The 72,089-nt window shown below is 37.0% G+C and overlaps 1 protein-coding gene and 2 long non-coding RNA genes across 6 annotated transcripts; 1 reads left to right on the plus strand and 2 right to left on the minus strand.

The window, feature by feature from the left end:
- Positions 1-34,812: 34,812 nt before the first annotated feature.
- On the plus strand, positions 34,813-37,817 carry LOC113299355 (prefoldin subunit 1-like). The gene is made up of 6 exons (XM_026548377.1): positions 34,813-34,997; positions 35,085-35,138; positions 36,702-36,807; positions 37,091-37,097; positions 37,206-37,290; positions 37,516-37,817. The coding sequence occupies exons 1-6, from the start codon at positions 34,974-34,976 to the stop codon at positions 37,624-37,626; spliced, it is 387 nt and encodes a 128-aa protein (XP_026404162.1). The 5' UTR covers positions 34,813-34,973; the 3' UTR covers positions 37,627-37,817.
- An 850-nt stretch (positions 37,818-38,667) lies between these two features.
- Positions 38,668-43,242, minus strand: LOC113299356. 4 transcript variants are annotated; one of them, XR_003334833.1, is made up of 7 exons: positions 42,799-43,242; positions 41,933-42,563; positions 41,092-41,223; positions 40,772-40,933; positions 39,737-39,854; positions 39,290-39,405; positions 38,668-39,138 (listed from the first exon to the last, which is right to left on the minus strand). It is a non-coding gene; the product is annotated as an uncharacterized LOC113299356 (long non-coding RNA). The 4 variants fall into 4 exon arrangements; XR_003334834.1 differs by having other exon boundaries at positions 40,772-41,990; positions 42,235-42,563; XR_003334832.1 differs by having other exon boundaries at positions 41,092-42,563.
- A 1,653-nt stretch (positions 43,243-44,895) lies between these two features.
- On the minus strand, positions 44,896-45,671 carry LOC113294615. Its single transcript, XR_003332667.1, has 4 exons — positions 45,613-45,671; positions 45,390-45,485; positions 45,192-45,273; positions 44,896-44,983 (listed from the first exon to the last, which is right to left on the minus strand). It is a non-coding gene; the product is annotated as an uncharacterized LOC113294615 (long non-coding RNA).
- Between the last annotated feature and the right edge of the window lie 26,418 nt (positions 45,672-72,089).

Genomic DNA, 72,089 nt, shown 5'->3' on the forward strand with positions numbered 1-72,089 from the left:
TTCCATGGAAAGATGCCTATTTCCATGGAATTAACTCCTACTATCAAACACAGCCTAATTAAAACATCTAAAATTAAGTTCGCATGCTTCATTATAGAATGGTTTGGCTAAAGGGAAAGTTTTTTTTTTTTTGAAAGACTATATAAAAGAGAACTCTAACAACTGGGAAACCTAATCCCTACACCTTATGTGTGATACTAGTTGCATAGCTAGAGTCGATTCTCCTTTAGTCTTTGGTTTCTTCTTCTAAAACCAGGTAAACGACTTAAAGACTTCATTAGGATTGTGAAGCCAGACCGATACTACTTTTCTTGTAGTTGTGTGATCTGATCTTGCATCTTCTATCGTTACGAGTACGATTGTAATGATTGGCTCGAGATTTATATCTCCGATAGAAAAGTAATCACAAACACTTCGTCTCATTGTTTGTGATTCCACAATATCTTTTTTCGCTGCGTCGATTAGGATTATTATGAGGTGATTGATAATACTAGGCTGTTCTTCGGGAATATAATTCCGGTTTATCAATTGGTTCATGTTCACCTTGATTTATCAAAAGACGGAACAAAACTCATAGGTATATTCGTGAGAGACGGATTTATCTATCACCGTAGACTTTTCTCTGTGATACAAATTTGTTTATTAAAGTCTTCGACTTTGGTTCGTAGCAACTCTTAGTTTTGGGTGAGATCAGCTAAGGGAATCAAGTACGTAGCATCCTGCTGGGATCAGAGGCGTAGAAGCATAATTGTACCTTGGATCAGTGTGAGATTGATTGGGGTTCAACTACAGTCCAGACCGAAGTTAGTTTGGAGTAGGCTAGTGTCTGTAGCGGCTTAATACAGTGTGTGTTCAATCTGGACTAGGTCCCGGAGTTTTTCTGCATTTGCGGTTTCCTCGTTAACAAAATTCTGGTGTCTGTGTTATTTCTTTTCCGCATTATATTTTGTTATATAATTGAAATATCACAGGTTGTGCGTTGTTCAATCAATTAGAATATCCGACTTTTTCAATTGGTATCAGAGCAGGCAAACACGTTCAAGACCTTACAAGTCTGTGTTTGTGGCAATCTGAGTCTGAGGACAGAATCTCTTCTACGCATACCAAGATGTCTTCTAAAGCTTTTAACTATGCCAAATGTCTTTGGTATACCTCAAAGGATTACTCCTTAGCTGATTCTTCTGAATCCCGAGGTAAGAAGATTGTTCCATCTTGTGATGACATATCTTTTTCTGATGAGACATTGGGCACTATGGAAAAAGCTGAAATGAAGCTCACCAGAATTTCAAAAAATTCTACTAAGATCATTGGTTTTCAGGATCATGATCATCTCATTGATGAATTTGAAAAGTCTCTTGATCGAGAACATGAACTCTATAGCATCATTGAGTCCTTCTCTAAGAATATTGATAAACTTCTCCAAGAAACTACTCTACAGCGTGAAAAGATTAGTGTTCTTGAGGATATAGTTAAGAAAGACTCAATTAGAGAGAAACATTCGATCGAGATGCATTCATCAGAGCTTAACATGCTTCGTGTCGAAAAAGAGAAACTAGAAGCATCTCTTACCCTAGCCAATAAACAGTGCAGATCCTTGGAAAAGGAAAACTTTGTCTTAAGGAGGAATTCTTCTGTAGAAACTAATTCTCATGGATCACAATACATGAAGGATCCTCCAGAAGAAGTTTGTGTCAAGAAAGGTTTACATAACCTGCAATCTTCTCATATGGCTATGAAGTTAAAACATGCGAAGTTTGTTGCTTCTCCTCCACGAACCTGTACTTTTTGTGGGAAAAAGAATCACTATGCTATCCATTATTTTGCTAGGAGGAAACAAATTTCTAAACTTCATAATTTGATTCTTTCCACTGTCAATGGAACATATAGTCAGTTGACTACTGCAATGAATCACATGCCCACAGAAAACCAGAAGTCTTATAAATATGATCTCTTTTCTAGAAACCATCACAGAGTTCAAATGCGTTCTAGTGGTATAAATTCTTGTGCTGCCGATAAAAGCATTCTTTGTGTTTATAAGACTGGTTCTGGTAAATCTAAGTCTATAAAATGGATTCGTATCTATTCTGATCCTCTTGAACCAGTTGCAAGAGGTCCTAGATTTAGTCCTCAGAAAAAACCTTCTGACGAATATGTTAAACACACCATGTCTTACTCTTCTGGGATGAAAGACAACCAAAGAAATGCGAAGAACACAAAGATCAAACTGTCAGATGATATATACAACTCCTTTCTCGATGATCATAGTAGGATTAAATTCCACTCTACCACCTGACTTCAGGTATTCTTTTCCTTGTTTCTAACTTGAGAGGTGCAAGGAAATTTATTGAGAAATGTTCAAGTATGTTGTATATTATTTCAGTTTCGATTTTTGTGCGAGTTTTTATGCTGACGTTCCATAAACGTCCGCGTCCTCCTCTTGAGAGTTCTTAGGGTTTCCAAAAAACAAGAGTTTCCTTCTCCTGTTTATATACACATATATATTTCTCTATATTGTGTTTCTCCATCCCTAACAAAAATTATATGGAGAACTCTGCAAAATCTCAAGAGATTGTGCATCTTGATATGGAAGAAGACGCTCAAGGACGTGAGTCAATTCAAGAGCTGGTTCTAAAGAAGATGCTTGAAAGAAAGGATCACAACTCATGGATTGATGATTTTGTCAAGGATTTGATTCGTGTTCAGAACGATTCAAAGGTCGAGTTTGCAAATCTTCAACTGCAAATAAACCAACTCTTGGATGGTCAGGCCAGAATCCTTGCTAATCAGAATATTCTGATACGGGATCAAAAGAAGCTCATCATGGACTGCGCCAAGGCTAGACAACTTTCTCGGGTTGTTGATCGCAAAGTTAGTGTTCTAACTCATGAACATGGTGTGTCCACGGTCAAGAGAATAAAGGAAATCAGTGATACCTTCTCTAATGGATTCATTGAAAGATATGAAGTTCTCTACGAACTTTGATTTTCTTTTTTATTGCCTAGTAAATCTTCTATTTTCTTGTTTTTATTAGAAGAATAACTAAAGTTTGGAATAGTCATTATTGTGATTACACATAGCTATGTCCAACATTTTCATCTTCATGTTTTTAGATTTATTTGTTTAAATTCTAAATTTGTTTGGAAGATGATTTTTGCAGTATTAATCTTTATGATTTTATATATTGCAATATTGTTATGGGATGTGTGTGTTTACATCCGTGAACTTGACCGTACCATATCTTGTCAAAAGTAAAGTCTTTGGTATGTCGATATTCATATGTTGATAAAAGAATGAATGGACTTTTGACAAATACAAAAGTTAAGCCTATATTGTCAATTTGTGATGGAAGATAGGTTAAAATATTTTGTTTGCAAGGATTATGTCTAATAAATGTCGTTATGCGAATAGTGATGGAAAATAGAATGAATCCTTGTGTATTCCGCAGTAATTGATCTTCCCTGATCCATATTTTATGTATTACTGTGAGGCTCCGTAAAGTTTCTTATGTTGAGCATTGAACGACCAAGTTGATTATTTTCATGATTAGCTATGTTGTTGTTCCGTAAGGTACTTTATGTCGAGCATATTCAACTAAATTGATCATCTTGTTTGGTTATTTAGTTGTTGCTCCGTAAGTTTTCTTATGTCGAGCATGACCAATTAAATTGATTACTTTTGTGATTAGTTTGATTGTGTATTTCGATTAGATTAATTATGGGTTCTCTTGTGATTAATCTAATTGTATATTTTGAGTCTCCATAAGTTCACTTATATTGAGCACTTGTCGAATAAATTAATCATGGGTTCTCTTGTGGTTAGTTTTATTGAATATTTTGGATTCAAATACATACTTTTATGTGATTTGTTATGTCCAAAGAAATCCTTCTTTTCCTTCGAAATTAAGGTCGCTCTTGTTGTTCTTTCGGGAATGACATTTTATGGGGGAGAGTTCTTTTAAACTTGTGCTTAATTGCCCAATCTTTGTGGGGAGTGCGGCTGTGGAATATTTTAGGGGTTATCTTGTATCTTTATAAACTCCTTGATGAATGCATTTAGCTTTGGATTTATGATTGCATCTAAACAAGATGATATACTTTTTCTTTCATTTGGTCAAGAAATGTCTCTTTCGGAAATTTCATTAGGATCCCGTTCTTGTACCTTTGCCAATTTTATTGACAAAAAGGGGGAGAATTAATATGTAATTCACACTACAAATACATATGGTTTTCGGATCATTATGTAAGGGGGAGTGGTTTCCATGTGAGATGGAGTATTGACTAAGGGGGAGTGATACATATCACCATAGTATTGTTGTTGAAGTTGTGATACAATTTGACTTTAACGCTGTGTAATGATACTATGACACTGTATAACAATGATTGAGACTATTGTTTTCTTGTTGTTATAGCTACGGATTTTCAACAACGATGATGCTAAACTTACAACCTTTGGGATCATTGGAGTACTTGGAAGTGACGAAGATTTCGAGTAATGTTGAAGATTATGCATGTGGAATAGGAGCTACAACAGTTAATTTATTTATTTTTTGTATTCCATATGTATTAATAGTTTTGTCACTAAAATTGACAAAGGGGGAGATTGTTAGAGCATTTCTCGGTCGAACTCGCATGTGTTGCTATCTCAAGCATGTTTGTCAATTTTAGTGATAAAAACTATAAGTCTTGATTTCTATCCTACATAGCTAAAGGTCTCGGACTAGGATAGAAAGTGTAGTTGAGCTCAAGACTCCATGACAATCATCATACAAGACGAAGGACTACTCAAGGAACTAGTGGATCTTGATCGACTAAAAGGTATGTGGAGACTTGAACTTATCTGTCACTCAAAAGACTATCTATTCTATCTCCTACTCTTGAGACAAAAGTCGTGTTGATGTATAGACTTTCATTATACACATTTGTTATTTCGAGCCGAGTTTAACTCGCCTATCTATTTCTCGAAATATGTGTTGGTAAGCTTTCACTTTAGACAAAATCATCTCTACCTAGTGACGAATGTCATGTTATGTTTCATCACTTTGGAAATTGCTCTGACGAAAAATGGTCTATGAATAACGGCTATATAATGTCCTCTGAGAATGTTTCAATGATTGAAATGAGATTTTAGATTAACCATTGGTAGGATATAAGCATTGTTGTGGAAATACATATATGTATAAGTCCTTATTCCTTGAACCAAAGTTTGCGAACTTTGTTGATCAAGAGAAACGGAATGTGGCGTGAGCCAAGTCCGCGAACTGGCGGAAGTTCTCGACCCGAGAATTTCTGCTGGAGTTTGTGAACTCCTTCCGTGAGCTTAAGTCTGCGATCCCAGTCCGCGAACTTGAGCAGGTTATATCTAAAACTGGTTGTTCTTGAACTCATGTTTATTTAAACTAAGGAATGCTTTTGCAAACCGTGGCTATAAAGTTCATGAACCGATTCGAGTGAATCAAACCGTTTTTGCTTCGATTGTATCTTGTGTAGTTACATAAGATCTAAGCAATTGAACAACTCTCTAACTAGTTCATTTGAGTCATTTGAACTAGTTATGGTGAAGAAGAATATGGTGGATATGAAAGTGATCATATGGATAACCATTTGGTTAACTATCGCTGAACCAACAAATGTTAATGTTTGGGAACGGTTCGTAAACCCAGAATTGGACATTTCATTTGTGTAACAAGCTAAGTTTTCGATCCAACGGTTGAGAAATATTAGCTTGAATCTAATCAGGTTTTCATCTAACGGTGAATATTGAATGCTTTGTTACCAAGCTAACATTGATTGCAAACCCTGATTTGAAAGACTATATAAAGGAGAACTCTAACAACTGGGAAACCTAATCCCCACACCTTACGTGTGATACTAGTTGCATAGATAGAGTCGATTCTCCTTTAACCTTTGGTTTCTTCTTCTAAAACCAGGTTAACGACTTAAAGACTACATTGGGATTGTGAAGCCAGACCGATACTACTTTTTTTGTAGTTGTGTGATCTAATCTTGCATCTTATATCGTTACGAGTATGATTGTAATAATTGGCTCGAGATTTATATCTCTGATAGGCAAGATAGAAAAGTAATCACAAACACTTCGTCTCATCGTTTGTGATTCCACAATATTTTTTTCGCTGCGTCGATTAGGATTATTGTGAGGTCATTGATAATACTAGGATGTTCTTAGGGAATATAAGTCCGGTTTATCAATTGGTTCCTGTTCACCTTGATTTATCAAAAGACGGAAAAAAACTCATAGGTATATTCGTGGGAGACGGATTTATCTATCACCGTAGACTTTTCTGTGTGATACAGATTTCTTTATTAAAGTCTTCGACTTTGGGTCGTAGAAACTCTTAGTTGTGGAGATCAGCTAAAGGAATCAAGTACGTATCATCCTGCAGGGATCAGAGGCGTAGGATCATAATTGTACCTTGGATCAGTGTGAGATTGACTGGGGTTCAACTACAGTCCAGACCGTAGTTAGTTTGGAGTAGGCTAGTGTATGTAGCGGCTTAATACATTGTATGTTCAATCTGGACTATGTCCCGTGGTTTTTCTGCATTTGCGGTTTCCTCGTTAACAAAATTCTGGTGTCTGTGTTATTTCTTTTCCGCATTATATTTTGTTATATAATTGAAATATCACAGGTTGTGTGTTGTTCAATCAATTAGAATATCCGACCTTTTGGTTGTTGATTTAAATTGATTGACACTTGGATATTGGTCTTTGGTACCATCCAAGTTATCTCTCTGGTATTTGATAAAGATTGGCAGATTTCTATTTGCTTGAGTATATACAAAATCGAGAGAATGAGATATAAACTCTTTGATACACTTTTTATCTAGATTGAGTCTGACTGTCTAGTTGATTCTCTAGAAAGTATATTGGAGTTTATCCATACAGATTTCTAAGTGAAATGTGGTTGTTGTACCCCCACTTTTTCACCTGTGCCCTAGCCTCTCCTGTGTATGAAAATCCATGCTCGTCACATCAGAGCCTTAACGCAAGCTCTCACGACGACTTTAGGAAGGTTGTCTTGCAAGTTGAAAGTGGAGGGGTGTCCCACACTACACAATGACACCTACAAAATGAGGAAGAACATCCAATGCTCGACAAAAATCAATCACAAACATTCCAACCTTTGATTTTTTTCTTCCATCAGTACTGAAGATGGAAGGAGCTCCGATGAGAGCTCTCAAGTCCACCACAACCAACGACATTGGACCATTCACTGATTGAGAGATGATGTTGGTTGAAGCCTATAACAACCAACACCATGTCCTTTCTTCTTTCATCAGCGCCACTTTTGATACTTTGGATATGGAAATACCTGAAGAACAACAAAGCTTTAGGATTGATGCAATGAAGTTAATTTCAATCTTCTCTATTCGTTTCATTCTTCCCTTATTCTTCTCTTAATATTTCATGATTATGTCTCATCCATGTTCTGTCGGGCTGAGTAGTGACTAAATTCTGTCATGAACTTCGGTTCATTAAGGAAAGCAACGCATATCGTCATTCAGACGGTCCTATAAATTTAATTGGGTACGTTGACAACACGGTCGTATAAATTTCAATGAGCACCTTAGTTTACAAGGTACTATAAATTATGACGGGTAATTATCTTTGAAGGTAGTATAAATTTAACCAGGTATCCTCACCAGTCTGTAACATTAAAAAATGAATAAATTGTTTGAAATAAATTGAGCCAGAATAGAGTGAGAAATCAATTTAGACATTGCATGCGTCGAGGTTAAAATAGTGCAATAAAGACCAGCAGTCAATTCAGAAAGAACGCCCTAGGAAGCAAAGAAGTGATGGAAGTACCTTGGAACTTGTACTATGCTATCTATGATTCAGTGTTAGTCTGATGCAAGCTCTGAAGTGGAGGGAGTTTCTGCATGTTACGCTTCTTGATGCAATTTTGGCGTTGACACTTCTTGTAGAGTCCTAAATTCCTTTTCAATTGTGCAGGAGTGGCTTTAATCTCATCAATGTTATCTTGAAAGTTGCTTTCCTTGCCAATGTCATTCCGATCATCAAATCCCCCTCTCTATGGCCACTTCACATCCATTACATTTATTAGGATTGTAACCTATGCCATACAAGTAGATGAATTGTATTCAGAATCATGTCGAAGACACTCTGCGATTTGGTCAATTAGAGACTCTTTGATGCATTAATCAACAAAAGAAACATGATTTAAACAGAAAAACAAAAAATCAAGCAGATAAGGGATAATAAAAGTCAAGCTAAAAGAAAAAAAAATCGATTTAGGGCTTGACTGATGAGGGATCAATTTACAACCGGAACAACTAGATACATGTCTTTGAATTCAAGAATGCGGATCACTAGACCTACATTACTGTTAATTAAACTTAAAAGTGATATTGTTGGATTAGGTGATCAATTATTTTTTGATCCCTTAGTAAACTTATATCTAACGTGAACCTTAGATGTCAAGCTCCACAAAGAGGATGGCTACTGGCTACTGAAGTGTGCCAAACAGGACCAAGAGCTACAACGACAAACCAACGAATTCGTCCTGAAAAACATTGATGCGATCCCACAAGATGCTGAGCCTGTCGAGCGCCAACTCTCTCCGGCTCTGTATGCACAAGGTTTGTCTTGAACCAACAGTATCAAGTATCAATACATATTACACTGAAGTTCTATAAGACTGTAAATAGTCTGGTTCCATATTTGTAGGTAGAAAATTAAAAAAATATTGTTGACATATAAAACTTGCAACCATGGTTATAAACGATTTAGTTTTTGGTTTTGCGATCTGTATATAGCTTGCAGTATCGCGGAATCTATAATTTCATATCAAACACCACCACTCTAACAACAACTTTTCTTTAAGATTCTTACTTTAGCACCCTAAGCATATTATTCAAATCCAAATTTCTCATAAAAAAGGTATCACAAATGATAATCAATTTCTTGAGAACAATGAAGAAAACACACATAGCAGGATACCTATTGTAATTGCAATCCTAACTACACACACATACCAAAAAGAAAACAATGAAGGAATTCATTAACTCTTCTATTTACATTGCACATATTAAAAAAAAATCAAATTCAATTACATGGAACTGATAAAAACGTATGAGGATAACCAAATAAAATAATTTTGCCAGATTAAAATGCGTAAACCTTCAAATCAAGACTCACTTATAAATCAATGGTAATACCCCTTGGTCTGAACCCGAATCAGATAACCAACTAAATACACATCCGATATGATTCCATTCAATTACTTAACCTTCAACTATTATGAGGATATGAACGTAACGAAATCTAAAGGAGAAGCACGGCGATTAAGGATTTAAACAGTAACAAGAGGGTTAGGGTTAGAGGAAAAAATGGCTATTACAATAACTTTTCTATCTGATGTAATTGAAAAATTAAATAGATCTACATACCAATACCATCAGGATTTGACGAATTCATATACACCGGTCTCTGACTCTGCAAACTTGCATATGAAGAAGGTGAAGCAGAATTGAAAATGGTGAAACAAAAAATAAAGACAAAATTTGGAGAAGAGATAGGATATATAACCTAACCTAACTTAACCCATCTAAACACCCGACCCGTATAATCTAACCTAACCTAACTAGGGATAATGAACTAACCCGACCAAGGAGGGTAGGTTAGGGAAAAAAGGGTCTAGTTAACTCGCCTGGTCGAGCTGAGTCCAACTCGCACATGGTTGTTAGCTTTTTAAAGAGTTGGACTGTGGCTGCACTTTTCCATGGAAGACACAATTTTCATGAGGTTCGCTCCTTAGATATTATGAATTAAAGCAGTGTTCTTCATAGTTGCCTATAAAAAGCACAATAAGTGAGCGGAGGGCGGTATTCGACTCTTTGAGTCTGGTATAGATTTCCGAATGCAACGACTAATAAAATCCCTAATATAAACGTTCTTTTCATATTGTGTGTTTATAAACGGGCTAATACTAAGACCCGCAATGTAATGCTTTTGCAATTATGCATTTATGAATGGTTTGTTGTTGTTGTTGTTGTTTTTTCTGATGAACAATCAGACCACATTTCATTCAATCCAAAAGGTGAATACATGATTATTTACAAGAGAAAGAACATCAAAATACAAAAAAAATAAAATAAAACCCAAATACAAATAAAGATACCAATTATATGTAATTCACGAAGAGAAAGATCAAAATACCCCAAAGGTACCCAGTTTTTGTATGAAAAGTTGAGAGAAAAGATGGCAAAATCTGGAATCAATTCCGACCATTTTGAACGAAAAACATGAGATGCTCCAAAAAGAAAGGAGTGCTTAGCCCTTAATCTTATATATATGAAAGAAAACCCGGATGCCCTAAATTCCTTTTGTTGAAGATGAACTCAAAGTGATGTCGTGTTGAATCGTCGATGTTCTCAAATCTAGAATAACAAGCCATGAAACAACCAACAAAGATTGAACAAATCACCATCAAAGTGAAGAAATAATCGCTCTCAAAAGCGAAGAAAAAATCGCCCAAAAAGAGAAGATAAAATTACCAACATGGTGAAGAAATTTGCCAAAAGACACTAGAAATTAAAAAACAACAACTTATTCTATTAGAAAATCTGTTACAACTAAAGAAAAACAATAATTCTTGCTCAGATCTGGTCCAAAAGGACCAAATCTGAGCAAGATAATAATGACGGTTGTTAGGGTTTCAAAGAGAGTTTTTGGAGAGAGATGAGAGAGAGGAGCGTTTCAGTTTTATTTGAAGATATGTAACTATTTATGAATGGTTGATAGGACCCTAAATGCTTTTCTGCTTTTGTTTTCGGTTGTTGTGTGTTTCTAAATGACAAGAGCTATTTTTGTAATTTATTTATTTATTTTTTTGACGAACATCGAATGCACGAAATTGAGGTTCCAGGGGATAGAAATTTAAGATACCAGGGAAATTTTCAAAGCTACTAAAAGCCGAAGCTAAACTTAATTACCTGGCAGCAAAGCAACAATACATCCAACAAACTGTAGCAGCAAATCCCGAAGTACAAAAGGACCTGGTCAGCCTACCAGAAAGAGAATTCAAAGAAGAATTAGTTGAACCACTAGAAGAAGTGAATCCGGGTTCAGATGACGAACCAAAAATAACCTACCTGGGTAAGGATCTCATGGATGAAAAAATAGAGACCTGGAACAATTCCTCAAGGAGAATACATACCTCTTCGCTAGTAAAAAGTGCACATCACGAGCCAAAGAGGCTTGGAGATAAATTGATAGTACATGCTACTATTCTCTAGGTACCGGTTTTTATGAATACCAAACAAAGTTTGGCTAAAAGTTAGCCTAGATAAAAAGTATTTGGGATCTGCTCTCCTAATATGTAAATTAGCGGTTATGGTTTGACATCAATTTTCCTTGCGCTTTTATTACTGGCATTCGAAAACGAGTAAGATTCTCACTTCCACAATCATTAACTCGTCATTAATTGCTCTTCCATTAAAAGAATTGAAAAATAAAAAAACCTGAAAGAAAATAAACTTTGGAGACTTTCCATTCCAATTAGCATATTTCTGAATTTGTTTTCTTGTAGTTTTTCATCTCCAAAAAACTAACCTCAGTTGATTCTTCATTGTTATTGAGATTCAAGCATCAATTACATAAATGAAAAAGAAACTTCACTCGCGAAATGTTGTCGGAGAAAGGTAATGATATTAGATTGATTTTGTTGTTTTGTTTGTCAAATTTCCAATGTTTTATATTAGTTAATTAAAACTAGGTTTTTTCTTATATTTGATTATTTGATCGATGGAAAGGTTCAACTACTGATGATGTTTGATTGTTTAATTTTTAGGGAATACTAAATTATGAGATTTTTGTTTTCATTGTAAAAATATATTAGTTTATTAAGGTATATAGGGTTCATGGTTTTTACCTCCATTGATAAGAGTTAATAAATCATTCTGATTACGTTCTTCTACTAATTGTTTTCTTCTCTGTACCAAATATTTTGGTGAGCCAATTAGTCAGGTTTGTAAAAATCATTTTAAAATAAATATTTAATGAAGAAACAAAAAAAATGTAAGAGAAATATGTAGAGCATTGCTCATTTGAACCCACTGAGCATTGGTCTTTTAAGTTTGGTTGTCATATTTTAGTATCAAAACTCAATTAGAATCGCTTGATTAAAATAATTAGAGTCAACTTAGTTTAGGTTAGACAGTTAGACTGGAAAGTCTAGGAATGTTGAGACTGATAAGTGCATAATTCATATGAATTTAGTGTCCATTCTATTAGATCATAGCTCGGTCGACCTCGCATGCGTTGTTATATCAAGCATGTTTGTCAATGTTAGTGATCAAAACTATGAGTCTTGATTTCTAGTCTATTATATCTAAGTCTCAGACTAGGATAGAAAAGTGTAGTTGAGCTCAAGGACTTCATGGAAATTCATCATACAACGACGAAGATCTACTCAAGGAACCATGTAACTTCATCAAAAAAAAGGTATGTGGAGACTTGAACTTATCTATCACTCAAAAGTCTATCTATTATATCTCCTACTTCTTATGAGACAAAGAGTCGTATGCTATACAGACTGGACCATACACATTTGACATTTCGAGCTTAGTATTCACTACTTATCTTTTTCTCAAAATCGTGTGTTGGTAAAGCGTTTCGCTTTGATCAAGTTTATCTTCACCTAGTGACGAAAGTGATGAAAAGTTTTAATTACTTTGAGAATTGCTCTGACGTGAAACGGTCTGTGAATAACGGCTATATAACGTCCTATGAGAATGTCTCAATGATTGGAATGAGAGTTTAGATTACATAACCATGTATTCCTTAATCCGAAGTTTTCGAACTTTGTTGATTGAGAGAAACCAGAGGAATTGGGTTTGCCAAGTCCGCGAACTCAGTTTGCGAACTCAGTCCGCGAACTGACGGAAGTTCTCTTGCCAAGTATTTCTGCTGGGATTTTCCAAAAACTCGTTTGCGTGTTTAGTCCGTGAACTCAGTCCGCGAACCTAGTCCGCGAACTGGCGGAAGTCTCTTTGCCGAGATTTTCTGCTGAGTTTGGAAAACTATGTCGGTTGCCTTAAGTCCGCGAACTTGTTTGTGAGCTTAAGTGGTTATGATCTAAAGATGTGCTCTGAACATGAAACTTAAATTACTAAGGAATGCTTTATGCAAACCGTGGCTATAAAGTTCATGAGCCGATTCAATCGAATCGAATCATCTTTGTTTCAATTGTGTCTTGTGTAGTTACATAAGATCACATAGCAATCGAACAACTCTCTAAGTAGTTCATTTGAGTCAATTTAACTAGTTATGGTGAAGAAGAACTAGTTTAATATGAATTGCACATATGGTTAACCTTTTGAGTTACTATGTTGAACCAACATACACGTACACGTTTGGGCATGTTTTTCACAAACCCAGTAAACATCTACCCAAGTGTGTGTGACAAGCTAAGTTTCGATCTAACGGTTGAGAAATATTAGCTTGAATCTAAATCATGTTTTCATCTAACGGTGAATATGGATTGCTCTGTAACTAAGGCAAAACCCTGATTTGAAGGCTATATAAATGAGACATCTAGCATTGTGCAAAACTAATCCCCACACGTCTGTGTGATACTAGTGCGCTCGCTAGAGTCGATTCTTCTTTAACCTTTGGTTTTCTTCTCTAAAACCAGGTTAACGACTTTGGGATTGTGAAGCCATACCGATACTACTTTTATCTTAGTTGTGTGATCTGATCTTGCATCTTCTATCGTACGAATACAATCTTTGATTGGCTTGAGATCGTGAGAGTTCTCCGATAGGCAAGATAAAGAAGTTACAAACATCTTCGTCTCACTGTTTGTGATTCCTCGACAAACCGCTTGTATAGTCAAGACGGATTGTTGAGAGGTGATTGATTAATCTAGGATGTTCTTCGGGAATATAAGACCGGATTACCAATTGGTTCATGTTCACCTTGATTTTATACCCTAAGACGGAACAAAAACCTAGGGTTTTTCTGTGGAAGACAGATTTATCCTTTGATAGACTTTTCTGTGTGAGACAGATTTGTTTATTATCAAGTCTGCGATTTTGGGTTGCAGCAACTCTTAGTTGTGGGTGAGATCAGCTAAGGGAACCAAGTGCGCAGTATCCTGCTGGGATCATAGGCGTAGGAGTACAACTGTACCTTAAATTAGTGGGAGACTGATTGGGGTTCAACTATAGTCCATTCCGAAGTTAGCTTGTAGTGGGCTAGTGTCTGTAGCGGCTTAATACAGTGTGTATTCAATCTGGACTAGGTCCCGGGGTTTTTCTGCATTTGCGGTTTCCTCGTTAACAAAACTTCTGGTGTCTGTGTTATTTCTTTTCCGCATTATTTTTTATATAATTGAAATAATACAGGTTGTGCGTTTAAGATCATCAATTGAAAATCCAACCTTTGGTTGTTGATTGATATTGATTGATCCTTGATTATTGTTCTTTGGTACCGTCCAAGTTATTCTTTGTATTTGATAAAGACTCGCTATTGTTTTTAGCTTGAGTAAAAATCAAATCAAGAGAGAGATATTAACTCCTTGAGATACTTTAATCTAGATTGAGTCTGACTGTGTATTTGATTCTCTAGCAAAGTATTTCGGAGTTAGTCCATACATATTGCTAAGCGAAATATTGGGTGGTGTTGTTAGAACCCCGCCTTTTCAATTGGTATCAGAGCAGGCAAACACGTTTAAGACCTAACAAGTCCGTGTTTGTAGCGATGACAGATGTGCTATCTCTATTAACGTACCACCATTCTTCAATGGATCCAATTACTTATGGTGGAAAATTGTTATGCGAGCTTTTCTTCAATCGCGTGATTTTCAATCATGGGTATATGTGGTTAATGGCTACGATGCTCTCGTTGTGGCAGTTGGTGATGTAAACATTCCCAAACCTATTGATGAATACACCGCTGTTGAGATAACTGCTGCAAAGCAAAATTCCGACGGTTTGAATACTATCATACATGCCATTACCCAAAATCTTCATCATCATGTGACAAACTGCACTAGATCTATAGATGCTTGGGATATCTTAGAAACCGAATTTGAAGGCAATTCCAGTGAAAAGGATGCTAGGCTTCAAAACCTTAATTCCGATTGGGAGAACCTTCGTATGGCAGATGAAGAAACATTTGATGAGTTTAATCACAAAGTGTCTGAAATTGTTAATGCATCTTTTGCATTGGGTAAGACTATTCCTGAAAAGGACATTGTGATGAAAATTCTCAGATCGCTTCCGTCTAGATACGATTCTAAGAAGCATGCCATCGTTGAGGGAAATAACCTTGATACCCTCTCCATAAATACTTTGGTTGGGAAGCTAAAGATCTTTGATCATGAGCATACATCCAAATCTAGCAAGGATGTTGCGTTCAAAGCACAAAAGAACATTAAATTACTTGTCAAAGGTAAGAGTGTTCATGTCTCTGAGGATGATTTTTCGGATGAAGATCTTGACAAATCAGTCTCCTTGATCACAAGGCAGTTTAGGGATCTTCTGTTGAAGAGAAGTAAACGGTTTTCAAGAGACAAACCTAATTCATCATACAAACCTCACGGTCGCGTACCTCCTAAAAATAGGGATGCTGATGAGGCTGATGACGAGGACATGCCTCAGTGCTTTAAGTGTAAGGGTTTTGGACATTTTGCTAACGAATGCCCAAATCGTAGAAAATATACTGGGAACAAAGGTATAGCTATAACACTTGATGATATGTCTGAAACCTATGATTCCGATGAAGATATGAAATCAAGTGTAGGGATTCTTTGTGAAAACATCGATTTTGATACTTGTAGCAGTACATATATCAACCTCAATGGGTTCGGAGAAGAGGGAAACCCAATCAAGCTGGAAGATTCACTGAATCCGATAACTGGAAACCCTATCAATGATGTTTCAGGATCAACTGTATGTCTAGCTGCTTGCACATCTCAGATGCCTGAATACTGTCCAAGATTGACGTGCTCGTTTTGTTCGATGAAGGGACACGAACTATCAAGGTGTTACAAATACAAGCACCAATAAGGCACGCCAGCAAACTTCAACGAAGAGCAGATCGATTAGCAAGGAAGCTGAAACTTTCTCAGAAGACCACCGAGGTATGTAGGATCTTATATTCGTCTAAGAAGTTGGTTTCCAAGGATAGAATAAGACCATTTGAAAAGAAAATATGGTCAAATCGTTTTGGTAGACAGAGATCAGAGGATTCCTCCCATGAATAAAAAGATGGAAAAATCGTTGTTCATCGCAACACAACTTGATTGTGTTGTTGGAAAAATCTTGTCTCATGTGCCTGTTCGAAAAGAGACAAGATTGAGTGATGATCCAGGCTTCAGAAAAGTTTTTCCTTCTTTTCTTAGATTTGTTATTTTTTGTCTATCAAATAAAAGAAAGGGTTATTATCGACAATTCTACTCTTTATAGGGTTTTAGAGTTGGGCGTATACGAACCTGTCAATAGGTTTCGAACCCTACATTCCTTTTTCCTTTTGACATCCTTTATAAGACTGCTTGTTCAGTTAAGTGATTCCATCACACAAATCTAGTTGTTCATAACTGTTCTCAAAGCACTATGTCGTCAGATAGAAAGGATGTCAACATGATTGTTAAGTCTTCAATCAAGGAAAAAGAGAAATCTCATGTTTCTAAGTCCCTGAAAAGAAAAAGAAGGAATACAAGAAAACCCAGGGATGTTCCTTCTAACTCTCAGAAGTTTTCCGATGTTCTTGATGAGTTAAAGGAAATAAGAAGGGAGATTTATGAAATAAAGACGTCCGTGTCTAAATCTTTGGAAATTCAGAGGACCCTAATTCGACCTCTTCTGCCAAGACAGTTCGTGGGTATTGACACTTATCTCCGTGAACCTTATGTCCCGATGGTTGTCGATAACAAGGAGTTCGGGAATGATAAAGAATCTCTCAAAGGAATTGTTACCTAGTAAATCTTCTTTTCGGATTAGTTGGAAGAATAACTAGCGTTTTGAATAGCTACGATTGTGACTACACATAGCTATCTTTGTTTTCATCTTCTTATGTTTATTTTTTAGGTTTATTGGTTTTAAATTCTAAAAATATTTGGAGGATGATATTATTGCAGTATTAATCTGTTTTGAAGTATTGCAATATTTTTATGGGATATGTATTGTTTGCGTTCGTGAACTTGAAGGTCCCATATTGTGTCAAAAGTAAATTCGTTCATAAATTGATATTCGTATTGATGAAAGGACGAATGGACTTTTGACAAATTACAAAAGTTATGCCTATGCAGTTATTTATTTGATGGAAAATAGGATGAAACCTTTTGACAAGGATAAAGTCTATTATGTCATTATGCAAATAGTGATGGAAAATAGAATAGATCCTTGTATGTTATCCACGGTATTGATCTTCATCGATCCATTTTGTTATGTTTTACCGTGAAGGCTCCATTGTGTATCTTATGTTGAGCACCTTACAACTATGTCGATTAATATTGGCCTTGTTGGTTGTTCCATAAGATGCTATATGTTGAGCATTCTTAAACTAAATTAATCATCTTGATTGGTTATTTAGTTATTTGCTCCGAAAGTCTTCTTTTGTCGAGCAAAATATTTTGACAATTAAATTGATTGCTTCGGTAATTAGTTTGGTTGTGTATTTTAATTAGATTAATTATAGGTTCTCTTGTAATTAATCTAGTTGAGTTTTTCATATATTCCACAAGTTCTTGTGTTGAATATATGAACGATTATACTAATCATGTTCTATTGGTTTATGTAGTCATATATTCCGTAAGGTTTTCCTTATGTTGAGTATTTGAACGATTAAGGCAGTCATCTCCAGTGGTTATCTTAGTCGTAGCTCCGTGAGTTTTCTTATGTTGAGCACAATCAATTAAATTGATCACTTTTGTGGTTTGATTTAATTGCGTATTCCGATTAAATTAATCATGGGTTTACTTGTGATTAATTTGATTGAGTTTTGGATATAGAAGATCATTTCCATGGTTTTTGGTGTCCAATTAAAAAATCCTTCTTTTCTTTCGAAATTAAGGTCGCTCTTGTCGTTCTTTCGGGAATGACATCAAATGGGGGAGAGTTCTTTTGAACTTGTGCTTAATGGTAATATCTTGCGGGGTGTGCGGCTGTGGAATTTTATAAGGGTTATCTTGTATCTTAAAAATCCTTGATAAATGCATTTAGCTTCAGCTTTATGATTGCATCTAAATTAAGTTGGTATGTATTTTTTTTTCTTTTAGTCTATGAAATGTCTCTTGTGGAAATTTCATTATGATCCCGTTCTTTTACCTTTGCCAATTTTATTGACAAAAAGGGGGAGAAATAATGTAGTTCACACTGCAAATACATATGGTTTTTGGATCATTGTGTAAGGGGGAGTGGTTTCCATGATCGAGATGGAGTATTGACTAAGGGGGAGTGATACATATCACCATAGTATTGTTGTTAAAGTCGTGATGTAATTGGACGTTGATGTTACATAATGATACTATGACACTGTATAATAATGATCGAGAATCTCGATTTCTCTCATTGTTATAGCTACGGATATTCAACAACGATGGTGCTAAACTTACAACCTTTGGGATCATTGGAGTACTTGGAAGGACAAAGATTTCAAGGAATGTTGAAGATTAGACAATGGAATAGGAGCCACTAAAGTTTATCTTTTTTGTATTCCATATGTATTAGTAGTTTTATCACTAAAATTGACAAAGGGGGAGATTTTTAGAGCATAGCTCGGTCGACCTCGCATGCGTTTCTATATCAAGCATGTTTGTCAATGTTAGTGATCAAAACTATGAGTCTTGATTTCTAGTCTATTATAGATAAGTCTCATACTAGGATAGAAAAGTGTAGTTGAGCTCAAGGACTTCATGGCGATTCATCATACAACGACGAAGATCTACTCAAGGAATCGTGGAACTTCATCAGCAAAAAGGTATGTGGAGACTTGAACTTATCTATCACTAAAAAGTCTATCTATTATATCTCCTACTTCTTATGAGACAAGAATTCGTATGCTATACAGACTGGATCATACACATTTGACATTTCGATCTGAGTATTCATTACTTATATTTTTCTCGAAATCGTGTGTTGGTAAAGCGTTTCGCTTTGATCAAGTTTATCTTCACCTAGTGACGAAACTGATGAAAAGTTTCAATTACTTTGAGAATTGCTCTCACGTGAAACGGTCTGTGAATGACGTCTATATAACGTCCTATGAGAATGTCTCAATGATTGGAATGAGAGTTTATATTACATAACCATGTATTCCTTAATACGAAGTTTTCGAACTTTGTTGATTGAGAGAAACCGGAGGAATTGGCTTTGCCAAGTCCGCGAACTCAGTTTGCGAACTCAGTCCGCGAACTGACGGAAGTTCTCTTGCCGAGTATTTCTGCTAGGATTTTCCAAAAAATCGTTTGCGTGTTTAGTCCGCGAACTCAGTCCGCGAACCTAGTCCGCGAACTGGCGGAAGTCTCTTTGCCGAGATTTTCTGATGATTTTGGAAAACTCTGTCGGTTGCCTTAAGTCCGCGAACTTGTTTGTGAGCTTAAGTGGTTATGATCTAAAGATGTGCTTTGAACATGAAACTTAAATTACTAAGGAATGCTTTATGCAAATCGTGGCCATAAAGTTCATGAGCCGATTCTATCGAATCGAATCATCTTTGTTTCAATTGTGTCTTGTGTAGTTACATAAGATCTCATACCAATTGAACAACTCTCTAACTAGTTCATTTGAGTCAATTGAACTAGTTATGGTGAAGAAGAACTAGGTTAATATGAATTTCTCATATGGTTAACCTTTTAGGTTACTATGTTGAACCAACATACACGTACACGTTTGGGCATGGTTTTCACAAACCCAGAAAACGTCTACCCAAGTGTGTGTGACAAGCTAAGTTTTCGATCTAACGGTTGAGAAATATTAGCTTGAATCTAAATTAGGTTTTCATTTAACAGTGAATATGGATTGCTTTGTAATTAAGGCAAAACCCTGATTTGAAGGCTATATAAAGGAGACATCTAGCATTGTCCAAAACTAATCCCCACACGTCTGTGTGATACTAGTGCGCTCGCTAGAGTCGATTCTCCTTTAACCTTTGGTTTTCTTCTCTAAAACCAGGTTAACGACTTAAAGACTTCATTGGGATTGTGAATCCAGATCGATACTACTTTTATCGTAGTTGTGTGATCTGATCTTGCATCTTCTATCGTACGAGTACAATCTTTGATTGGATTGAGATCGTGAGAGTTCTCCGATAGGCAAGATAAAGAAGTCACAAACATCTTCGTCTCATTATTTGTGATTCCTCGACAAACTGCTTGTGTAGTCAAGAAGGATTTTTGAGAGATGATTGATTAATCTAGGCTGTTCTTCAGGAATATAAGACCAGATTATCAATTGGTTCCTTTTCACCTTGATTTTATATCTTAAGACGGAAAAAAAACCTAGGGTTTTTATGTGCGAGACAGATTTATCCTTTGATAGACTTTTCTGTGTGAGACAGATTTGTTCATTATCAAGTCTGCGATTTTGGGTTGCAGCAACTCTTAGTTGTGGGTGAGATCAGCTAAGGGAATCAAGTGCGCAGTATCCGCTGGGATCAGAGGTGTAGGAGTACAACTGTACCTTGAATTAGTGGGAGACTGATTGAGGTTCAACTATAGTCCAGTCCGAAGTTAGCTTGTAGTAGGATAGTGTCTGTAGCGGCTTAATACAGTGTGTATTCAATCTGGACTAGGTCCCGGGGTTTTTCTGCATTTGCGGTTTCCTCGTTAACAAAACTTCTGGTGTCTGTGTTATTTCTTTTCCGCATTATATTTTATATAATTGAAATAATACAAGTTGTGCGTTTAAGATAATCAATGGGAAATCCAACCTTTGGTTGTTGATTGATATTGATTGATCCTTGATTATTGGTCTTTGGTACCGTCCTAGTTATTCCTTGTATTTGATAAAGACTCGCTATTTTCCTTAGCTTGAGTAAAAGTCAAATCAAGAGAGAGATATTAACTCCTTGAGATACTTTAATCTAGATTGAGTTTGACTGTTTAGTTGATTCTCTAGCAAAGTATTTCGGAGTTAGTCCATACAGACTGTTAAGCGAAATATTGTGTGGTGTTGTTAGACCCCCGCTTTTTCACATTCCATACTTGTTTAGCTATTATTCTTGCATGTATTCTTGTTATTACTCTTGTTTTCTTTCTTTTGTATATATTATGTGAATCATACAAAAAGGAGATACAAAGTGCTAAAAAGAGCTAAGAAGAGAAATTTCAAAGTGCCCAAGTCGAAGATAAACGGAAGAAGTGCGACGAAACGGAGCCAAGATGCTCAAAAACAAGATATGGGCCAAATACTAAGCTTAACTCATTTAAATTCAAGATTTCTTATCAACATCTTGAAGAGAATTTAATTACAAAAAGAATTCAAAAAGAAGGAGGTCATTCCGAGTTCGGACGAAGAATTTGTGGGCAAAACAAGTTTATCAAATACCGAAGGAAGGTACGCGTACTGGGTACGTGTACCATCGTAACTCAGGAATTTCGTGGACAGAGGGGTTATACCTGGCAAACATACCAAAAAGTTCTTGGACATTTTTCTAAAGGAGGGTATGAAGGCTAAAATTTACGCACTATCTTTTAGGTCTTTCATTCATAGCTTAGGGTCGGGTTCCTTAACTGACTAAGATAGTTGGAGGTCAAGCATTGTAAACCTATATAAATATGTATTATGCCTTGCAAATAGGAATCAATCTATCACAAGCTAGGGTTTATTTCTACATCTTAAACATAGGGTTTACCCCTTTGGGGGGAAACCCCCATTATTCATCTTCTTTGTAATATGAGTAGCTAACTCCTTTGTTGACTAAGGATGAATTTAATGTTCTAAGCATGAAGATTGATTAATAATACAAATTCATATTCATAGTTTTTATCATCATCGTGTTTTTATTTACCATATCTAGGGTTTATGAGTGACTCTTAGATTGATTTGGAGTGCATGCTAGATTGATCAATTGATCGTTCTATTGCTAGTATAAGTTAGAAGATAAGTAATCGTCGAATAACTCTCCACATAAGTAAAAATCCCGAGACCTTGTAGAGAGATTATGTGGAGCAATTGCGAGTGAAAACAACATCGGCAAGTGAACCTTGATCTAAGAGTTTAACTATTGATATTGTTAAACTCTTAGATCCCGTAAAGTGAACCTAAGGTGTAAACACTTGCCGATCTAAGGTGTAATCCAACATCGGCAAGTGAACCTTGTAGAGAGATTATGTGGAGCAATTGCGAGTTCAAACTAGATGAAAGCATCGACGGGATCTTTAGAACTGTTTTTTGATCTGAAGACAACTTGTGATCATCCATTGTTAACAGACTTTGTTCTGTGCGTGATCAATAATAAGTGGAATCAAGTTTTTGTGTGCAGGTAAAATTGAAGACAAAAAGTTTTTTCTGATTGATTTCGCATCTTGTGATATTAATTTAGGAAACTAATATCTAATTAATCTTTCATAGATTTAATCAAGTAGTCATATAAATCGGCAACTATCATTTGGTGGTTCTTTAATATCTGAATCTGATAGTTGTGAATCTAGATCTGATTATTTCGGATCTTGATTGATCTTACCCGATAAAGGAGTTTACTTGTTTAAACAGAAGAGATTTTGTCAAAACTCAACATATCTTTATTCTTAAAGATTGATAGAGGAGTTACCAAACATATTTGTTCCTTTACCATTTGAAATACGAAAAGGAGTTAAAGTGCTTAAGACTTTACATCGGTAAAGCAACTCAATGTAGTGATTTCTATCTTGGGATTCATGTGTGTTGCCTAGACGGTTGTAGGTGTAGGGATACCGAGGGAACGAATTAACTAAGGGTAGATTACTTGATCACCACTACACGAAGTTGGCTTTGTTCTTTGTATAACGGCTTAATTATGAGAGTATTCAAAACTGGACTAGGTCCCGGGGTTTTTCTGCATTTTCGGTTTCCTCATTAACAAAATCTTGTAGTGTCACTTTACTTCTGAATTATAATTGTTTAAGTTATAATAATGTTAATAACACTTGTACGTTAATCCAAGACACTTGATTGTGATCCTATCGTATACCGGTTTCATACCGTAACTATTATCAAGTGTATACCTTATTGTTGTATTATCTCACCTTTTTCATAGACGGTCACACTTGATGTCAAACTTATAGGTTGAAACGAAAAGATTGTGGTGTACTTAGGTACGCTTGTCATTGCTATTGGTATCAGAGCAAGAAAACACGACAAAAAATCCAACAACCTGTGTTTGGTGCGATCCAACCTATAAGAAATGAATTCAAGTAAACATGAATCGATTTCAGTTAACGTACCGCCAAGATTTGACGGAACTAACTATCTATGGTGAAAATATGCTATAAAATCTTTTCTTCAATCATGCGATTTTAATACTTGGTTATTACTCATGGATGGTTATAATTGTCCGAAAATAGAAGGATTGGAAACTGAGTTTAAACGCTTAGTTGATTATACAAGTAAACAAAAGGCTCTTGCAAAGCAGAATTCAGATGGTTTGAATTCTATCACACATAATATAAGTCGAGATCTACAATATCACGTTTCCACGTGTCAAGCGACTTAAGAAGCTTGGAATAATCTTCAGACTGTGTTTGAAGGTAATACATCAGAGAAAAAAAGCTAGACTTCATACCTTCACTTATGATAGGGAAAACCTTCGTATGGATGATAACGATACTTTTGAAGAGTTTCATGTTAAGCTCTCTGAGATTGCCAATGCATCTTTATCTCTTGGAAAAACTATTTCTGAAAAAGATATAGTATGCAAGATTATCATCGTTACACCATCCAGATACGAGTCTAGGAAACATGCAATCATAGAGGCAAATGATCTTTCAACTTTTTCACACAACATACTTGTTGAAAAATTAAAGATCTTTGATCATGAATCCTAATCTAATTAGGCTAAGGTAATTGCTTTTAAAGATGAAAAAATTCCAAAAACTATAGTTGAAAAAGATAGATTGGTAGAAAATTCAAATAATTTTATTGCAGAAGACTCGGACGATAAGATTGAGTTAACAATGTCACTGGTTACCAAACTCGAGATCTCTTAAAAAAAAAGAAATAAGAGATTCGTAAAAGATAATCATCATCATTCACGTCCTCATGATCGTGTTTCAACAAAAAACCGAAAAGATCAAGAGGAAGATGATGAATATCATCCTCAGTGCTTCAAGTGAGGTTTCGGCCACTTGGCTAAAGATTGTCCCAACCTGAGGAAATACACTGCAAGCAAGGCATTTGCTGTAACTATTGATGAGACCTTAGATTCTTACAACTCAGAAGAAGAGGAAACAATTAATATTGCACCAATTGATGATTTATCTTGTTCCATTAATTAGTAATACAACTCATATTAATGGTACAAAAGAAATGGAGCCTAAGTGCACAACTGTGATGTATCCAAGAATTGCCAAAACATTTTGCAATTTCGGTAATCAATATAATCATTGGATCATGTTCAACATGATAAAGAATCACCAATGTGATCAACATCATCATAAGAATCGATCTTCATCATTGGAGTATCAAGATAACAAGAGAAAGTATAAAAAATACACTTCACTAGATTAGGAATATCCTGTGTATTCCAAAACCCATAATGAGAGAAATTTTGATACTAATACTATTAAATCGGTATTAAAACGCATCCTCACCCTAGTGTGCCAGTTGTGTGTGAGGAAACAAAAATAAGGCACAATTTGTGTAGGCTATGGGAATAAATCTAGTAATTAAAAATATTCTTATTTTTAGGAATATTTTCTGTAGTGTGATAATCTCTGAAATATCTCTTTTGGAGATTTATAAAGGATCCGATGTCTTCTCTTACAAAGGTGCTTAATTTGAAAGATTTCTTTTTGAACAAATCCGCACCATCACTTGATGCTAAGAAGCCAAAGAAAGATACTAAAGAAAGATCATCGTATTGAGATGTTGACACAATTCTGTGATCAATCCAAAACAGAATTGCATGATCTTGCAGAATTCTTCACTAAAAATTCTTAACTGCAAGAGATTCGTGTCAAGCAACAAGGTTATCTTCTTGGGGAAATCCACAAACTCAAGATTGGAAATAATAATCCACCTTCATAAAATGCTAAAGATACGAAGGAATAAGTTGCATGTAAAGATGAATAAGATTAAGTTCTTATGTCTTTATAAGATGATACTAATCAGTTGTTGATTTATTTTAATGTTTGTGTAAATTCTATTCAAACTGTCAATAATATGGATGATCAAGCTTTTACTTAAATCCCTTGTGTCATTGTTTTTGATAGTTTTGATTGCATTGCTTGATGTGAGTAAGTATCTTTTATGCTTTGCTTTCGGTTTATGATATGATATTTCGGTTTTCACTAACCCTAATATCCGATCTCATATTATGATGATCTCATATGATTTGTGTGACTTTTTGATATAGCATGATTAGATTCTAACCTTTTGGGTAGGCTTTATCAAAGGATCATAAAGAGATACTGATTAAAACTCATGTGGGAAAGTCACAACGATGCTATTACCGATTTATGTTTACATAAGTTGTGTATTTAGCATAACATATGAGTTTCAGTTTAAACTTTTATTATTGGCACGTATTAGCTAAAAACCGGTTTCAAACTTTCTCTGCTAAAGTTTGTTTTGCTTGTTATTCTTTTGTATTTGCATGGGAATAACCACTCAAAGGGGGAGAGTTCTTATTGAACTGGTGCTTAATAATATATATTTGTGGGGAAAGTGGTTGTGGAACTAGAGGGAAGAATTATGCTTATAATCATTCCTGATATGAAAACTAAGTTAATTTTGATCGTAGTTTGTCATATCGAAGCGTAAGGTAACGATTTTTATGTTAGTTAATCGTCTTCCTATTAACAAAAGATGATTTAATTGCCTATTCTTTGCTTTTTCTTAATGAAATACGGTGCAATTGTTATATTTTCACTATGTTGTTTGGATTGTTATGTTTCAATTGTTTTTAGTTAAGAAAAACTTATGTCAATTCTGATTTTTGTCCTTGCTTAACGAAAAATGATCATTTGTTTTAGTCCTTTTGTTTTACTAAAACAAGATTACTTAGGTAGTTTCGGTTTTAGTATTGGTTATCTAAAATGGTATGTGAAATCTTCGTGCGTAACTCTTATAGGTTGTACAAGTTCTTATGAATTTTTATGATCCTTTCAGTTTACTCTTATGTTTATTCGTTTCTTTGTCATTTTTGTGACAAAAAGGGGAAGAAATATATGGAGTATACAATTGATTTATGATCACTAGGAACGGACATATGTGCTTTAAATGTTATATCTAACGAAATACTAAAGCATAGACTAAGGGGAAGAAACATATCATCATGTTGTATACTATTTCATACTACAAAAGAGGAATAACAAATATGTTCAGATTGAATATATACCTAGATTTCCTCTAGGAAGAGTAAAGCTTTTGTTATTCAAATGTCAACAACGACATTTATTTTTTGAATATGTAAAGGATATTGTGTTGTTGAAACTTGGAATCAAGCGTATGGAGAATGATTTATTTGCAATTCGTTTATCTCCATATATATTAGAGTTTTGTCACTAAAATTGAAAAAGGGGGAGATTGTTAGAGCATTTCTCGATTGAATCCACCAAGCGTTGGTTGTCATATTTGTATAAAAAGTCAATTAGAGTCGCTTGATTAAAATTACTAGAGTCATTTTCGTTTAGGTTGAATTAGAAATTCTAGGAATTTTGACACTATTGAAAAAACGGGGGTCTAACAACCACACCCAATATTTCGTTCGATAATCTGTATGGACTAACTCCAATATAAATCCAAAAGAATCAACTAGATAGTCAGACTCAATTAAGGAAAAACATCCAAGAGTTATATCTCAATCTCTCAATACAATCTGCAATCGAACAGATAGAAATTTGTGAGCCTGATTGATATGAGAAATAACTTGAACGGTATCAGAAACCAATGTTCAAGTGTCAATCAATTTCAATCAACAACCAAAGGTCATATCTACCAATTGATTGAACTACGCACAATCTGTGATATTTCAATTATATAAACAAATATAATGCGGAAAAGAAATAACACAGACACCAGAAGTTTTGTTAACGAGGAAACCGCAAATGCAGAAAAACCCCGGGACCTAATCCAGATTTGAACACCATGCTGTATTAAGCCGCTACGGACACAAGCCTACTACAAGTTAACTTCGGACTGGAATGTAGTTGATCCCTAACCAAGTCTCACACCGATTAAGGTACAGTCGTGTTCCTTACGCCTCTGGATCCCAGCAGGACTCTACGCACTTGATTCCCTTAGCTAATCTCACCCACAACTAAGAGTTGCTACGACCCAAAGTCGAAGACTTGATAGACAAATCTATATCCCACAGAAAAGTCTATTCTGATAGATAAATATGTCTCCCACAGAAATGCCTACAAAGTTTTTTGTTCCGTCTTTTCATAAATCAAGGTGAATAGGAAAAAATTGATAATCTGGTCTTATATTCCCGAAGAACAGCCTAGAAATATCAATCACCTCACCATAACTTAACTATATGGTAGTAGAACAAGTTATTGTGGAATCACAAAGAATGAGACGAAGAGATTTGTGATTACTTTTTATATCTTACCTATCATAGATAAATCTCGAGCCAATCTTAGATAAGATAGTACTAAATATGATAGAACAAGTAAGATCAGAACACACAATTACAGAGAAAATAGGTTGGTCTGGCTTCAGAATCTCAATGAAGTCTTTAAGTCGTTAACCTATAATGGTTTTAGGAAAAAACTAGGTTAAAGGAGAATTGACTCTAGTATGCAACTAGTATCACACATGAGGTGTGGGGATTAGGTTTCCCAGTTGCTAGAGTTCTTCCTTATATAGTCTTCAAATCAGGGTTTGATAGCTTTGCAATCAATATTCACCGTTATATGAAAACCGGATTTAAGATTCAAGCCATATGAACACTTTTATATTAACCACATTCATCTAACACTTTTATATTAAATGATAACCAAATGAATCTAATTGTGTTACTCATAGAGTTTTTCAATTGTTTATATTCTCATATAAGTATACAAGACACAATTGAAACAAAATCGGATTGATTCAAGAGAATCAATTCATGAACATTAAGCCACAGTTTGGAAAGATTGCATTCCTTAATTTTATATATGTATTTGTTCATTAGTATGAAATCATACTTACCCTATTTTAGAACTTAAACCAACTTAGTTTGCAAACGGGTACACAAACTTATGTTCTGGACATTGGTCTTGTCTGACAGTTCTCAAACGGGTATGCATACTGTCGTTCCGGACCTAACTCAAGTAAAACCGTTCGCATACTAGTATGCATACTTGGTTCCCGGAATTTGACAGTTAAAACCGTTTGCATACCGGTATGTAAACTTGGTTCCCGGACGTGAATCATACTACAACAGTTTACATACTGGTATGCATACTGTGTTATATCCAAACAATAGTTGATTGTTCTAAACTCCCATTTCAATCATTGAAACATCCTTCGAAGATGACAATAGCTGTCTCACACAAATTATTAGCTAATAAGTAATTTTCAAGTGATCAAATGATCAATACGAAACATTCCGAGTCGACATCAAATGACTGTCTCACACAAAGTATGTAAGATGTTTCAAGACAATTTTCACATGATCATCTTTTGATTCATTATTTAGTTTCCAACAAATAAATTGTTTCTAACTAAACTCGTCAAGAATAATGATGAATGTAGCTAAATCAAAAAGCTTCCAACACATATTTCGAGAAATATATAAGCGAGTTAAACTCAGCTCGAAATATCAAATGTGTATAATGTAAAGTCTATATAGCTATACGACTTAGTCTCAATAAGAGATAAAATAGAATAGACTTCTGAGTGATAGATAAGTTTTAGTCTCCACATACCTTTTGTTGATGAAGTTCCTCCAAGCTCTCCTCAGTAGATCTTCGTTTTCAATCGATGAACGTCGTGAAGTCTAAAGCTCAACTACACATTCTATCCTAGTCTGAGACATAGCTATAAGTAGACTAGAAATCAAAACTTATAGTTTTGATCACCTAAACTTGACAAACAATCTTGAGATAGCAACACTTGCGAGTTCAACCAAGCAGTGCTCTAACAACTATCTTTATAACTGGTAACGATTTACAAAGATTATGCTATGTCACATCTACCAAGTCGAAAAGATAAACGTTATACTCTATAATCCAATATACCAAAATTATATAAAACAACTAGCATATATTTCCTTGACACTTTGATCATAAAAGAATGATCAAGTCACTAATACTGGAGATACATATATATATATACTTCGTATGTTATTTTTTCAATCTAAAGAACTTGAAGAAAAAAAAACGTATATAAATGGAAACAAGTCAAGACTATGGTTATAACCTCGAACAGAAGGATGATGTGTTCGTTCATGCCGGTATGTCTTCAGGTTCTTCATTGTAACACGAGCTTGTCTCAACGTTTCTAATGTTCCTAGTCTAACCTAATGAAGTTGACTATAATAATTTAACCAAGCGTCTTCGAGTTTTGGAGCTAAAATATAACATCCAAACTTGACATACCACTGTTTGCTGGGTTCAACCTAGCAATGCTCTAACACAAATTATTACATTGAGAAAAAACTAACTAACTAATTAAACCTAAAACTATTTAACTAACTATACATCCAAATTAAAACTAATTACTAAACCATTGTAATGTCTGCGATACCTTATCTAAGGGTTCCTCCTCATCATCTTCAGAATCAATATCAACTTATGCAGGGTTGTCAAGTCACGCCTTTTCTGTCTGAATTGTATCAAATTCGGTTCGCTAGACTTGTGGTTATGCTTTCAACTTTGTCGTGTTCATTCCTAGAATTCCTCTCATGTGTGCACCAAGGTAATGTTTGTTACCGTTTTTACAAATTATTTTCTAGTTTCTGCAGATAGTTTCTCACCCTTCACTATTATTTTTTTTGATATTTCACCAGCTCGTTCATATTAAATTCTGAAGTTGATGATTTTACGACCTCTTAAGATGCCTTTTTATTCCTTTTTTCTCTTTGAATGCTTATTATCATATCTTTTGTCTATCCATTTAATATTAAGATTAAAATTGCCATGATGAGATACGCCAGCCAAGCTTTAAGGGCTTGAGTTTGTTTCTGGTGAAGAATAAGGAGAAATGACCCAGATGCTTGAGAATATTTGTAGCTCCAACACATACCACGGTTATATCGGTTCAACTTCTTAAGGATGTGGAAACATGCTTTGCACTTGAAACCAATAATTTTTGTTCTTCACCATTCCTCTTGAGTTTTATGTTTACAATTTGGAAAAGTTAAAGATTTGCCATTATTACAAACATAACGCATTTTAAATATCAATTAAACAAATTCGATAACAATTTACCTCATGGACTTCAGTTTTACTACTCATTTTCGACAATTTGCGTACATCATCATAGGTATCCAACTGCTCATGCCTTAGCTAATTGTATTAAAACGACTTGACAATCCTGCAACATCACGAGATTTTTAAATTCCAATTTCCTCAAAAATATTCGATGAAAGTGTTATATGTTGTTGTTTAACACCATTTTAGGATCGAGTGTAAAAAAACATAATATTTGCAAATAATAATATCTTCTTCTAAATTAAATTTAGGCTCAGCAACTATTTTGGATTTTTTCTTCCAGATTTAGGCTCACGGGAAAACTTTAGTACATAAAGAAAAATCTTCAACGAATATTTAAAACAAAAAAATTTTGAGATAAGAAAAGATTTCTTAGAAACTTTGGGCGTTGAAGGTGTGACTAATATTGAAGGTGGATTATGATCGTTGGATTAAGTAATCATCATGGGATTGGATGAGAGGCCTAAACCTTGGAAATCGGTATGTAAAATTTGATTTGCTCATTTCAAATTTGGTCGAAAGAAAATACTCAAATTTGGACATTTGCCCACCCTATTTGCGCAATTGCACCTTTAAGGGCAGTTCTTATGGAACTTTTTTTTTTTTTTTTTTTACAAATCCAGGTGGATGGGCAAGCGTGAATTTCCAGTATGGGAAAGCAATGGGCGTTTGGAACCAAAACAAGGCATAAACGGGCTGGCAGACAGGATCTGCGGGTGGTCGATGAGGATCCGCGGGAGGTTGTTGATGATTCGCCAACGTTAAAATTCCAGCGGCTCTTTCCCCAACGACTACCATTTTAAAATCCCATAAATTCTTCCATTTTCACCTATTTTCACTCACGCCACTCCATTTTTTTCTTCTAAATTTTGTATACAAAATCTTTTACTAGTTATTTACAAAGTAATTAGGGCTGCTATAAACACTTTTAGGGGAAAAAAGATCGAAAAACTGAAAAAAAATACCGGCGCCTGCTACAAATGTCGATTATACTCAAAATCGTGATGAACAGTTTATTTCGCCGAGTGTAACCGCTGCTCCATAAATAGTTGCTGGTCATGTGTCGGGGTATCAAGAGCAGTCCACATAATTTAAAATGAGAGGTGGATACAAATATTTAAATGTTTTTTATCTAGGTCTACCCGCTCCAATCAGAGAAAGGTGATTATGAGATGTAGATACAAAGATTTAAATGTTGTTTATCTAGGTCTACCCGCTCCAATCAGAGACAAGGTGGATAGATATCCCTGGCCTCGGTTTTATTATGCAAAAACACAATTGCACACTTACGATAATAATTGTGGAAAGGTGGTGGCCTACGACGCACACGTCTCATTTCATGAACTTCGAAATTGGTAAGTTTGTTTAAGTAAAATTTAAATTTATTTTTAAGCAATTACTGATAATGCAAAACAATAAATTTGATGATATCGTTCTTGTCATAGGAATTACCCCTCTTGATTTATATTATATTTGTGGAATTCCAAGTGCTGTGGGAGCCCATGTACCGTATAACCAAAACGTACGGGAAAGTGGTGATAGATGAAAGACGTTTTTTTTTCTTGTTTTCAGAATTAACTATACGAGCGGATCATATAGAGTTGAAAGGAGGTGGTATACATTGTTCAACTTTAAAGGTATTCCTTACGCAAAAGGCACACTCAAAAAATGCAGATGAATGTGAGGAAATCAAAAAAGTATTTCTCTTATGGTTATTATGGTTATTGGCCAGGCGTTCTTTCCTAACTCTACCAGTATTGCTAACGTTGGTTGGCTTGAAGTGTTACAACATCTTGATAGTGCACCAAATTATGATTGTGGGTGTACAATTTTAGCAAAATTATATAAAGCCCTCGATGCGGCATCCATAGGCGTTCTGAACTTCACTGGTTTTTGGGGCGTCATCGATGTAATTATCCAAATTATGATATTTAAATTAAGAATTTTTTATGAAAAAATAGATCAATATACTAAATTATATGTTAATTTACATTATTTATGGTATACCTATTTTCGTGTTGGTAAACCAATTTTTAGAGACAATACCCGTAGAGTTCCAATAATGGACTGTACCATAAGAATAACTAGGAAAGAGACACCGGTCTCCAAAGGGCGCTTTCCAGTTTTGTTAATAACACGGAGCCAAGAAAATGTCGTTGTTCATCCTTACAACGATTTTTCTGAGTTCGCAAATACGCAGGTATAAACTGTTCTTAATTATTCACTTTAAAGAGTTGTTTTTTACACCCTGGAAATGAACAAAGGTGTTTGGAAGTTGGGAGCAAGACTACTTTTGCAGTTACAACATACTTTTACAGTTGCGATAAACCCCCTGAAACAGATGCAAGTCTCCGCATCAGATTATAATAGGTTGCGACAACATCAATAGGAGAGGTATGAATTAAATGCTTAATCTCATATTACTGAAGCACAATATCAGTAGTGGTACCACAATTTCTAAGCCTACAATTGATTTGATTTCCCGGTGTTAGGATGTGTAGGTCGTAATAGGCAATTCATTCCTAACTAGTCGCCCTCATGAAGAACCATGTTTTATGCCTTATCCTACTATAGAAGGAACTTCGTCATCGTCTTCATCGAATATTCCTAAAATACGTTGGGAGTTGCTAAGCATAACTTCACAAGGCGAGCCAATCACGAACCCCATTTTTTCTCAAGATATGGAACAAACCTATCCGTATTACAATATGAATTCCAGTGAAGATCAATTGAAACAAGAGATTAACAATTTGTATTGGTTAAATCAATAACTGACGAGCTTGCACATGCAGACAGTTCGGAAATGACTGGAGGATATCATGTTTGGATTCAACCCAACTGTAAATCCTAATGATCGTGATCACTCCGGCAGTACTTATAGGAGAAATGCATCATGGTACGAGGGTGACGGTACACAAATGGTGCAAGAAACAAAAGTGTCGGATACAGAAAATAAGACTGTGCCTATTTCCCAACATCATGTAATTCAACCAAATCCGAGACGCCTTTCAACATCATTCTCGCCCTGGAATCCAAATGAGGTTTATTATTATGTTGCACCACAAGCAACCTCTTATACATTTTTAGTATCTTCAGGATTAGGACCACCCTATCATTCCTTATCAAATTACGGAGGAAATATAATCTAATTCTCAAGTTTGTTGGCAAGTGGGAGTATTCGGGGTCTTGGAGAATGGAATAATGGTGAAGAAGGCAATGATGATTGACACTACAAGAGTTGTAACTACTTTTAATTCCGATACTATTGTAATCTAATCATAATTAATGAAAAGTGGTGCTTTCTTTCGAAATCAAATTACATACATATAAATTTAGCATCACAATTACTTCTAATAAAAAACTGCTATTTAAACACAATTAAATAGTCGAGAGACTTGTAATTAACCATCTTCATTGAGATGTACTCGGTGGAGAAACATCTAACAAGAAAGGGTCGAACGTGTTCAACTGCCTAAAGATTTTGAAACAATCTTGGAAACAGAAAAACCATATTTTTCCATATTCGCCATTCATCCAAAGATTTTTTAACCATTTCAGCATCATTTTCGCCCCTCAAGCTATATATATTGGCTTTCCTGGTTAAAGTTACAAACTCACTTACTTCTTTCTTAATTGTCTGAAAACGATTTTGTATTACGCATATAACATGACAACTCAGTTACGGGTGTCATTGCAGAACTTCTCGTGAATATCCTTCCAGAAATTCACACCCAGATAGTATGCTTCATCAAGCTCAATTTGTAACAACACATGGTTTCTACAAATAGCTAAATCTTCTTCTCGAGTATACTGAGATCGTTGAACTAACAAGCGGCAAGACATCTTTCTACAATTTATATTGAGTGAAGAGAAAAAATCGATGTGAATTTTGAATTGAAATGAGTTGAACTTATAAGGAAAAGAATTAGAATCGTTGGTTGATGAAAATCATATTTATCTATTGGCGGTTGTAAAAAGGCCTCGCAGATTTACTTAAGCCGCCAGTGGATTTACATGGACCGTGAGGATTTAATAATACCACTGGCGACTTGTGGTGACCCACCCGGTCAGAAATGAAATGCGCGACTACTTGAAAACCGCAATGCACGAACCATTAAATTTTCCCTTTGTCTGGTTATCTTTTTCTTTTGTCGAGTCCATAGTGGATCAAAATAAACAAATTTGTGATTTGTTCACTCCATAATACTAACTGCTCTAAGCACTCAATTGTGGGGAGGAATGGGCTAATTTGCCCCTCTCCGCAGGCTATGCACTAACCGAAGCGGGTCGGCCAGTTTTAGACACACCAACCCAGTCTAGTTCACTATGCTATTCCTACTTCCTGGAGCTCTTTATTTTTATTTTTATCATAATTAGGGTTTTCACCAGACGCTTGAATTAGTTGTTTGAAATTGTCTCTGTAGAAAATGGCGGATGAAGCTAGCAGAACGGTAAATCTATATTCAGATTCTTGTGATTTTATATCTAGGATTTTGATTTGTACTGATCAGTTGTTTAAATTTTTTTTACAACTGCAGGCATTTATGGAGATCCAAGGTCGTATGATTGAGGCCACGGGAAAGTTGAAACAGGTAATTGGAATAACCTTATATCAAATCATTAAAACCCTTCTTAGTTTTTCATCAGTATAGTGACTTCAGATTCCTTGTTTCTTAGTTTGTTTAAATTCTTGTTGAAAATTTAGGTTTTCTTTTCCGATTCCATTTGGTTACTTGAGTAACCCCTACTTTAGAGGGGGATTAGCATGTTCTACATTTTAATTTTGGAAGTTTTCCTGTTGCTTCTGTAAGATCTCGTTTCACCTAGAAAAGAAATGAGGGGTTTAGGGCTTGCATATGAATTCTATTCGATTGAATACAACTTAAACTGACAAGAAACTATACATGAACTGAATATCGTTATGCTGAAGTAACTTCTGATTTTTTTGGAGATGTATTGGAATAGTGCATAACGTCTAAATGCAACAACCAGCACGGATTTTCTTTAAGGAAACATTGATCTGGTGCGAGGTAGTACTAAGAAGTGATGAAACCGTCTCTTCTAAAACCTAATTAACCCGTAATTCACCATACCCTAGGGATCCAGTAAATCGGGTCAGATTTTTTTCAGCAAGGGCAGGATAGTCCATGCCTAGGACGTGCCTGCATCAGGTATCACATACGAGCACTGTGCTTAGTGTAATCAACCTTTTGTTTTAAAAGGGAAGCAAAAGAATAGGCAATCTATGTTGGTAAGTGGCTGTTGGCTGACTAGAAATTAGTTACGTACTCGTGCCTGGAGGTTATTTATGATCGGACTTTTCTAAAAGAAAATTCAGTTTTTTTTTTGGTTTCCAACTTAGATTGTATCTTTTTTAATTACCGTATTAACTTGTAACTGTGCTCACAAAAAATTGAGAAGACCATATAGTAATCATTTATCTCTCTGCATTGTCTTGATATCATAAGGCATGCAAGATTTGGATTAAGTGATCTCTCCTTTCTAGGACTGTTTGCATAGGCTTTACTCAGCACAACACCTTTCATTTTGCTAAGAAGTGTCAAATGTTGGTCTCTCAACTCTCCCTTGAGTGCCCCTTGTCAAATTATAAATAACACTTCAAAGAGTGGTGTGTATTTCCTGACGATGTCTGAGACCAGTCGTTCATCTGATATTAGAGTTACTGGGGTGAAGCTACATGTATTGTGTGCTGCAGCATTTTTTGTGGATTTGCCCATCTTAAAATAGAAATTGACATGAATGGAGAATCCTGATTTTCCACATAGCAAGGGTTTGATCACTCCTCTGAGACCCTAAAACAAGAACTGAAACACTCCGTCAGTCCCTCTATAGGAAAGCGATAGCATTTTTGGATGACTTTAATCCTCCACATCAGGTTGTATAGATAAGAAACTATCTAATAACTTAAGCTCAAAAACTTACCAATTCAAGGGAAATCACTTATGTTCTTCATTAATTTTAACATAAATTTTACGGTGTTACTAGCGCCAGAACCATGTTTTCTTCGACTGTGTCATTAAACCTCTCCCCCTTTATGGGTAACTAACACTTTCTTGTGAACTAGTGGACCTTTGTGTTTCACAGTCCGACTTTATTGAGGCCGTTGTATGCTGTTTTTGATGGTGGTTTTTCAGGTGCAAGCTCAAATGCGTAACAAAGAGGGAGAAAAGAAACGTGCTTTCTTGACATTGGAGGAGCTTCGGCAAATGTCTGATGATACAAATACATACAAATCAATTGGTATTAAATGAATGTTGATATCATAGTGATACTTCAGCTTATACACTTTCACTTTTGTCTTAGTTAAGAAGGATAATGGGGTGATTAGTTGGAAACAGGAGATTGAAACTTTTTTCCAATCCAGTTACATATTGATGCAGCATGATCAATTTCAGCTTGTTGAAAAATAAAGAATCAATTTCAGCTTTCAATGATGACATATCTCAATTAAGAGCTTCGATTTTAGGTGGTTTTACCTAGGATCATTGCCCAACGTCTAACATCTTTGATATTTGTTTTACAGGGAGAACGTAAGTCCAGGACTGCTTGAGCTGGGAACCGTCCTGTTATTCAGAAAAATCAAGCACATTTGATGTCTCTGTTATTCATGGATTAATTAATTCTTTTCATAATGCCAGGTTCATTTTGGAGCCCAAACCTGTATTGGTGGCTGAGCAGGAAAAGAAGTTCACAGACAGTGAATCCGCCATTGCGTCATTGCAGGTCTCTCTCTCTCTTGTACTTTTTATCTTTCCAGATTTTCTAATATGGGCCAACTTCTAGCCTACTAACCTCTTGAGACATGAGTGCTCACATGATCAGCTTTACCATCCTTTTGTCCATCATGTCTATGCCCGTACCCAAATTAATCACATGCTTTGGTTCTGCGTCATTTAATTAAGCTCAGAAACTGATACAAACCTTTTGCTTCTGTCGAAATTTGGGCAGACATCCAAGGAGTACTTAGAGAAGCAGATGGTAGAAATTGAGAACAATTTGAAAGAGCTCTTACAGCAAGACCCAGGCCTCGCTCGCCAGATAATGTCCCTGAGTGTGTGATGTGAGCCTTCATCTTTTCCAAGTATCAATATCAGGGCATCTTGGTTTTCTTCTTTTTTCTTTATCCATTTGAAAACTAGCAGGAATATGTTTCATTTGCATGATGTGCAAATATAATTGATTTTCATGCTCCACAATTGCAAATGTATCGTTGCTTCCAATGACTCCCATAGTATGATCTTCATGTATTCCATGTCAGACAGTAAAAACAGCTTCGAACTAGTATGCATTCTCCATGCATACCCATGCTACGAGCCCAGGAATCGTGGGTTGTCATCTTATCACTTTGTTTTACCACGGCATCCATTGAGCCTGGCAAAGCTCATACCCACATTACAAATGGACTATTTATTTCGGATCACTATGATGATTGTGAGAAGCAACGGATACAGAGGCCAATCTTCGTGTGAAAAGCTGTCTTTGGATAAATCCACTCTGAAGTCTATAGATCTATAGAAATTCCAGCTTTGCTCATTTAAACCAAAACTAGATTTTGGGCCCGTGGTACGCACCGGACGGACCAGAACAACATCCACCATCATTTTCTCTTTTAACCATAATTTTGGTTTGGTGTGATGTGGCTTCACCTTGCCTCATTGTGCATTTTTGATTTGGTATGGATTTGGGGTAGCTCGGCTTCGCTTCGCTACGTCGCGATGCAATTTTGATTTTGTGTCGCTTCGTTTCACCTCGCCCCGTTCCATGCATTTTTGATTTGGTGTAGCTCGGTTTCGCTTCGTTTCACCTCGCCCCGATGCAATTTTGATTTGGTGTTTGCATTTTTCATTTGGTGTCGTGCAGTTTCGCCTCGTCGCTAAGGATCTTTGATTTGGTGCAGCTTCACCTCGCCCCGCCCCGATGTAATTTTGATTTTGTGTCATGCGGCTTCGCATTTTTGACTCTAAGTCAACAATATAATTATGTTTTCCGGAACCATATCTATCCGTTTTCGTGTTTAGAAATCTACAATTTCTGAAAAAATTGTGAGAAACTAAAACTCCAAATATGAATCTACCTGATGAAATCAAAGATTACCCTGAAACAACATTAAAAATTTATTGAAAGAATAACCCTGAAGTTCTAGGGGTTTGCATACAGCTGTGTAGCTTAACTCAACTCAGTCTGATTATCACACTTTGTCCCACATTCGACTATAATTGGAAATTCGAGCTTAATGTTATTATCAGCTGATACTGCATAACACCGAATTAGACAAACTAAACAATAAAGACATAGTTTTAGGATAAAAAATGGAGATAAATCGAGCCCTTACCATCATCCAATATTACTCATTAAAGCTCTGTTGCATATTACAACACAACAGAAGATCTAGTTGCAAGTTCTGGTGCACCAATGACCCCAATTTGTAGCCTTGGTATCGTTTTTCCCAAATTATCATCATTCATTAGGTGGTCGTCGCGCATCATTAGGTGGAAAAGCCACATGCAATTTTGGTTGGGTGACACTTTTCAACCTGGCAGCAATGAAGTGGTGGTACTCCTTGTTGTCGATCTGCATACACAAACTTAAAATGTTAAAAACCATTTTTGATGATTATAGGCTTTCACATATTTCTGAAGTACTTGAATTGCACCGGGTCTTGTAATCTCGAATGAAGATCATGTTATCAAGAAAAATATACCATTAATTAGGAAGAGCTTACCCATGAAAAATAAGTCTACCAAGATTATTCTAGATTCCAAGTTGGTTCTGGTTTGCAGCATATTAAAGAATCAGAACAATGGTGTTTCTTGCCAAAAATTCTTATCACTTAGAAACCTGCAAGTGGTGAAAATGCCAAAAATGCTTGAAAAGGTTTTAGCCTATAAAAGTTATTAACAACGCTATCTGTGGGAGTCGAACCCACAAATACATGGTTTTGCACCATGCGCTCTTCCATTTGAGCTCAGACAGCAAGCACAATTTCTTAATATACATGGGATTTAATATACAGACACTTTAGCGCATATGAATCATAAGCATAAACAGATATATAGCAAGCAAGAAGAGGATTTAACTGATCCCTTGCTTGGTGCAGACACTATATATCCCCAACAGCATAATCCCAAGTCAATATTGTATACCGTTTGGTGAGAAATTAGTAATCTACCTTCCCAGATATTTATCAAATAACTTCGTTTGTAATGTACCATGATTAGTCAGCTTATTTGTGAAGAATCAAAACAAAAGTCCAACCTACTGATGCCAGCATGATCGTAGTAGACGGGCTGAAAACAAAAACAAATACATGTATATAGTGAGAAAATTTAATCATGCTTTAAAAAAAACAACAGAATGCAAAATTACTGCTACATTCTAGGTTGAGAGTTTAAATTAGCTAACAATGTTTTTTATTGATCCAAAACTAATTAGAACAAAAACGGAAGATGATCACTACCTTCCCATTATTTCATTCGACTGCAAGTAAAAAAAGAAAATACAAAAGTATATGTAGCAGAAAACCATCCAAGATCATTGTAGGGAAACTATAAATTCCTAGGCTTCTAACTACACAATGCAATGTTGGTGAAGTAAAAAACAAAAATATATATAAGCTCATTTTTTTTTATCATGATTTAGCTACAAACATTTAATAGACACAAATAAGAAGAAAATTCAATTCGTATGTCGAAATGGTAACAGCTTAGTATCAATCATAGTAATTAAATGGATATGATGTGGAAAAACAGATTAGAGAAAGGATCTGCTGGTAGTAATCATGGAAAAAGATTAATTTGTAGCTATATATATAAGCATGATTTGATGGATTTGTTCCAAGTACAATTCACTTGGTTATCATGGAAAAAGATTACTTGATTCTCTCTGTGCAATGAAGTAGAGAGACATGAATCTCCATTTCAAGCTGAACAAAGGGTGGAAATTATAAGATATGAGTGGGATCATTTATATAATAACCAAATCTTAAGAATTAAAATAAAAACAACTTGGATAAGTATGTCAGAAGAAAAGTATAGCAGTAGTTTTTCAGCCGTATTTCATTGTGTGAATCAGATTATGATATGTTGGTATCTTAGTTAGATTTAGCTTTAGGTTCAGAACATGATATGTTTCAGTACGCAAATTTGGAATACAAACTTTACACACATCCAAGAAGAAAACCACTAAATCCAAGAGAGAAACTCACCAAATCCAAGAAGAACTGTGACTTTATACAGTTCGATTAGATCGCAATAACTCTAGCCAAGATGTTGTACCAAGATAAATAGACAATTTATTTACTTGAGCTCAAATTTTGTATATCACATATTTCCATGACCAAAATGAAATAGAGAAAGAGAAGAGTGCCCTATTCGAAAAGAGAAAAGAGTGTCATACAAAGTTACGACTATTCATATTGAACCGCATTATAAAAAAAGAATTATTATGAAGATTTTGTGTTGTTAGAAATATAAATTCAAAACCTCCATATTAAAAGGATGTTAACAATGAGGCCAGAATACCCACCAGCCATGCACCAGACTCAGATGCAATATTAAACATCTCATGGTACTATTGTTACATCTTTCTCTGCTTACTACCTCAGTATCAATTTAGAAGTCAGGATGCTCTCCAGTCCCAAACATTAACAAAATATTCCTTGAGAAGCATTACCAACAAAACACAAATAAAAAACAGAAAGAAAAACATTGAGAAGATTAGATCTACGAATGTTCATGGTCAACCAATTGCATAGTGACAAACTTGGCCAAGGAGCGAAAAGTATAACTCATTACATTATGGGGGCTGGAGATGAAATTGACTTTCAAGCTAAGAAATATCTCAGGCTAAGAAATGCTAACCTAAGATGGAATTCGCATGCCCATAAATGTCCACGGAATTATGGTTAAGACTATTTGGAATTCTCATGGGTATAAATATCTCAGGCTAAGAAATCAAACAAAAACAGTAACGTATTAAACATTGTATTCAAGGAGAAGAAAAACATATTTTCATTTTTTTTTTCATGATTTAGATACAAACATTCAATTGAGACAAATGAAAATCTATAAAGGAGTATAATGCGTCTTTGCCGGCGTTTTTCCTAGGCATTATTAGGGAGACAAAGATGGGAGTAAGATCGCATTTTCATAGAATAGATTATCCACCATTTAGGGAGCACAAATATTTATCCTGCTCAGGAAAAGAATAAATGAGAGCATAATATGCTCTTATACTTTTAGAAATATGCAATTAATGGATACCTAAATTCGTGTACAGATATCATTGTGGAATGAACCTATTAGTTCATGGTAACTTTCATGTTTTTCCTAAGATTAGGTCCAATTTAGAAGAAACAAACACACACCTCTTTACGGGACCCTAGTAAATGGTTAATTGTCCACAGTAACTATCCACTTGAATCTCTGCCATACAGAAAAATAGCAATCTGAATAAGTCATAAAACTGGAGTTGAAATTTTGTTGATACCACCATGGGATCATGAGTAGCTTACACGGGGTCAGATGAAAAACAAAGTTGTTTAAGTCCCCACTAACCAAATAGGTGGAGTTTTCCTTAATGTTGTAAATGTGGCTAGATAAAGTCACAGTAAAACATTTGGGGAAGAATTTTGCCAATATAGAAAATGCAAACCAATAGCAGTCTTACCCTGCATTCTTCGTAGGACGTGTCCATGAGACTCCACAAGTTTGTTAGTGCTTTGCCAAGTTTTGTAATGCTCATTAGTGTGTCCTAAAATGAATAAAATCCTAAAATGAATAAAGAAGTGAAAAAAATACCTTTTCAAGTCGGATTTGCTTTTCTTCCTTGAGAGACTCGACAGTGCTGTTAAGTCTAGCGAGTGTAGCACCACTTATGTATTTCTGTGATTTGGATTACATGCTCCATCCAAGCTAGGATGAACCAATTTTATTATTTCCGAAGAATCCATCCCTAGAGTTGCCAAAAGATTGTTGACATCATGTAAATATCCCACCCTTTCATAGGTCCACAAAACAAAACAAAACCAAAAACATCGAAATCAGTATCTTGAATTGGTAAAATACAAAAATTCAATACTCATCTTTTTCTAAATTAAGTACATAGAGAAAAAATGTCATTCCTTCTGATCCAGAGCATTTGCAGAATCGCCAGTCACGATTAGAGATACAATAGTACATGGACACAATAGTAAAAAGTTCTAAGAGTATCCCGTAACTTGTAGGAACTTACGTGGGGAAAGATCAAGAGCCTCAATCTGAAAGAAAGCTTGACTGAAGACAAAATCATTGAGAGAAAGCTTGTAGGATGCAATCAATAATCACATAAAAAAACCAAGAATACGATGGAGATTCGCAAAGGGAGAAAGTGGAAGAGAAGATGGAAAGTTAGGGTTGTGGATTTTCGGCTGTATGGGGTTTAGGTTTAGCTGTTTTGCTCAACAAAGAAAAGAGAGACAGATATAATGCCTGAAGGTAAATCAACGAAGAAAAGAAGAGAGGTGGATATATATTAGGATGATACAGATTTGTAGATGGTGGAGAAGAAGGTGAAGGCGGAGCTAGATCGAATAATGGAAGAGAGGTTTTGTTTTAGGTTAGTTGAGTGTTTTTTTTTTCCGAAAAAAAATTATTTTGTGCAAAAAAGTCTTCTTTTCTCTCGTTCGAAGAAAAGTGGAATAGATCAATTTTAAGAATGGGTGAGAGTCACCGTTCAAACGTGGAGTTCATATGAGAGAATTTTAAAGGAGTTAGATTAGATGGTGACTCGATTCTAACTTTTCGGGACCTTTATATTCCTTCCCCGCACAAAGGCCACACTCAAAACGGCGGGTGGTGAATGAAACACCACAGCCAACCACTACCACCACCCACCAGTGACTTACATGGATGGGGACGTTCGAAGTTATTAGTATTTTGTAGGGGGCCTTCTGTCTAAAACTTATGCCGGTATACTTTAATCGTATGACGAAGGTGATAGCACAGTTTCCGCATCTTCTTTACTTGGTTGCTTCTTGGTTTTGGCTGTTTTATTTGCTACTCGCAAGTAACTGTCAATTAAAAGTAACCAGTATTTATATCCAGCTGATACTTTTTATATCTGCGTTAATACTGATCGACTATACTTGTAATCATGCCTGTTTTTTGTCAAAGTTTTCCGAAGTTGGTAGAATTCAGGCTAATTTCTTAGTATTGCGTTATTTTCGTACCATCTTATAATTTGGGTGCTAATAGAAGTTTGAAACTAATTTTTTGGTAATATATTCTTCCCACACTTACGTTCATACCAAACAGTAGTGTATCTCAAACAATGAAAACCTTACCATATAATACTAAATTTAATTTCAAATGTTATCTTACTTATTCGTTTCGGATTGTGCTCATCTTTGATCGAAATGTAGAATACTATAAGAATAATACACATTACAAAAAGAATGTGCTTCAAAATCTTTATCATCCGTAATTGAGTTTATATATATATATATATAAAAAAAAAAGGAAGAAGGCACTTATTTTCTCTGCTCAAAGGGGCTCCTGGTCTTTCGGTTCCCTTGCAGCTAAATTCTCTCTAGAACTCATTTTTTTCATTGTTGATCGGCCCTTCAAAACTCATCTTCATTTTTTTTTACTACTACAATACACCGGAATTCTTCTAGATTCTAATTTTTGGTGCCGCGTTTGCAAAGATGGCGTTGACCGCAGAAGCTCAAGCTCCAGCATGTACCGAAGACACGGTTATACTAGGTGGGGGCTGCGATCAATGTGTCGCTAGATGCTCAAAAAAGTATCCAGTATCCATCGGTGGATCTTTATGTGTCCCTGGAACGGGAACTGTCCAATGTGGATGTTGCGTTATAATTTCTAAATAATGTTCTTCATAGTTGCCTAAAAAGCACAATAAGCGAGCCGAGGGCAAGAATAATACTATGTCTAAGGGTGCACACGGTACGGTTCGGCTCGGTTCTTGCCGAGGCCGAGTACCTGTACCTCTCACCTGACGGTTCCAAAATTTTGGACCGGTCCCGGTACCGAGTACTTCGGTTCCGGTTCCATTCGGCACAGGTCGGTACCGGTCGTTACCGGTTCCGGTTCCATTTCAGACAGAAATCAAAGCACCTGTTGTTTACCTGTTTTTCAATATCTCAAATTCTCATTCAAAGCAACAACTACTAAGTAGCAATATTACTAGCAAACCAAGCAAACAATGTCTTGAAAATCTTAAAAAAGATGTAGTAACGTGTGACTGAAAGAAAATAGAAACCAAAACATAAGATAAGTAGAACTGTAGAACCCTCCAAACTCCCTTATTCTTTCTTAATCTTGAATTCTTTCAAAAACTTCAGTCTACTGGAAATATCAGGATATTGTTGTCAATGGAGTATAAGATATGAACTGGTTAGTGGTAGTGGATAGCATACCTGTGTAGAAAATGAAACGAGAAAATTCGTGTAAGCGAAATATCTAAATCCCACCAACAAATCTCAAGAACGTACTATTAGAGATAAAGGCTCAAGTATAAACTAAATTAGACTCGTGTATATCGAAAGAAATTCAGGCAACCAAAGTACTACAGTAGTAAGTAATATTTGCATAAAGAAACTCATGTACTGAAACAGTTCAACCTACCTAAGGGAAGCACTTATGAATCACAACTTGGTGGCATAAATCGATGTGTGCACTGGTATCCTCGCAGTGGAAATTGGATTTCCTGAAAAGAAAACTACTAAAATTACAAGCCATTTGGAAACATTACAATTCTCATTCAACCTAGGGCTATTAAAAGTTCAGAAACAACCAATCTATGGCAATTAAGAGTTCAGATACCTCAATCGAGTACTCTAGTACTAATTAGATAGTCAGATGAGCTTCTGCTTCCAAAATCACACACTAACTGGTCGTTTTCTATCAAGATCGATAATTCTGTCAACATAAAACCAAAATTGAGTTTGTTAACAACAAAATTGTCAAAATTCCATAACCGATTTTGTAATTAAACTCGTAAATAAAACATAAAATCAACTAGTAAATAGGTAGAAATCGCAATTACCTTCGTGGTAGACCTGGTGGTGGTGATTAGAGATGAAATTGACTAGGGTTGAAATCCCTAAAACACAAATCAAACAAAAACACTATTATCCATCAATTGAAAATTTGTGTAATAGTGTCCCTGGGTTTACTTATGAAACCTATTATCCATCATAGCTAATAGTGTCCTATTTTTCAGTTTCATCTTCTCATACACAAATCAAACAAAAACACTATTATCCATCAAGATTCATGTGAAACAACAGCCACATAAGGTTTGGAAAAAAAAAACAAGCAGCAACCAAATCAAAGTTTATGCTGTTGATAACATTTTAAACAGAAGTTAATGAATAGAAAATCCCTTCTGAAACCCTAATTAGTGAATGCAATCAACCGATTCAACCCTAATGATTTTATTTTCTTTAAAGTTAAATCCAAAATTTAAATTTCAGAATAGTTCTTATCTTATCAGTTAAGATCCGTCTCTTCTTTTGAATCTATGAAGAAGAAGATGGGACAGAGAGAAGAAGAGATGTGGCAGACGAATATGAGGGAGAAAGAAGATGTTATACCTAAAGATAAATCCACTTGAAGGTCTTCTACTGTTCTACAACCTTGAATCCTTGATGAAGAAAGCAACAACCTTGGTCCTTGATGAAGAAACGAAGGGTTAGGGTTAGTTAACAGAGAGTTCTCCTTCTCAGAGAGAGGAGACGAGAAAAAAAAAGGAAGGGAAGTAGGAACTGAAACCCTAAGCCTAATCCTTCCCTTTAATCTAACGGCTAATACTGATCCTTATCTCCCAAATCTAACGGTATATATTTTTCGGGACTTTCGGTCCGGTACGGCACGGTACCTGTATTGGACCGTGTACCTGTACCTCTAAGACCTCGGTTCCTATTTTTTGGACCGGTACATGTACCTTGTACCTCGGTTCGGTCCAAAACCAGGTACGGTTCCACCGGTTCCGGTTCGGTCCGTCGGTCCGGCTCGGTTCCTGTGCACCCTTAACTATGTCTGATGTAAAATATAATAGCTGTGCTACTTACTCTCGTGTCTCGTAGAGATTTGTAAGTTCGCGAATGCAGCGGCTAATAAGACCGACAATATGAAATGTTCATGTCATCTCGTGTGTTTATAAATGGCTTATTAATAAGACCCACAATGGGCGTCTGTGACCGCTGATACCCTAATGCTTTTCAGCTTTTGTTTTCTGCTCTTGTTTGTTATTAGATGACATGAGTTTGTTATTTATTTATCAAAACGCACTATAAAAGCGCATAAACTTCATTAAACATTTAGTAAAGTGTAGGGCTGCACATATTCTGGTACGACCCGGTTCTCTTATGGAACCAGTGTCTGTACCTGGTGTCGACCGGTACTTGTATCGGTCCTCCGGTACCGGTCCGATATAAGTCCGGTACCGGGGTTCTTACCTGAAAAGTCCTAGAAAATAACAATTCTAATTTTCCATAAGTTTAATGTTTAACATCACAAAATAAGTTTATTTTGTTCAACATTGATCAACATTTACAGAAGTTCATAATACTAATTAGATTATTCAAGTACTTAAACTGCATTGCTTTGTTCAGCTGAACCAAAGCACCATTTCCTCACCAACTCATCCATCCAGTCATCAAAGAACCATTTCTTCACTGCATTGCTTCAGTTAAGCTGAACCACTAGCCCATTACCTGTAAGGCTGTAACAGCAACCAACATTCCATTTCCTAAACCTGCAACCACCACCTTCTTTTGCACCTTCCTGCCTGCAACAAACACATATACCATTCAGTTCTATCCCCACAGTTCATACTCAGTATCCCCACATCAACAACTGCAAAAAATGCATCATTTCTTAAGAGATTGCAATCAACACTACTTTCATATGCATACAAAGAAAGTTGTTTCTACTCCTATGTCTAGTTATTCTTATGTATAGTTATTGTGTCCTGTCTCGAGCAAAGTTTTCAAGAATAAACTTAAGAAAGTTGTTACTTAAGAAAACAACCTTAATACAGACTACACAGAAAGTTACCAACCTTCTTGTTGGGATTTCTTGGACATCTATTCAGATGCTTTCGTAATCCAGCAGTGCCATTTACGTCATTGTGAGCAGCATATTGTCTGTGGCAATAATGACATTCAGCAAGAGTATCATTTATCCTAGTCATTTCCAACCAAACACTTGGTCTCACTTTGTCGTGCTTCTTTTTGTTATCACCAACTTGAACTGCTTCAGTTGTACTTGTTGGAGTTGCAGTTTCAGATTCATTTGTGTGAGATGCAGCTCGAGAGGATGATTCAACTTCTGTTTGTTGAGTTTTACTTGTACTTGGAGTTGCATTTGTGGTTGGAGTTGAATTTGATGTGGTCATCTAACAAAAATAAAACAGAAACACAATGGTGTACTGAGATAATGCAAATAAAGCAATGATGATCAGGGCATGACAAAGATGTGCACATCAAATTCAAAATGGCTAACAGTAACAAACACCTTTTGCTCCATTAGTCTACGAAATTGACCTCTACGAAATTGAAACATTCTCATACATCAGTCTATCCATTCCTACCAAAACACACAAAATTACTGCACCAACCACTACAACAATTTTTGCTTTCATGTCAACGAATCAAAAATTGGATTCACACCCATACCATAGAATAATCTCTTAATAGCATGACACATACAACATGAACTAATAAGTTCAGATTAACAATGGAACATCTTAACAGTAACATATTAACAAAAGATAAAACATACAGTCTCAGCAATGAGTTCAGCTTTTCAGATATACCTCTATTGAGTACTAGTTAGAAGACCAGATCGTGAGCTTCTGCTTCCAAAACCCACCCACTGATTGATTTGTATCAAGATATTGCTGCCAAACAAACACAAAACTAAGATTTAGCAAAACATAAAATTTATCAAAAACCAAAACCCAGTTTGAAATAAACACATAAATCAAAGAACATATATCCATTTTTGGACTAAACGTTATAGCAGAAATCAAATAACTCTAAATCAATCTATTAAGATTATTAAATTTAAAACCCTAACCATGATTCATGAAAACCCTAAACCAATCTACAATCAAAACCTAAATCGAACAAGGAGGAGAAGAATAATCACCTGAAGAAGGAGTAATCGAACTCAGAATAGAGATGGTGATCAAAAGAGAACAGAGAATAGAAAAAAAAAGTGTCGCTGCGCTCCGGAGAAAAAAAGAAGAAGTAAAATGAATGAAAAACTAGGGCTGAACTTCACGAGAAACTTTACTCTTCACCTAAAATGGATGATTGAGATTAAAAACTTAGCTAGATCTTAACAGCTAATAATCACCGGCACATATGGTCCGGTTCAAGTTCGGTCCTCCCCAAGAACTGGTGTCTGTACCGGTATAGACCGGTTCTCAACTTCCAGTACCGGTGTCTGTACCGGCTAGACCGGTTCCGGTCCGGTATTTCCGGTTCCACTCCGGCCCAGGTCCTCTCAACCGGTTCTTGTGCAGCCCTAGTAAAAGTGTACATTATGAGCCAAACATGCCAAGAAATAAGTTGGGGGTTCATTCATGCCACCGTTTTCTAGGGTCAAAAACATTTCTTACATACTTAACTGTACAATCAGCTAACTTATTATAAACTTTAGGAACATATTCACAATATCATTTAGGGGGGCATTTACAAAGACCAACACACACAAAAGCAAAAAAGATTGCCAAGGGACAGAGGTAAACCCCTATTTATAAACAAAATAACATCTTGGCAATCTAACTCTAACTCAAACGTGACTTGATTCCAAATTGAGCCCATTACATAGCGTCATAAAGAGCACATCCTCTGCTTAAGTAGCATGTCGAACTCTCCTTACTTTTTACCCTTACCGACACATATTTTCCTTTAGAATTTCGGGTTGGCATAACAATTTCAGCTAAGAAATATGGCTTGCACAAAAGAAGGATCATATGATTTTCTAAGTATCAGGTGGTCATGAAGACCAGTGTTGAGAAAAAACAAACCTGTGATGTAAAGGATGATGTGCGATATTACTAACAGAAATAGATAAAAGAGAGATGCAATGAATAACAGTGTTAGGATTACAGTTAGTATATTGGAAAAAAACTTGTATCCGAATCTCCAAATATATTGGAGATTTGTGGCTTTGCCAGAGTCTAAGAATTAGTGGAGTTAAAATTGATAGGAGATATAGATGAAATCCAATAGCTAATCCAAGTTTGTATGGTTGTTTGTTGATGTATATGAAAAGGAGAGGGTGTATACCACCAACTTTTTCGTTCGGCAACCTGTATGGACAAAACCTAATATAATTGACAATAAATCTAAATTAAAGATCTTTCGACAATATGTGTATATACAGAGAGTTAACCGAGAAGCCTGGATTCGTTACCATCTCTCATAAACAATCTAAGCAAATCAACGAAGAAGAGTTTTAGATATATATCTTGAGGAATCAGAAAGTCTGAGACGAACAAAACTTTGCAATTGACGAAAACCTCAACAATCAATATGAACAAGATAAGGGTACACGAACTATCAGGTAAAAAATAGTCGGACCTGGATTCACAAATTCCTTAGTGAATCATTCAAGTCGTAAACCTGATTATGTTTCTTAGAGAAAACCTAGGTTAATATAGGATGACTTTAGCAAGCAACTAGGATACAAAAGTGACAGGGATTGAAGTTCCTAGTTGTTTGAGTCTCTCTATTTATAGATTTTTAAGGCTCTTGGTAGATTTGGATTCAACATAAGATAATAGATTCAAGTAAACAATTTCTCAGTTTATATGAGATTCTTGTAGGAATTCATGTAAGTATGTGAGAAGTTCGCCTTGAAATTATGCAAAAGATTGTACACTTTGGTCCAGGGTTTTGAAATCGTATACAATGATAGTTCATGGAAAATATTACTTATGAACTTATAAGTATAATCATGTTCAATAACACCGAAGAATTAAACCATGATTCACAAATACAAAGTAATTAAGTAAACAAAGTTGTCTTAGAAGTGTTTGTGAGAGTTGAAGTAATGCCAAAGGTATTTGTGAAATAGTTTGTGAGCATCTTCTTAATTAATTTCATACTGGTTAGGTATGCGTAGGTGTACGCATACCTATAGACTAGTTCGTGAAATCAGCCTGTTGGGGTGTGCGGTACCGGGTATGTGTACCCTTAGTCATTCACGAACTAAAGCCCTTAGGGTACGCGTACCAGGTATGCGTGTTCACGGACTCAGAACCTTAGGGTACACGTACTGGGTATGCATAACTACCTATTTCGGAACTCGGATGTCTAGAGTACACGTACTGGGTATGCGTACCTATCCTGTGTCCAGAATTTCAGTAGTTCTGAAAACTCTCTTTAAATAATTTAAAATATTACAATTGCCATAGATGATGAATATTATTGCTCAAAAGTAGTTCATGAATAATAAACTGTTCTTAACCAAAATTGTTACAGATTTATGGACATCCATTGCTTGAATAATATTTTGAGAGATTCATAAAGACAAGATTGATTCAAAAAAAATTTTGCAGTATTAAATCTATTAAAAGTATACGACATAGTCTCGTAATATAAAATGGAAAATGACATGAGTAAATATGATGGTTTAGTCTTCACATGCGTCTTTGTAGATGAAGTTCTTAAAATGTATTTGTTTGATCTTCGGTATTCGTGGGTTATTCAGTGATTGATACTCAACTACCACACTCAAATCCTAGTCCGAGACTTGACTTTAGTAAACTAGAAATCAATATATAGTTTGGTGCATTTAACTTCGACAAAAAGATTGAGACATAAAAACTATCAATACGTAATATTTCAAAATAGATAAACATTTTAGTTCAAATCCACCATGCTTGATTTCTTTGATACTTCAATATCGTCTTGAATTCTTCGTTCTTCAAGTTCTTCTATGGTTATGCATATGATCGTTTCAGGCTTCCAACACCTTTGTTGTTGAAGATCCTCAGCGATAATAACTTATGAGAAAACTCGTTTATCTCAATGGTTTTTACGTTGATGCTAGTATTGTTACCTTCCTCAAAGTCCAATTGTACCAAAACTTTGAAGTAATACTATGGTGATATGTGCCCCAACTTAGAGTTTACTTACCTCTTTTATATAATTGGTAAAACCTATAACTTATACTTCTCTATTAGTGAAGAACACAAAGAGTTAAGAGCTTAACCTATGAGAATCTATGAGATATATCCGTTCTAATCACCAGAAATATGATAACAGAGAAAAATCTCACAATCTACAAAATAAAATTTAAATAGTTTAACTTTAATTATTGCAAGATAATAGTATTTGGAATAACTAACGTAAAAAACATAAATAGGCTACTCCAAAAGCTAGTGTTCCTCCTTAAAACAATGAGAACAAATTCCTACAAAGAGTTAACTAAAATGCATCAAATCGCTCCTAAGATCTTGTGCGGAGAATTCTTTCTCATTATTGAAGATTTCATTAATAATAGGATCATCCAGTTCTTCTAGGTCTTCAGAGATATCTGTTAACTCACTAAGTTCTATCCTTAGATTACTCGTGGTATTCTTCCACAAATTATACATTTGTTCATAGTAAGTTACCTCATTCAGGGAGTTATTGATCCGAAACTCCAGGTCATTCCTCCGGGTTACAAAGTCATTAAAAGTAGATCTAAATCATTGTCAATGTGACAAGTTAATGTAGACATGAAAACGAAGAGGATTCAGCATCTCCTGACGATTTCTCCTTCTTGATTCTTTATGACTTGATTCCTTAACAAAGATAAACATTGACAGCTTCTACCGCATCCTTCTTTGTAACACCTCTAGATGTTGGAGCCATAATTTTGTACCTTTTTAAGGAGTTTGAATAACATATATATACAGAGGAGAATCATCAAGACAAGAATTCTATGAAAATAAGGAAACTTGTCTTTCTAAATATTTCATATAGGACTTCGTGAACGAATAGGATACAATTAGGTATGAACCGGTCCGGTCGTGAACCTTTTATGATGTCATAATAATACAAGCTTTTTAACATTATCAAGTCGTAGTAGTTGTTAGATTTCCATCCATGAATAGATAAATTCTCACTTGAACCATTAAGTATAAATTATGATAAGATAATTAATCTTGGTGCATATTTTCCTTGGCTTATTATGTAATAACTTCCATGAATGTTGTTCTTGCCTCTTGATTAGGATCCAGATAAGCGGGAAGAATTCATCACGAAGAGCATAAGAAAAGTTGATACCAGATCAAGTCATTATATTTTAGAATCACTATTGGAAATGTGCTATTACCTAGTCAGGTAGACTAAATTATGGTACAAATAGGATAATGATGACTGAAACAATCACATACACATAGTCGGTGAAACCAGTGTTTAAGTATTTTAATTTATTGGAGCGAATGATCAACATGTAAACATAAATTTTTGGCTATCTTGTTTTTCAAGGACAATCATGATCTAGATAGTTGGATTTCATACAATAATCATAAAACAGTTCAAATCATAAGAGGACTATAACAAAAATACTTCAGCAACCTTGACATCAGAAAACATAGTTTTCATGAAGGCTTTTGCGCAAACCTCATATTCTCAAGTTGATATGTTGAGGTTGTGAATATCACTACATTTAAGTTGTGATGAGGTGAGTTTGAAACTCACCACTAGTGTCGTAAACGGATAGAACAAGGTCATTGTACTTTTATGATCATCGAATAAATTTTTACCTTTCTTGATTTTCCTTTTTATTTTCTCATGATATGGCTTAGAAGAACTCCAACTTTAAAGTTCTTTAAGGCTTGATTAATCATTTGCATGTCATTCTAAAGCTTTACAATAATCTTGTTATTCTTTTTGAATCTTCGACTCTTCTCTTGAATGTGTCCACTACTTCCAAGGAACAATGTTTAGAGAGGTGATCTATTTGAGGTTTGGGTTCTTTTTTATCACCAAATTTTTTCTCGTCAGCCTTATTACATATTGTAAAAATGAAGGTATTATTTTTGGTGAAAGAGGTATTACTCTTAAACCCGATAATATCAGTGTTTCCAAAGGAATTTCGACCAAAAACATGGCGGAGATCTTATTATAACTTTCAGAGAGACTTTGTAGATCATCCTTTAGGGTATAAATCTTTTTTTCTTTAATAGATAGGGTTTTACTGAATTTCTTATTGAGTTTATTAAACTCTAGATCTTTTACACGAAGAGATGGTTCGACGTTATCCAAGCTGTTCTTTAGTCTTGGTGAATTTCTTCACTTTTACTCAAGAATTCAAGAATATCCTTTTCTGACTTGTCATCTGAATCAGAATTAAGATCTACAAATGTTTCTGCTGTGAGAGCTGAATTTTCTGCATAGTCTTCAGGAAAATGCTCATCAGCCATATCATCAAGGGAGCGCTAAAACCACTATTTCTTTGTTAATTTTCCATACTAGGACATGTTAGAGCATTGCTCGGTCGAACTCACAAGTGTTGCTATATTAAGCTTGTTCAAATTTAATTTCCAAAACTATATCTTGATTTCTAGTTTACAATTAGTTAAGTCTCGGTCTAGGATAGTGGAGTTGAGAAACGAACCAGTCATCATTTGCATTCTACCGTTTGAAGGCGAAGATCAACCGAAGTTTTTGGAGAACTTCATCAACAAAAGTTAAGTGAAGACCTATTTCTCAAGTTATATTCACTTTTTTTATCTTGAGACGATTGTCGCATAACTAATTAGACAACTTGCATAAACAAGAATTTTGAGTCGAGAACTAATTATTTAGTTTACGAATTTCTCAAAATATAATGACTAAGCTTAATGAACATTTGTTCATACTTGATTAAATTCGGTGGAGAACATGTAAAACTACTGTATTCGGAATTTGTCTCAAGCCGTTGTAGTAGGGTAAAACCGATTCTGTTGAAAATGGTAAACTGGGTGTGTTGATGAGAAATGAATTAAACCCTAAACAAATGTACCGCACAGGAGTACTTTAGATTCGAGAGATCAATCCGTAAGACTCTGGCCTAAACCAAGAAATGGTCGTTCCAGATTCAATTCGGTCACAAAAGAAGGAGAAGAGTTGATCTTAGGGAGGAAAGAAGAGAAGGTGTTGAGATCAGAATGATGAACTCTGTAAGGTGTAACTGTTTATGAATTGTATCAGAATGTAGAACCTGCTTGCAAAGTGTAAGCTGTAAGTTCCAGATGGTTTCAGAGTACTTATGTTGATAACCAAAAAAAAATGTTCTTTGTCGACATAGATTGAAAATTTATTTATACAAGTCATAGTCGAACACGTTGATCTCGTAGGAAGTGGGAGTAGTTGAATGATGAAGAAGTTGGATCGTGTAAAAATGGTGAAAACCATATCCCTACTATGAAGGGAAGACTGGTCAGTTTACATCCACTATTTCTCTACTGCCATAACTGCTCGCCCTTCCCGACACTTTATCGTAATTGGCGTATTGCACGCCGCATGTTATAAACCGCCAGACCAATACCCTGATGAATATCCCCCCGTTTGTGACATGTTTGATGTCTCGAGTATTTTTGTAGAAAATATGGAGCAAGTTACATAGTGTGGAACAAGTCCTTTATGGTAGTTGCTGAGTGGGTCTTGCTGGCAAGACTTGATAATTTCGGACAATCACGCGCAGGCTAGGCGGTAGGTGGTCATATGTGATAAGTCAAGTCGTGCAAATGAGACTTGGTGTGAGTTGGTACTCAAAAATAACATATGGTGCTTTTAGGTTAAATAATTAGATTATTCGTGAAATCGATTATTCATGAAATATCATTTATATTCGATGCATGTAAAGCATCGCTGCTTAGCAAGCAACTAAAATAAAATCGATACATATGAGGTTTAGTTGTTAGGAGTGCAACCAGCTCTCTTTGGTCGAACGGTTGGCATCCAAGTAAGTTGACTAAAGACGGCGTGACCGGCCCATGGAGAAGAGGAGCAACTGACAGCAATCATGGTGTCCCATTGGTTTCCCAAGATTGGATATAAGACGGTCAAATCATCTATCCAAGTTGGATGGTTGAGATGATTTGCGGCAGCTATTGATTATCGTTAACCTTTTAAGACTCTTATGAGTGGCGCGACTAACCTACTTCGAGCAGCTTCCAGGAGCTATTTGAGTGAGTTGAGGATGAGTCGATCGATCCTCATAGGAGGGGGTGGGGCCAGTAATCACGATGACACTTTATTGGTTGCCCAAAATCGGATCCAGGACGGCCAAGTTGGAAGGCCGAGATCATTTTGCGACAGCCATGTATTGCCGCTAACCTAATTTAATCCGTTTGACCAACCTACTTTGGGCGATCGGTTTGAAGCGCTACTTGCAAGATGAGAGCAATGCGATTGGTCGAGACTAGAGGCGGGTCGCCGGTAAGTGTATCAACACCTCATTGGTCGCCTATAATATAACCTAAGCCATCCAATTAGGCTGCTGTTGGCGGTCTCATCCTCATTAAAAGCCTCTTTTGAACCGCGCGACTAGCCTACTTTGGCTAGCGATCAGGGATGCTGCCTACAGGCTAGTAGGATTCCGATTGGCTGAAATAGAAGTGGGCCCGTCGGTGAGTACCACGGGACTTGTTTGGTCATGTTTGCGAGACCTAGGGTTAGCTAACGGAGCTTATCAAGTCGTGTGGTTGTGATCAACTTGCGACTGTCTTGGACGACCAAGATCTATTTTCTTAATGATTTAAATGCGTCGTCCAACCTATTTCCACCTTTAATTAAAATTTTGATTACAACTTTTGAGCGATTTGATTGGTGAATGGGAAAGAGGGACCAGAGGACAACAACATGGGGCATGGACGGTCGGCAAGGAGAGGTTCCAGCTAGGGAAAACCGACCAGCCAAATTGCACAGCCACGCCTCCCTCGCTATCGCAACTTCTTTTTCTTCCTTATTTTCCAACTTTTGGTAGGATTCTACTCCTACTAGATATATGATAGCCTAGTTTCCTAGCTTGCCTAGGTTTGGTCTCGATCAATAGGGATCGAGATATCGTGCAGGCTCGTTTTGGGGCAAAAACCTAATTTTTGTAAATCAACAAAATTAGGTCAAAAAATTGAATTTTATGAGTTGGCACAAAATAAATCAATTTTGGTGAATTTTGCACGTTAGTACAAAATAAATAAATTTTGGTGAGTTTTGCACTCTTGGAGAGCAGCTTAGCTCGTGCGCCTTTGATTGAGTACCTTTATGAAATCTTAATCCTGACACTTCGTGAAATTCATGCTACTCAGCTGAGAGTGAACATTAATTATCATATCATGTCAATATTAAGAGTTCAGTTGAGAACATAGCATAAGATAAATACTCAGCAAGCCCTTCATTAGTGAATAATGCATACGGGTTCATATGTAAGCAGAGAGGTATAAGCGCTCATCAGCTTTTTGACAGCTCTACTTCTTTGCAGAAAGCAGGCATACAAATATGGAGTTTTACGGTTTTATCCCTGAACTAAAAACCACCATCCACAACCGTATTACATGTATTCGTACACGTAGCGGAGTAGCTATATATCGACTTTCAGATTTGTGTGATACGTGAAAAAGCGGGGGTCTAACAACCACACCCAATATTTCGTTCGACAATCTGAATAGACAAACTCCAATATACTTTCAAGAGAATCAACTAGACAGTCAGACTCAATCTAGAGAAAAGTATATCAAAGAGTTTATATCTCAGTTTCTCAATTCAATATGCAATTAGAAAATAGGAATTTGCGAGCCCGATTGAATAAGAGAAATAACTTGAACGGTACCAAAGACCAATATTCAAGTGTCAATCAATTTATATCAACAACCAAATGTTGGATTATCTAATTGATTGAACTTGACGCACAACATGTGATATTTCTATTATATAACAAAATATAATGCGGAAAAGAAATAACACAGACACCAGAATTTTGTTAACGAGGAAAACCGAAAATGCAGAAAAACCCCGGAACCTAGTCCAGCTTCGAACACCACACTGTACTAAGACGCTACATACACTAGCCTACTACCAATGAACTTCGGACTGGAATGTAGTTGAGCCCTGATCAACCTCACACTGATCAAGGTATAGTTGCGCTCCTTACGTCTCTGAACCCCATCAAGATTCTACGCACTTTATTCCCTTAGCTGATCTCACCCACAACCAAGAGTTGCTACGACCCAAAGTCGAATACTTGATAAACAAATCTGTCTCACACAGAAAATTCTACTGGAATAGATAAATCTGTCTCCCACAGAAATACCTACGAGTTTTGTTCTGTCTTTTGATAAATCAAGGTGCACAGGAACCAATCGATAAACCGGACTTATATTCCCGAAGAACAACCTAGTATTATCAATTACCTCACAATAATCTTAATCGTATGGTAGCGAAACAAGATATTGTGGAATCACAAACGATGAGACGAAGATGTTTGTGACTACTTTTAATCTTACCTATCGGAGATAAATCTCAAGTAAATCTTAACAAAGATAATACTCAATCACGATAGTAGAAGTAAGATCAGAACAGGCAACTACATAGAAAACAGTTGGGTCTGGCTTCACAATCCCAATGAAGTCTTTAAGTCATTAACCTACAAGGTTTCATGAAAAACCTAAGGTTAAAGGAGAATCGACTCTAGTCGCTACTAGTATCACTCAGGAGGTGTGGGGATTAGGTTTCCCAGTTGCTAGAGTTCTCCCTTATATAGTTTTCAAATCAGGGTTTTCAATCTAAGTTCCCTTGGTAACAAAGCATTCAATATTCATCGTTAGATGAAAACCTGATTCGACACAAGCTAATATCTTTCAACCGTTAGATCGAACTTAGCTTGTTATACACAAAGGAAATGTACCTTCATTTAGGTTTGAGTAACCGTACCTAAACGTGTACACTATTGTTTGAGGGTGAAAACCGTTTCTGCTGATTTCTGTAATTTCGGGTCTGTGGGTGAGAAACGAGTCTAAACCCTAAAAAAATGTACTGCAAGGGAGTACTTTAGATTCGAGAGATCAATCTGTACAAATCCGGCCTAAACCAAGAAATGGCGTTCCAGACTTGCTTCAGTCACAAAGTGGAGGAGAAGGGTTGGTTTTGGGGAGGGAAGCGAAGAGAGTGTTGAGACCAGAATACTTGATTTTGGAAGAGTAGTTGTTTTACGACTTGTATCAGAAAGTGGGAAGCTAGCATATGGAAAGCTAGCAAATATTTTCTGAGTGTTGTATGCTCCTGACTAAAACCTGTTTTTCGGTGGAAATAGGTAAGACCTATTTATACAAGTCAAAGTGAAACGTACTCTGGTCTCGTAAGAAATGGAAAACGGATGAGTAAATGGGAGGAGGTGGTAACCGGTAACGCCTGGAATTGATGTTCCATAAAAGAAAGCGTTTCACCATTACTCCCTGTATTTAGTAACCGCCTCATCCTTATGACACTGTCTTGTAACAGGTGTAGTGTACGCCGCACGCTGTAAACCACCAAACCAATACCCAATGAGCATCCCCCAGTTTGTGACATGTGTTGATGTCTCGAGTGTTTCTGTGGAAAACATGTAGCATGTTGTTGTTGTTCGGCAAGTTGAGCTCGGGAGACTTGTCGGCTCGGTGGCGACCTTCGACGGTCGATATTTTGCATCTTGAGAGGAAGGGTAACCGTTGATTATTGCAACCGTCCGTTCGGTAGCCAGTGGCATGAAAGCATGGCTGGCATGGATTTAATATGGTTAGACATGACCAAGATAGGTTTTTGGCATAGTTTAGGCGCCACCAAAAGCTAGGGTTTTGGCATTGTTTGGGCACGACCAAAACTTAGGCTTGGCGTCAGGACAAAGGTTGCCATGCGTTAGCTGGTAACCTTGGACGGCTAAGATCTGCATCTTAGATGGAAAGGTGGTTGTCGATTGTTGCAAGCCTTCGTTTTGGCAGCTGTAAAGGGAAGGCCGACATGGCATGGTTTAGGCGCGGCAAGGTGGCTGGCACGGCATGTCATTGGCACATGTGGCATGGTTGGCATGCCTTAGCGCGGTTTAGGCGTGGCCAAAACTAGGGTTTTGGCGTTGGGCCAAAGGTGTTGGTTGGTGACCTTGGACGGCTAAGATTTGCATCTAATATGGAAGGGTGGCCGTTGATTGTTGCAACCCTTCGTTTTGGAAGCCGTAAAGGGAAAGACGGCATGGCATGGTTTAGGCGCGGCAAGGTGGCTGGCACGACATGCCATTGGCACATGTGGCATGGTCGGCATGCCTTGGCGCGGTTTAGGCGTGGCCAAGAGTTGGCACTGTGTCCAAGGTATTGGCACAAATCATTCGGTGGTGATAGTTTGTATGGCTGAGATTCATATCTCAGGAAGAAGGGTAGCCGTTGGTTGTTGCAACCCTTAGTTTGGAAGCCAGCGGCATGGTTGCATGGCCGACATGGCTTTGGTGTAAAATGGAGCTGCTGGCAGTGTGCGACTTTCTAGGGAGTTGCTTGCGGCTTGGAAGGGAGCCGCCAGAAGTGTGCGGCTGTGTCTAAATTAGGGTTTTGACTCGGATTATCGCCCTTTATTAGAATCGTCGTAGAATTCGCGTACAGACTCGGATTTTGACTATCCACCCCTCCATTTCGATTGAAAAAAAATTCTCTATCTCCCCACGCGGGAATATTTAGGTTTTGAGCTTGTTTGAGTGGTGAAAACATCCCGACAGTAAAAACCAGAAAGAATTCAGGAGGGATGGCGGCATGGCCAAAGTAAGATTTTGGTGGCACAAGCCAAAGAATTTGGCGTCGGGGCCAAAAGGTCGCCACAAGTCTTTTAGTTTGGTGGCGGACTTGGACGGCTGAGATCTGCTTCTCAGATGGAAGGGTAGCCGTTGATTGTTGCAACCCTCCGTTTGGCAGCTAGCGGCATGAAGGCGTGGCCAGGATAGGATTTTGGCGTGGCCAGGCTACGATTTTGGCGTGGCCAGGATACGATTTTGGCACGGTGGCGGGGCAGGCATGATCGGCATGCTTTGGCGCGGAGACGTAGCTGGCATGGTTTTCCATTTGCACGGTGGTGTGGCTGGCATGGTTTGCATGCCTTGGCGCGGAGACGTGTTGGTATGGTTTGCCATTGGCACGGTGGTGCAGCTGTCATGGTTGGCATGCCTTGGCGCGGAGACGTGGCTGGCATGGTTTGTCATTGGCACAGTGGTGCGGCTGGCATGATTGGCATGCCTTGGCGCGGAGATGTGGCTGGCATGGTTTTCCATTGACACGGTGGTGCGGCTGGTATGCCTTGGCGCGGATACGTGGCTGGCATGGTTTGCCATTGGCACGGTGGTGCGGCTGGAATGGTTGGCATTCCTTGGTGCGGAGACGTGGATGGCATGGTTTTCCATTGCCACGGTGGTGTGGCTGGCATGGTTGGCATGCCTTGGCGCGGAGACGTGTCTGGCATGGTTTTCCATTGGCATGGTAGTGCGGCTGGCATGGTGGGAATGCCTTGGCGCGGAGACGTGGCTGGCATGGTTTTCCATTGGCACGGTGGTGTGGCTGGCATGGTTGGCATGTCTTGGCGCGGAGATGTGGCTGGCATGGTTTACCATTGGCACGGTGGTGTGAGAATTAGGGTTTGTCATATACGAAGATGATGTCCGTAAATGCTAAGGGTTCTGCCGTGGAACATGACACATGACACATGTATAAAAAAAGGTACCATGGTAATTCTTACATAGGAATGCTCATTGATTCAATAAATGCGCTAGTGGTCGTAGTGACGTCATGTCAGATGTACGGTTTTACGATTTTAACCCTAAGCTAAAAACCACCATCAACATTAAGTCCCCTGCTTAGCTCGGAACGGGAGCTTTGTTGCGAGGTAAGCATAAGATGGTGACGGGCAAGGACAAAATCAAAATGACAAGACGTGGGAAGATGGTCAAGAAGACCCGGCGGTTGAGGCGCAGACTGTTGGCACCAGCTTGGAAAGGAGCCACTAGCATAGACTTGGCGTGAAATTGAGCGTTGGCGTTGGTCGGTTCGGAATGGATCCATCAGCATTGGTCGGCTTGGAATGGATCCGTCAACATTGGTCGGCTTGGAATGGAGCCGCAGGCATTGCGCGGCTTGGAATGGAGCCGCAGGCGTTGCGCGGCTTGGATTGGAGTCGCAAGCATTGCACGGCTTGGATTGGATCCAGCTTTCCGAGGAAGGATGACGACCGGCTTCATTTCCGTGGAACGATGGCGACTTTGTCTAAATTAGGGTTTGGCATGCCGAAACCCTAATTAGCGCCCTTTACTAGAATCGTTATAGAATTCTCATACGAACTCGGATTTTGACGGTCCGCCCCTCCATTTCGATCAGAAAAGAATCTCCTATCTCCCTTCAAGGGAATATTTAGAGTTTGAGATCATTTAGGAGGCGAAAACATCCCGACAGTAAAATTCAGGAAGAATTCAAGAGGGATGTTGCGGGCCCTAAGTGGTATAGTCGCGCCCAGTCATCTATTCCCGTTCATGGAGCAAGAAGGAGTCTTCATTCTGTTCAAACTCTAAAAACTCCGTCCGCATGAAAAGAGGTATCGACCCTCTTCTTTTGCTCATTCGCGCTTTCGTTTGCAGTGTCTCTCCAGTGGATTCCAAAATTTACCAAAACTCCACTTCATTCTTGGGATGAATGGATGAAATATATGCTCGACAACGATCATGTTAGGGCTAATCTTGGATATTGTTGTCGCGTTGTCGACCATCCTTGACTTTAGGTTGTTCAGTGTCTGGATCCTCTGATCGCGGTGATGATATGTTGTGGATGATTGTATGGTAGAAATCTTCCGAAGACACAATTTGAAATAGATGAGTTGGGAGACATTTTGTTGCCGTTGTGCTACTATCAAGTCTTCAAGGACTTTGTTCCAAGAGACATCCTCTAAACCAGCTTCTGAATCTTGGACTATCATATGGAATGGGACGCAGTAAGCAGTCCCCAGTTATATTTCTGTTAGATCTGATGGCATGGCCGAATATATGAATATATCTTTGTGGCGTGCTTTTGGAGTCTTCGATGCACATGTACGGCTTCATGTTGAGAAATTCATGCGGCTCGTAAAACTTCGGCGGTCACGATGTTGAAATCAGAAATAACCAGGTTGAGGGGAGTGAAGGCGTCCCATGATGGTAGTCCCCATTTGTAGCCTACTTTCATTGCATCGCCTTGAATCCATGTCTACGGGATTTGGCACAAGATTATTGTACTCTTCTTGATGTGACGTTGGGATGCACATGAACGAAATATTCTGGATAGAGGGGTAGTAGGAATGAGAGAGTGATGTTGTTTATCGTGGCTTCCTCTGTTTCTTCAAGAAAATGTTTCAGCCGCGTCTCTGGAGTTATCTCATGAGTCTTTGATGGTCTTCGGGATGGACTGCGATGAGCAATCCCCAGTCGCATTTTTCTTTAGTTTCTGAAGTTTTTTTCCTATGAGCAGGCTTGGGATCCTCTGCGGCCTCGTAAAGTGTTGAACGCGTCTTTTAGACAGAGAGGTGATGATATTCTTGCGCTACACCCTTGAAGAGTAGATGACCTTGTTGTGGCTATGGCCTTTTAGTTGACTGTGTCTTCTGAGCTTTGACAGTGAAGGGATTTCGTGTATATCCTTAGTCCCCAAGTATGGTTTACATGTTTTCATCTTTGTGGTGATTGCTGCTGTGGTGAAGCTCTGGATGGTATCAACAAATGAGTGGTAACAGTTCTTGGTAGCAGATGTAATCAGAAGAGACTACATTGTCGTGGTAACAAAGTAGGTTGGATGGAATTGTATAGGCATCCATGGAAGTAAAAGGATTGGCTGGATGCGTAAGCGAGCAAACTTTCCATGGTCATGAGTTTTGGCGGGATTAAAAGGCGGTCATGACTACGAAGACTGGCTGGCTGCGATCATGGTCCTTGACATGGGGAGCGTGGTGGTACGACCCTTTGCAGGAAGGAGTGGCGGCCACAGTATGATCCTTGGCAGGAGGAAGCGGCGTTGAAGCGGCTTCGGCTCTTGGAGAGGATGTTGAAACTTAAGAAGACAAAAGTTGAAGCTTCGGCTTCGGATCCTGGAGCAGCTTATGGAGAGAATGCTGAAGCGGAGCGGCTGCTGGAGCGAACGTTAAAGCGGAGCGGCTGTTGAAGCGAACGTTGAAGCGGAGCCGCTGCTGGAGGACGTTGAAGCGGAGAGGCTGCGTCAATCAGTATGCTGTCAAACTGGACACCCTTAAAGCGAACAGTATTTAGGAGTCCCCAGTTCTATCTACCGTGCTTTCCAAGAGAGGTAGGGGTTTGGGAACGGCTTCCTGGCAGGAAATAGCTGCTTTCCTGACGCAACGCGATTAAAGGATGCAAATATGTCTTGACGTTGTGCCATAGGAAAATATATAATCACTCATAAATGTTTCATCATAGACTGCACGATTTTTTGGGCGCAGTCCCCAGAAATTAAGCATCTCCTGACAGGAAGAGAGTCTTTGTGAACTCAGGGGGGTTGCTGATCTCCTTGCCTCGATTTTGGAGAAGTCGTTCTTGATCTCTACGTGTGATGAAATTGGATTGCTGATTCCCTTCCACTGAGTGTTCAAGAGCAACGCTGGAAGGATACAACCTACTAGCAGTGGAAAGGTGCAAGCTGTTAGCGTTGGATTGGCTTGGAATGGGCGCTGGCTTGGCATGGATGCTGGCTTGGCGTGGGCGATGGCTTGGCAAGGCGTTGGCTTGGCGTGGCGCCGACTGTTGGCTTGGCGCGGCGCTGGCTTGGTACGGCGTCGGCTTAGCGCGGCGCGGTAGCAATAAATGGGCAAGCATATTCCAGGTATGTACTTCAGTGTTTCTCTTTCAATTTGTTTTTTTGTTTTTCTTGTGTTGGTGCAAACCCTAGCCATAGGTATGCCTTCCATAAATATGTAGAAATATTGTTCTTCTCTTCGAATATCACCGTAGTAGCGTCGGCTACCTCATGAATAGTGACTAGTAATCGTTATTATGCAAAGTAGGTACGTACGGGTAGGTGACTGATTCCACGAAGAACTGGGCGTTAGGGTTTCTCTGAGATCCAAAAGTTGCAGGCCAAGGTGACCGAAGGTCCTTCTACGGACGGGGTCAAACAACAAGAAGCGGAGGTCGAAAGGTTGACCAAAGAGTTGGAGCTGAAACAGGCGGTCCTCCAAATAACGAAGGACGCCTTCTTCGAGAAGAGAAAGACACCGTTGAATGGCTTCCTTTGAATGCACTTCTGTCTTCTGAAATTCTTTTGTTTCGTTTTTTTTTTTTGAAAGGAAAATGAAACACCTGGCTTATGGTTTTGATTTTCTGGATTTTGGGTTGATAGACAAGTGTTACCTATGAGGGTTTTGGATTATTATTCAGGATGAACTGTTTTAGGATGATGCCATTTTTGGTTATGATTGTAAGTGACACAAACATCCCATGAAAGATATGGAACCGTGAACGTTGCGTGTCGGTAGATGACATGGGATGAAACATAACATGGCTATCGGTTTTATCATTCCCGTGAAAACTTGAAATAGTAAACCATGTATTTTGTGTAGGCAAGACTTACTCGGTTTTTTGGATCTTCTAACGAAAAATGAGTCAGGTGCAAGTCCGAGTTTGGTGAGAAGCACCGCGATTGTGGAAAGTCCCCAGTCGTCCCTGAGTCACTTAATAATTGAGTCGTCGATCCCTGGGCGGATAGTTTTCTTTTAACCTATGGGAAGTTCTCAGTCGCCCCTTGACGTGTCATGACTGGTAATCGGGTCGTCTGGTAACTGAGTCGTCGATCCCTGAGCGGATCGTATCGGGCCGTCTGGTAGCTGAGTCGTCGATCCCCTGAGCGGCTCGTTTGCCTCTACCTGACGTCTGGGTCGAAGTATGAGATCGAGGATTGAAAATTGACATTGTAATCGAAAGACCAATATCCCATTATGGTCGCCAGTTGTTTGAGGGTGAAAACGATTTCTGCTGATTTCGGTAATTTTGGGTGTGTGGGTGAGAAACGAGTCCAAACCCTAAACAATGTACTGCAAGGGAGTACTTTAGATTCGAGACATCAATATGTACAAATCCGTTCTAAACCAAGAAATGGTCGTTCCAGACTTGCTTCGATCACAAAGTGGAGGAGAAGGGTTGGATTTGGGGAGGGAAGCGAAGAGAGTGTTGAGACCGAATAGTTGATTCTGGAAGAGTAGTTATTTTACGACTTGTATCAGAAAGTGGGAAGCTAACAGATGGAAATCTAGCAAATGTTTTTAGAGTGTTGTATGCTCCTGACCAAAACCTGTTGTTCAGTGGAAATAGGTAAGACCTATTTCTACAAGTCGAAGTGAAACGTACTCTGGTCTCGTAAGAAATGGAAAACGGATGAGTAAATTGGAGGAGGTGGTAACCGGTAACGCCTGGAATTGATGTTCCATAAAAGAAAGCGTTTCACCATTACTCTCTGTATTTACTAACCGCCTCATCCTTATGACACTGTCTTGTAACAGGCGTAGTGTACGCCGCACGTTGTAAACCGCCAAACCAATACCCAATGAGCATCCCGCAGTTTGTGATATGTGTTGATATATCGAGTGTTTCTATGGAAAACAGGTAGCATGTTGCTGTTTTTTGGTAAGTTGATCTTGGGAGACTTGTCGGCTCGGTGGCGACCTTCAACGGTCGAGATTTTGCATCTTGAGAGGAAGGGTAGCCGTTGATTATTGCAACCCTTCGTTTGGTAGTCAATGGCATGAAAGCATGGCTGACATGGCTTTAATATGGTTAGGCATGACCAAGCTAGGATTTTGGCATAATTTAGGCGCGGCCAAAAGCTAGGGTTTTGACATTGTTTGGGCGCGACCAAAACTAGGGCTTGGCATCGGGCCAAAGGTTGCCATGCGTTAGCTGGTAACCTTGGACGACTAAGATCTGCATCTTAGATGGAAAGGTGGTCGTCGATTGTTGCAAGCCTTCGTTTTGGAAGCCGTAAAGGGAAGGCCGACATGGCATGGTTTAGGCGCGGCAAGGTGGCTGTCACGACATGCCATTGGCACATGTGGCATGGTCGGCATGCCTTGGCGCGGTTTAGGCGTGGCCAAAACTAGGGTTTTGGCGTTGGGCCAAAGGTTACCATGCGTTGGTTGGTGACCTTGGACGGCTAAGATTTGCATCTAAGATGGAAGGGTGGCCGTTGATTGTTGCAACCCTTCGTTTTGGCATCCATAAAGGGAAGGCCGACATGGCATGGTTTAGGCGCGGCAAGGTGGCTGGCACGTCATGCCATTAACTCAGAAATTGAAGTGAGAAGATGATTTTATCTCTTTCACTCATGGATTATTTGTCTATTTAAGAACTTTGATCTAGGTTTTTTCTTTGTTTTGCTCTTTTTTTTTAATATATTTTTGAAGATTTTAGTTCAGTGCAATTCAAGTGTTCTAGTATTTTGGTTTTAGTTCATCATATTGGTTAAGTATGCAGTTGATTCATAGGTCCTGCAAGTTTTTAAATTTCTAGGAAGCTGACCTTGAAGCTATTTTTAAGATCCTGAAAATCTTGGATTTCAAAAACATGGATGTAGAAGGCAATAAATGTGAAATTTTGGGTTCTGTTTGTGGATCCAAGTCAGTTGTTAGTCTAAAATGGTAGTGGTAATTTTATTTAGCCTTAATGTTAAAGTTTAATGTAGGTTATATATTTTAGTTGAATTTGTACAGATTTTGGTTATTTTCAGTTTAATGTATAGATTTTGTTGACTTCCCTTTAATGTTAAAAGTCTTCAAAAGTGAATGATTTGCATACAAAGTTGGGTTTATGTCTTGAGGTGGATTTTGAGTCATCTATTGCTGTTTTATGAGTTTATTCATCTCTTGTTGTTGTAATGGATTACTAAAATATGGTTTTTGTTTTGGTGCAGGTTTTGCAGAGTACAATTGTGGTTCTAAGGACTTGAAAAGGTCAGATTTTGTAGAGTACACCGTTTGTTCAGATTGTATGCTTTTTGTTTCCCCTGTAGCTGAATGTTCAGATTCTTACTTTTTTTTTGTTGGTTTTGTTACTTAGGTATTGACGTATTGTGCACTGAACCTGTTCATCGCGGAGAAAGGTTTGTACTTCTATTATTATGTAATTTATGCGTCTCTCGTATTGTGTGTAGTCTAATTTGCTTTCAGTATGCTTAGAATTCAGTTTGCTGGTCATTTCAGAAAATTGATATTTTGGTTTATTGTGAATTATAGGCTAGAATATAAACATGAGTAGATATGGTAAATAATAATCTTTTCTGTGCATTATTGTAGAATGTCCCAACATAATGATAAAGGTTGGATGTTTGAAGATAGGTTTAGTCCTTTGTGCGTCTCTAGCTCTGTCCCTGTCCTTGCCGTGTTTGTCGTAATGCAAAATCTAAGTGTTTTGAAGAAGTGAGGCATGATTTGAAAGTGAATGACATGTTAGTTACATATGTAAATTGGTCACTACATGGAGAGAAGCCAACATCATCATCAAAGGTAGTTGCCGCAAATGTAGAACAGTTGGTTCAAGAAGAAATTCCAGTTCAGCCTGTGGAGGAACATGTAGCAGAGGACAATAGAGATGACTGGTGCAGGTTGAATGATTTTGTTGATAATGCATTTGGGGTATTTGAAGGGTTAAATGAGCATGTCGATGTAGGTGATTCTGAACATCCATTTATTAAAGATCCTAGCTTAGGTAAGAAGCACGATAAGTATAAGAAGTTAGCTGAAGAGAAAATATACCCGTCAATTCTGGCAAGAATTTTGTTTCTGAATCGATTTTGGTAGTTGATTAACCTCCTCCAAAACCTTGCTCGATTATATAATCAAAATTTGAAGGACCAAGCAATTGCAGGTCATGTTTTTGTCTTATCGACCACTAACACATTGAATTTGAAGGACCAAGCACTTTTGTCTTATCGACCATTAACCCATTGAATTTTACATTGAATTTTCAGGCCTCGATCAACTTGAATTTTACCACCAGGCGAACATTGTTTACTAAGTAAGTTTTTTGTTCAGATTTCTTTTGAGTTGATATGTTATCTACACAGACTAATTCTTGTTTTATTATAATAAATTGAATTGAGGTGTCAACATTTTTGTTTTTTCAATAAATTATGAGGCTTCCTATCTTGTACTTTGCAAGATTGATTTTCATTTTCTTCCACCGTTGGTAGAGTGTTGGAATCAAAAAAGGACTTCTCATTTACAATATGTAAACAACTGAAGTTTAGTATTCTTTTGAACTACCTTTAGTACATTCTTTGAATCAACCAAACTATTGTATGGGTTTATGTTAGTCTTCTGTTAAATGCTTATGAGGAATTCATATATTGCAAGTTGACACGAATTAATATGTATAGTTCTATATAGTGATAATCAACCATATGTTTGTAATGATGATAATGTGTTTATGAGATTCCTTCTGTGTGAAAAATAGGGTCGTGTAATTGATCTGGAATGGTATATATATGCAGGTGCAGAAATCTGGAATGATATATATATGCAGATGCAGAAATCTGCCGTAACAATTGCCGGATTTTTTTTTTCACCTGTAAATATTGTGCAACGGATATAAACGTTGGAAACCAATACGTTGCTTTAACTTGCTTCCATGAGCAACGGTACTAAAAAAAAATAACGTTGCAGAATTTTTAGTGGAACTATTTAATCGTTTGTCTAATGCAAAGAAACTTTGCTCAAACTAAAGACTTACGTTGCTTAAATTGTCCAATACGTTGATCAAATGTAGGAATACGTTGCTCAAATTATAAATTAAAACGTTGGTGAACAAGGTGCGCAACGGTCAAAAACGTTGCTCTATTTAATTTGAGCAATGTACCGTGACGTTGCACAATTATTAGCTACGCCGTATTAGCAACGTCCTATGGCGTTGCTTAAATTCATAGCAACGCATGTGTCCGTTCCAAAATAGATGTTTTGGTGTAGTGTCCAGAAGAAAGAGAACGAGAGAACCTCTGCCAAAAGAAACAATCAGGAGTTTCCGATAATTGTTTCAGATAATCACACTGATGTGAATCATAAGGAAATCCTTAGAATGAGAAAATCTTATGAAAATTTCATTGAAAGAATTAAGAGAGATTTATCTATCTCCAAAAATTCTCACGTTAGTACAGTTTCTCCACATGATCATATCTCTAGAGTTAGAAAAGATCATCGTCCAGAGAGAAAATATTTTGGGCAGAAACTCCCTAATAGAAACATGAACAATGTTTCTGGTATTCAATGTAAGCTACAAAAGGCTTACTCCTTTTCAACCTAGTTGAAAGGAGAGTGTGTTAACTTATCCGTTTTGTGCTCGTAACCCTGGATGAGAAAAGCACATATGTTTCTGGTACTGACTTGTTTGATCAGTAATAAGGGATATTGTCCTTTAATAAAAAGATAAGTTCGGTAAAATAGCCTATTTTCGGAAACCCTGTTTTCATAAACCGAATATATTCTTATCTTATAAGAAAAAAATCTTCTCTTAAGAATTAGATCTTCCCTGAAAAGTCTTAAACTAAATCATGTCTCCTATAACTCGAAGTGTTACAAGGAGTAATAAAAGGGAAGCTCGAATAGTTAGAAACTGTCCAGGTTTTCTCTCAAAACGAAGAATCAGGAAGATTGTCTGAAGAATCGTTTCTGATCACAACTCTGATAGATCTCAAGATGAAGTAAGTCTCTTTCCGATCGATGATTCAGATTCTACTAAGTGGTTTCCCACAGATGCTATGCATGAAGCTATGCATGGGTCTGAAGAACTCATAGGAAATCTCTTTTCTTTGATACAAGATCGAGACAGTCTGAAAGATAGAACGGAAGAAGCAAAAACTGAGCTAGCCGATTTGAAGTTTCGAATTGAAAATCTAGGAAATTGAAGATGATCTTTGAAAGATCTGTTGAAAAATAGACATCAATTTTTGATTACTTTCAATGATTGTATTAGGTCTATTATGAATAAAACTATTATGAATAAAATTATTTGATTTATAATTTTTCTTGTGATAATTTTTGATTTTACATAGCCTGTGCTTGAATGTTTTATTTTTGCTATGTATGTTTATGGGATGTTTGATTTCGGTTTTATTACCTTCATATTCGATCTCATAATGTTGTGAACTCTTATGGTTTGGGTGACTTTTTCATTTAGCAGGATTAAGTTCTAGCCCATGTTGGTAGGCTTTATGAAAGAATCATGAGGGGTTTTGATAGAAACAATATGTGAAAAAGTCACAATATGTTGAATCGATTTTGGTTTAGCATAAAAGCATATGCGTTTTGGTGGTTTTCAACTTTTGCTTGCAATATTTAAAAACCGGTTTTCAACCTTTCTCTGGTAAAGGTTGGTTGTTATTATTCTTTTGTTTTGCATAAGGATGACAACATAATGATATTTCAATATCAATTCTCCATGGAAGAAGATGCAAACATATTGGAGAAGTGGATGCGAAATTTGAGGTAACAATCTTGTTAGTTAATTGTTTTCCTGTTTAAGAAAAGCCTGGTTTTATTTTATATATTTATTGCTTTTGCTTAACAAAATTTCGGTACAATTGATGTTTTATTCCATTATGTGTGTATGGATGTGTGTGTGATTCAATTGGTTCCGGTTAAGAAAAACTATTGTTATCTTGCTTTATTGTGTGGTATCAATTGTTTAGGCTTTACAAAATTTCGGTGCATTAATGTCTATGTTGTTTCAATTGCTTCCGGTTGAGGTGAATAATTATGCAAGTTGATTTATTTTGGTTTGTATGCATTATTTATGGCTTAACGAAAGAAAAGGTTTACGGGATGAATTGTTTAGTCCAATTCGATTCCGGATAAGAGAAACTAAGTTAATTCTGATCTTAGTTAGACTTATCAAAGTGGAGGTTTCAGTTATTCAAGTCTAATCGAATGCCTTAACAAGAAATACTATTTAACTAACCTAGTACTTGTATTGTTTAAAAAGTGAAAGGTCTAAGTTATATGGATAATTAGAACCTGATGAGGAAAATAGAGTTATCTTTATTTTGGTCTTATCGAACAAAGCCGTTGTATTTGTACAATCGGTTTAGCAAAGGAACTAAGGTGCTTAGTTGTTTTTGGGTTTGCTAAACTATTAGGGAAAATTGCTTCGGGAAATTGTTTCCTTTGTAGTTTTGGGTTTGATATTGGTTATCAAAAAGGGTGTGTGGAACCCTCGTGCTTAACTCTATAGGTTGCAAGTCTATGAGATTTGTAAGATCCTTTCGGTTTGTCCTTTATTTTTTTTCGTTTCTTTGTCATTTTGTGACAAAAATGGGGAGAAATATATGGAGTAAACAAGTGATACTGGTATTGATTTTATATTGATTGGTATCACTAAGGGAAAGGACATTTGTGCTTAAACGTTTATCTAACGAAATAGTAAAAGCATAGACTAAGGGGGACTAACATATCATTACAAAGGGAATAACAAATACTTGCAGATTGATAAAATCTACCTATCGTACCTTTAGGGGGA

This window comes from Papaver somniferum, chromosome 7 (assembly GCF_003573695.1).
Source record: "Papaver somniferum cultivar HN1 chromosome 7, ASM357369v1, whole genome shotgun sequence".
Lineage (NCBI taxonomy): Eukaryota > Viridiplantae > Streptophyta > Magnoliopsida > Ranunculales > Papaveraceae > Papaver > Papaver somniferum.

What these genes read in the sequence shown, in the direction of transcription:
- LOC113299355 (XM_026548377.1), top strand. Translation starts at nt 34,974, where the DNA reads ATGGCGGATGAAGCTAGCAGAACG. An exon ending in CGGATGAAGCTAGCAGAACG is followed by an intron (nt 34,998 to 35,084) that starts GTAAATCTATAT and finishes TTACAACTGCAG; the next exon opens with GCATTTATGGAGATCCAAGG. An exon ending in CCACGGGAAAGTTGAAACAG is followed by an intron (nt 35,139 to 36,701) that starts GTAATTGGAATA and finishes GTGGTTTTTCAG; the next exon opens with GTGCAAGCTCAAATGCGTAA.